Source organism: Mya arenaria, chromosome 1, assembly GCF_026914265.1.
Source record: "Mya arenaria isolate MELC-2E11 chromosome 1, ASM2691426v1".
Lineage (NCBI taxonomy): Eukaryota > Metazoa > Mollusca > Bivalvia > Myida > Myidae > Mya > Mya arenaria.
Window position 1 is genome coordinate 28,905,846 of NC_069122.1, and position 72,089 is coordinate 28,977,934.

Consider the following 72,089-nt stretch of genomic DNA (forward strand, 5'->3'; position numbering starts at 1 on the left):
AATGCTTAAACGGGTGCATTGACGGTTATTCGGGGAACAAATGTGATTCATGTAAGATACAATAAAGCTATTAGTAAAATCGTACTAAATCTATTTACTGTCGACTATAACATTTATTAACAGTTCGTCTTCATTTACCTACTTTTATTCAAGAATTACCTATAAGACTTTAATACGCCAATGCCTTGTTGTTTTTTGCCAAATCAGACATTCATATATTCTAATTACTATACAAAAATCGGATCAATTGCTTATGAGATAATATCCAATTCTTTGACAATTATGTTTTCGAGCAGATACGAAGGAAGTATTTTCCCAGTCCGGACCTGCACAAGGCCTTACCACCGGTGTTGGTGTCGGAAGTTTCCTTGCTGGCGTGATTGTTGCCGTTGTCGTTGTAGTAATCCTATTTAGACGCAGGTATACCTTATATTTGTTCTCAAAAATACGGTATGGATATGGATATTTCAAGAAGGTCACTTTATGTTTAATGTTAGGTATATACCGATTATAAAATAACAATGACATGGACAAGCCGACCACAACCTTTGTCGTGGTTTCCATTGCACGATCCATGCACAGTTATTGCCCGCTATATTAAGGAAGTTTGACAATACAGATTCATTGGTAAGTTCTCTTTCAAAAACAACATGATAGTATTTCATAAAATGGCTGGTTAAAACTTTAAAGTTAAAAAAAGAAAAAAATGTGATTGAGATTGCGTTTAGTAGTTCAATTTCAGGTTTCAAACAATAGGCCGTTGACCGTCGCTAAGGGTTTGTCTTTGACTGCCTTGGGGCATAATGAGCAAACAGGCGTTCTAAGAAACCTCGATTTACAAAAGCCAACCACTGTGTTCATTATTGTTTACACAAAGAAACAAAGGACAAATATAGATCAGACTACCAACAAGAATTATTTAATTTCAGAACTGCTGGTGCAAACGCAACTGAGAGAGAAAACGCGTTTACAAACTTGTCAGCAATAAAAGTTCACGGTACGTAAATTGTCTTCAAATTCATAATTTAAAGGAAATGCAAAAATACACAGATTAAAATGAACCTACAGAATACCACTTCTGATGTGGTAGACATTTTAACAAAGCAACTACTGATAATGGTATTTTCCCGTCTGTCTTGGTTTCAGATGATTCTAGAATCGATGGCATTTACGCGACTCCGATAGAAGGCGACCAAGCAGAGCACAAGTATGAACTATGATCCCTGGCGGTTGTCATCGAATGGGCAAAGCAAGGACAACGATATAAACGATATTAAAAGCGTCCATGTATATAATAATCAGTAACATATTTGTGTAAAATGCTTTCATCGTAACACTTGATGAGACGTTTTCAACGTAAATGTTTCGAATAATGTTGGCATATTATCTGTATATCAAGGCACATACCATACGATCGCTTTCATTCGATTCCATATATCTGAGCAGTTATACTATACATTTAGGGAAAGTTTATACATTATTGCAAGTGAAATGTGACACCTTCTATAATATAAACTGAACTTCTTGATATTATGATATTTTGTCGTACGATCGTTGATAAGCAGACCACCCGCACAAAACAAAATCAGACTACACTGACCATTTAGTTTAATCAATTGATTATTTGTTTTGTTCTTGTTCCAATCTTTCATATAATCCTATGATACATACAATTGTTTCTATGTACAATATATAAAATTTATTTGTTGGTATCAGTGTAAGATCGTATTTAAATTTCAATTAATTTACTTTCCTAGCAACTCATATTTGGTGTTTTCTAAGCTACTACCCGTGGGAATCAAAATTTTAAAACGAAAATATCAAATCGATATTAACACTGTTGTTATTTCAATGACTTAACTCTATATTTTTATCGAAAAGCATGAATGGTGTTTACTTATATTGGAAACTTTGTAGTTAATAAATATAATCATTTATATCTGTCAGTCTGTTTGTCTGTCAAAAACCAACTGCGATTGTTGACTTAAACTAGGAAAGAGCGCTTTGCCAGTGCCCATCTGCGTAGCAAACAAAATGAGAATCGGCATAGGGGCAAAATCCTCAAGCCCTGCAAATATGATCAATTATTATTTGTTTTCCGGTGGTACATAAATATTTATCAGTGGCATAAGCTTCCCGTGTTACTGTTTCGAACAGTGAAAATCAATTTATATTTTCACTGCTTTACATATCTGAAAAACTACCATAACAATCATGCAATAAACATTTTTGATTGACAATAAAAATAACTGTTGTTTGTTCTGGTGTACGCAATGCAGTTCACCTCGTGAACACAAACAGTAAATATTTCACTCGTTCTTAAAGAAATCATTTAAAACAGAATATTTTGGAAATAAACTCAATGGGCATTTGCCATTCTAGATTACTATACACTAAACTTAATCAAGTAAACATCCCTGTTAGTTTAATTTCGTCCAAATGCATTTAATATTTCAAACATCCTACCAGTAATTTTGTAATATTTTTTATTGAACTATGACAACAGTATTGCAATATCTTATGTTCACATTTAACCTACTGTTTAATGTATCACCATGCTTTTATAGTGTTTTCCAACCTGAATTTATATCAATCAATTAATAGATGCTACTCTAAAGCAATTATCCTCCATACATGACCATGAGTAACACAATTTATAATACGACCAGAAACAGACATCAACTACATTTGAGGCCCTCCAACACAATTCCCGTCATCTCTCATCAACCATTGTGTTTGTTTACAGAAGGAGACCCCCCCCCCCCAAGCACAATTCCCGTCATTTCTTTATCAGCCGTCTAAGTAACACCAACGTTGCGATTACTATCATCAGCTTAGTAGAAGTTAAATTTAAACATGATATAATTATTCGAAAGCTTTAAATAGGTATAGTCAACGGAGTGCAAAATAAAGTTTTGTTCCTGTTCTTTTCATTGCATTATTGTATTACTATGCCAGAAGAAATGTTGCACATATATATAGGATATTAACAATGGTCTAAAGTAGATACGTGCGCTGAAATTTCCTGTTTATGAAAAAAGTTAGATAAGGATATTTTGTGAGCAAAAGGTATTTCAATATATTACTTATTCATGTTCTAAGATAATTCATTTAACGAGTTCAAACAGTACTTGAAAACGTTTATCAAAATGACAAGTCGATTTGGTAACACTGTGTTGTTCAAATCTTTATCCTAGTAGAAATATTGGCCTTAAAATGCGTGAAATCTTTATTGAACTTAGTCAAAATGTTTGGCTCAATACATTTTAGGGTCACATCTCTATGAAACCCGGTCAAATTGTTTGCCTAAATAAATGTTTGGGTCGGTAAATGTTTTAGGGAACCACTAAATGTAACTTTATGGAAAAACGGGTCAAAGGTTAACGACACCTGCCTCAATAAATGTTTGGGTCAAAGGTTTACGAGATCCAGTCAAAAATTGATTTATAGTTGTACGAGACCAGGTCAGAATGTTAACCACAATAGATGTTTGTTTAACCACTTTATAAGACCCTGCAAGAATGTTCATATCAATATATGTTTGATTCATAGTTTTATGAGACACGGTTAGAATGTTCACCTAAGTAGATAGTTCCTTCATAGTTTTATGATAGCCGGCCAGAATGTTAGCCGCGATAAATGTTTTAGACAACGCTTATTTAGATGTGTCAGCCTGTATGGGCAATATCTTTATTAAAGTTATCGTTATAAATCCATCCTAGAATAGTACTTAAATAAAAACTTGTGGGCGTTTGATACTATACCTATATAACAAATTGGTTCTAAGGTATAACCATGTGCTGAAGTTTTATTACCGTATTATATTGATCATCATTGTTTTATTTCTTTCACACATATTGTTTATCTTTCTTACAGGTGTTTAATGCTAACGATGAGGATTCAGTTCGCTCCTTTGCTTTATCTTTTTATGTGCTTTGTTGGTATGTATAAACACAATCAAACAACATAAGGCATCCCAGTATGTCCGACTCTGTTATGAAACACTGGGTGGACTCCAAAAATATGTTTGATATGAGTTAACATGTATTGACATCTATGTAGGGAGCAGTTCGATTTGCTAGTTTATATTGCACTCTACAGAAAGATAAACTACATACGCATTAAAATTACTTTTTGTAAGAAAATAAATAAAACAATAAAATCCTTTATCTAATTTTGAATAATTCTTTTGCGAATGTTTCTTTGGCTAAAACATTCCAATACCAAATAAGCAGATAAATTTTAAACCGGCTAAAACAATTTTGTCATCGGTGTATAAAGTGTATATGGTGTTGAACACTTACTGGATGGGTAGGCGGTTACCTCTCAAAATTTGGCCACACTGGTGCGTTCATATGTATACTTGATCTCTTCAGGAAAAGTTCAATTAACACCAAAATGCGTAGAGGCTGGCCGGTGTAAATGCTGCAAAACTGGTATATGTGATGATGTTGATTTCTGCATTAATGGTTGCATTGACACGTTCTGGGGTCATCGATGCAAAAACCGATGTGTAGGAAACTGTAAAGTATGTTCGCAAGCGTTTGGTAAGATTTGTTATGAGTGTCAGGACACATTTTATGACAAGGCTACCCACTGTAACAAGAGCTGCTCTGTTGGTTGTGTCGGTGGCAATTGTCATGACGACGGATCTTGTTTATGTTTGGATAATTTTGAAGGCGTTAAATGCGACAGTTGCATTGTGGGAAAGTACGACGAAAATTGTACATCTGATTGCATTACTCATAACTGTCGCTGCTCCGACCAACATGGATGCGATTCTTGTCAAGTGGGTCACTATGGGCCTAACTGTGAACACGTTTGTTCTATCGGTTGCTTTAACGACAAATGCTCCACAAACTCCGGAGAGTGTATTTTCGGGTGCCTTTCAAATTTCTATGGATCAAATTGTGACAAAGAGTGTCTATATACATGTAAGCCGTCTGATCTCAACTTGAGATGCAACGGAACGGAGAAATGCTTACACGGGTGCATTGACGGTTATTCAGGGAACAGTTGTGATTCATGTGAGATGTAAAAGAGCTATTAGAATTGCGTATTACCCTTTATAACTGTTATCTGTACCAATCTTCATTCCCTATTAACATTCAAGAACTACCTCTTAGACTTGCAAACTTCAAACTACAAGTTCTTTGTAATTTCAGACTAGCATTTATATATTCTTATAACTAAACAAAATAATGAAAACGTATTTCCTACTTGTATTTAATGTGTTAACAATTATATTAACGAACAGCTAAGGAGGAATTCATATTTTAGTTCGGACCCCACAAGGCCTTACTACCGGTGTTGGTGTCGGAAGTTTCATTGCTGGTTTGATTGTTGCTATTCCAGTTATGGTTATCCTATTCAGACGCAGGTATGTATACCTTATCTTGTTTTTTTAAAAACTCTTTTGGATATAGATATTCCAAAAAGGTCACGTTATGTTGACTATTTCTCTTACTATACTCCGATGATAAAATGAAAACATATGTGTAGGGTTTCTGCGTTTATTGCACCCAACAGACCCAACCCCTGCCAGCTGATCCTTGAGGGTTATGATAAAAATGTTTGGAAACATAGAATCACGGGTAACTCCTCTTTGAAAACCAACATAATATATAATGTAATTTACAAAATGGCGGAGTTTGATTCGTATGTGAAACGTTTACCGGTATGTTTGTTTACACAAAGATCAAAGGCCAAAATAAATTAGACAATCAACAAGAAATTAAATATTTCATTTCAGAACTTCTAGAGCAAAAACAACAGGGAGAGAAAACCAGTTCACACATATGTCAATCATAGAAGTTCAAGGTACGTAAAATGTCTTCAAATTTCATAATATATAGGAAATTCAAAAATCCCCGAGGGTAAAATGATCGGAGCCTAGAAACTACTAATTATGTTGTGGTAAAAGGGTGAATAAAGCATCAAAACAACTACAGCTATTTTGCTTTCCCTTCTGTTTTAATTTCAGATGAATCTAGCACTGTTGGCAGTTACGAGACTCCGGTACAAGGCGACCAAACAATGCACGACTATGATCCCTTACGTTTTTCCACGTATGTCCAAAGCAAGGACAACGATATTAACTATATTGAAAACGCCCATGTATATAAAAATCAGTAACATATTTGTATACAATGCTTTCATCGTAACACTTGATGAGGCGCTTCTAACGTAAATGTTTAGTGCTTATACATGAATAAAATTTATATTTTCTAATATAGGAAATCTGAACCACAATCCGTATCAAGTTATATCAATCGTATACTATTTTTGGGGATTTCTTATAGCTTTTTCACTCCTTCATATTATCGTTATGATACGTATCAGTGTTACCATGTACAATACATATTTTAATTGGTATTTATTTATTGATCAAGACGTCAATGCGGCAACGCCGCATTAAAGCCGGATTTTTATTTGACGATGCAATTTTGCAAACCGAGGATTTGAGCTAGTGACCTAGTATTTTTAACCTAAGACCCATATTTATACTTATCGGAGATATCATTCATACAAATAGCCTGATGAGCAGAAACTATTCCATTTGTGTGAGGAAAAATGAATATTTTATAAATACATCAGCTTTTCCATTAAGATCTGTCCAAGAGACCTTATTTTTGACCCTAGATGACACACTTTATCATCTAAGATTTCATGTACACAAATATTTTTAAAGTCTAAAATTTCTGGCACAAATACTGTATGTATCCTAAAGCACAGTTCAAGTCACAAAAGGGCGTGTCTATTAAGACACCACAGAAGGAAAATATTAAGATCCTGAAAATACAATCATTGACTGTGGTGCTGACAGGTCAATGTTGTGTGTGCCAGTGTGAAAGCATGTGTGCGTGTGTGTGTGTATGTATGTAAATTAACCAAATGTCATGAAAATTGAAAAAAAAACAATATCCTGCAGAAAAAAACTGTAATTTATGCTTAAATTTTATTATACTTTAATGTGACTATGATATCCTGGAGAAAAAAATGTAAAAGTTTCTTGAAAATATATTAAACTTTAATGTGACTAAGATATCCTGGAGAAAAAAAATTGTAAAAGTTTCATGAAAAGTTTCATGATTTTTTTTTATTTTTTTTTATGACATCAGGAAAATATTTCCTAAGATTTGACCTAGTGACCTAGATTTTGATCTGAGGTGACCCATATTCACAAATGTTTAAGACAACACGTAGACAAATATTCTGAGCAAGTTTCATAAAGATTTGACAAAAATTAATGAATTTTTATGGCCGTGGAATTCTTTCTCCTAAGATTTTACCTTGTGACCTAGATTTTGAACGGGGATGACCCATACTATAAAACTTTCAAGAAATTATGCAGACAAATATTCTGACCAAGTTTCATAAAGATTTGACAAAAATTGTTGAATTTATGACGTGGAATGATTTTCCTAAGATGTGACCTAGTGACCTAGAATTTGACCCGGGATGACCCATATTCATATATATTCAAGATAACATGCCGAAAAATAGTCTGACCAAGTTTAATTACCATTGGATAAAAACTCTTGATTTAATTACATAAAATGAAAACTTTAACGCAGAATTGTTAACGCCCGCCCGCCCGGTTTTCGCCATTCTATAACCCGTAATTTTTCGATGAACAATCCGGCTAATAAACTTTTTGTTAACGAAAATAATCACCTTTTGTCAGTCCTGTTTGTCTGCCAAAGACCTATTGTGATTGTTGATAAAAACTAGGTTAGAGCGCAATGTATATAGTTTAGCCCATCTACGTGGAAACGAAAATGCGAATTACCAGAGGGGCAAAATCCTCAAGCCCTGCAAATATGACCACTTGTTATTTTTTCAGTCCGTAGAGGTTTATCAGTGACATAAGCGTCATGTCTTACTGTTTCAAACAGCTGGGTGTCATTTAAAAATGACATAATGTAGTTACATGCTTTTATTCTGTGTTTTAACCTGAATGAATATCAATCAATCCATCTTTCTTACACTCTAGCAATTTATTATCCTCGATAAATGAACACAATAATAAGGCCAGTCACACACGACCATATCTCCCGCCGAGTAAAGAACAGTATCAACTTCGCCTTGCGACAAGGAATAACATTGAAAATGAACATGGGCAATAACTAAAACAAGAGCACCGCGAAACGGAGCATTATACGCCCGAAGAAGATTCGGCTTGAGGTCTTTAATAAACATTTAGGTTATGCTAGTATACTGCTTACTAGGTGTAAAGTGTTTACAACAAAGGCTTAAACTTCCAATATTGAAACTTTTATGATACTAAAGTTAGCAGTGCCTGGCCTGGACATGAAATTGCTAACGTCCCCCCATGGTGATTCTAGTGTTTGAGGTATGGACCTGGAAATTGCGCGCGACACATCCTTTTAATGTAGTGATGATTTGTATAAAGTTATTTGAAAATCGCTTTATTAGTTACCAAGTTATGGCCCGGACACGGAATTGCTAACGCCCCCCAGTGAAATTAGCCTTTAAGGTACGGACCTGGAAAGCATGCTTGACAAATCCTTTTAATGTAGAGATGATTTGTATAAAGTTATTTGAAAATTGCTTTAGTAGTAACCCAGTTATGGCCTGGACAAGGAATTGCTAACGTCCCCCCCCCCGGTGATTCTAGTGTTTGAGGTATGGACCTGGAAATTGCGCGCGTCACATCCTTTTAATGTAATGATGCTTTGTATAAGTTATTTGAAAATGACTTAATTAGTGACCAAGTTGTGGCCCGGACACGGATTTGCTAACGCACCCCCATGATGATTCTAGTCTTTGGGGTATGGACCTGGAAATTGCGCGCGACACATCCTTTTAATGTAGTGATGCTTTGTATAAAGTTATTTGAAAATGACTTTATTAGTGACCAAGTTGTGGCCCGGACACGGATTTGCTAACGCACCCCCATGGTGATTCTATTCTTTGGGGTATGGACCTGGAAATTGCGCGCGACACATCCTTTTAATGTAGTGATGATTTGTATAAAGTTATTTGAAAATCGCTTTATTAGTTACCAAGTTATAGCCGGACAAGGAATTGCTAACGGACGGACAGACGGACAGACAGACGGACAGACGATGGAGGCCATAACATAATACGACCCCTCGGGCGTATAAAAATGCACCTAGAGGGTCCCTGTGCACTGCACTTCTCCTCAATGAGAAATATCTGTATATGAAGTTTGAGGTCAAACCCTTTGAGACATCTCAAGTTATGCTCCGAACCAAAAATAAATATAACAATTAACAAATGGAAATTATTAAAAACACTGCACCCAGAGTTATTTTTCCTGTGCATTGCACTTATCCTTATTGAGATCTATCTGTATGTGATCGATATCTTGAAGACTTTTCAACTTATGCTCCGGACAAAAAAAAAATAAAAAAGGAATATTAACAATGGGTAACAACTAGTAAAAATATTGCACCCAGAGTTATGGTTACTGTGCACTGCACTTCTCATCAATGAGAAATATTTGAAGTTTGAAGTCAATCATACTTTTCAAGTTATGCTCCGGACAAAAAATAAGTGTGAACATTAACAAAGGGCAATGATTTAAAAACTGCACCAAGGGTTCCTATACACTGCACATCTCCTCAATGAGGTATAATGTATAATTATGAAGTTTGAAATGTATGCACTCAACAACAGACACAGACATCAACTGCATTTGAGCCCAACTGTTGTAGGAGGCTTCTTTAGGCTTAACGTGTTGATGACCAGTATAACAACATTTTAAATTAAAAAGCACAAAGTACTCCTTTTTCAGTAACAATTAGATATTATCTTGACATTAATATACATTTTCATGGAATGTATGTTTATAATTGATCAATTTCATATAAAACATTTATTCATTAATTTAGCCGTATGCTTTTTAAACCCTTATATTATTTCTCTTAGTCTTATAAATGGCTGTTTTAGATGAATAAAATAACAATAAAATACAAACTACTAATATCCAACGAAGTTACTAAAGTGCAAAAAATGTTGGCTAGAAAGGTAATAGAAAAAATAAATAAATAAGAACAAAATAAAATACATGATTCTTAAAATATAAGTACAGATGTATACAGAAAAGGTTTACAAAAATAATGCGGCCAAATTAAGTATTTAGATTAACTTCATAGACAAATTGACATGAACAAATGAGCAATGCTTCATATATCCATTGCAACATGTAAATTCCAGTAAATATGTGTGTCCGTGTAATCGAGCATTAATGAAAACAAAACAACTATCATGTAACACGTTTTCTCAGTCAACCCTTAAATGACATATGTTTAGGCAGCACAATTGGTCATAAAGCAATATACAGAGTATAAGTCTCAGTCCTCTGGAAGAAGAAACTGAACTGCTGGTTTCAAGTTATCAAACATAGCTTCGTCAACGACGACGGCGCAGCTTGCTCTCACTTCCACAAACGGCGGCGGTTTATGATCAATCACGTCATACTGTCCAGCATTTGTATACCGAACTTCCCTGAACAAATTTCCCACCCCCAACTTTTGTTCCAATTGCCAAAAAGAGGTATTGATGCTTGCTAACGATTTGACATCTTCGACTCTGTCAATCTTGACCGTCTCGTTGGTTTCTGACTTGTTCGACAGCAAATAAGGTGTTCCATTTGTGACCAATGAAACTTCTCCAGATGAAAAGGTGTACTGAATACAAGGAGACAGCAAGTCTTCAAACTCCTTGTTAAAAATCATGAAACTTTCATCACTTTCATGAATTCTTGTGTCCGTGAAAGAAAACCCCTCCGTCTTCCAAATAAGTTCAGGTTCCACACTTAAGTTTTTGGAATTTATTCTCACTTTCTGGCCTTTTTTGTTTGTTTTATGAAGGCAAATTGTGTCAATCTTGTACATGATACTTGTATCTTTGTCAAAGGTCAAATACACAATAATTGTATCATGATTGTCACTGTATCTTGCATTCATACATCTAACCTCACTGTCTGGCAACGCGAGCATTGGTACTCCTTCATTCAGCTTCTTATACTCCATTGTAGCAAGATCAAACGTATAACAGATTAGTGTCGCAGTCATTTTCCCATTGTTTTCTTCTTGGCGTATATTGATCCCTTCTTCTTCACTCTCATCACTCTCCATAAATGGGTCCACAATGATTTCAGCTAATATCAAGATAAACAATTCATTATCTGGACCCAACACCGCTGAGAATGCCCTTCCTAAAACTGTTGAGTTGTCCTCAAGTTCATAAAATATATCATTAGAGAAATCAATTCTATTCCATTTCTTTGTTTGTACAGAAAATATGGTCAAATCTTCGAGTTCAGCTCCCTTCTCTGCCAGTGCAATATATCTTCCGTTTGTTTCAAATTCAAGTGGTTCCCCCTCAGACAATGCTTCCGTCCATGAATAATATTCGTCAAAGTTTTTGAAGCCATTTGCGTTATACTGTTCATCTGATACATTATACATGTAGTAAACTTCTGACAAATCTGCCACATAGTGCCACACCTGTGTTTTAGCATTAAATACCAGAATGTCATACTGACTATCTTCACATGTTGCATAATGATCCTCTTCCATGCTGTTTTCTGTTAATCGTGTGTCTGTTCTCTTTGATAAAGTAAACAAAGCAACAGTTGTGGAACCTTTATCGTCAGCAGGTATATTTTTCCCTACATTTGCACCTTCCTTTCTCTCTTTTGTATCATTTGAAACTTGGTTTGTTTCATCTTTCTTTCCACTATGCTTTCCTGTATTCTTCTTCAAATCTTCTAAACTATCGTTGCAAACTTTAACAAACCTCTCGATTTTGTCTTGTTCTGCTTTGTCAATCCAAGTGTTTGATAATCTATCAATAAGTTTCTGAAATTCATCCAGCTTCTCATTTTCTACCTTGATTGAAGGACACTTGTGTAACCCTTGGACTTTGCGCTGCTCAATAAAATCCAATACAATTTCTAGTCTGTCAGATGCGTCATCTTTATCATTACCAGCAACTAGCCACTTTGCAAGAAATGAAATAAAATCAAGATATCCACAATATTTTGTACAGCCATTCTCGGCCAAGATCTTCAGTTGGTCACATGTCAAATCAAGTGCGTATTCCTTGAAAACAAGGAGGTCGTGAAACCGTGACGACAGGAATGTCTCGGTATAAGGCAGGAGCTCTATCAATCCAAATTCTAGAGCAAGAAAATGAAATTGAAAGACATTAACAACACTAAGCTCTTTCTTCATGTAATTAACATATTTCTCTAATAGACTGTCGACCATCAAAAATGTGGCTAGATCGATTCCTTTTCGTAAGTTTGATAATTCAAATACTATTTTGTCCGTGCAAATATATTCAACCAACCGCTCAAACGCATCAACATCAGAAATGTCCTTTGTCAAATCGATGTCTTTGGATTTAGTTTCAACAAAGTTTCCACCAAACATAGCATCGAAGTATTTGCTCTGTTTCATCAGAACATCTTTCTCTATCTCGAAGAGTTTGTCTCCAACCTTAATACAAACTTTGCTGGAAGCCATTTTGTATTGCATTCTCCAATCTACTAGAGCTTTAGTTAACACGCTCCCAGCCTATGGAAATGAAGTGCTTTTGAAGAGTCATCTGAAAATAAAAGAAAAACAGTCTGAAAATGGTAATTATTTGACAAAAGTGTGCTCCTTCTCAAAGAATACTCACATGTTCCAAACATGTTCAGCTAATGATGTTCAAAAATAAGGCCACACCAATTTTCAATTTCCTTCATTGGATTTTGGCGAGCAAAGTTTAAATAAAAGTACATGTACAAGATTTCCAATTCATTCAAAAACAGGTGTGGGCGAAGGCAAAACTATTAAACCCTACATAATCTAAACAAAGACGTTTAAAAAATCTCAAATTTATTCTCCTTACTATGTGTAAGATGGCCTAAATCAAACCATACTTCTTTTAACCAGTGCTAAAGCTTTGTTTGTAATACTATATACACACACATATCTATCTACATGGTACAAGTTATTTTTTTACTCTTTTGATACATACATATAGTATATTGTGGTAGGGCTGGTCGTACAAAAGTGAAGTAAATATAAACATGTGTATTCCTTTACGGAAATTATGTCTCACACATATTGGAAAAAATACGAGTTTTAGTTTCTTTGTCAAACATACACCCTATGCGTCACAAAACTGTAGATGATTGAATAAAAGCGTTTTAAGGAGAACATTCATGCACTGATTGATAAGTTATGGCTGCACAATTCCGGGAAAGTGAAAAATATGAAACTACAGACGAAGTTTTCATAAGACTGTCGTCTGAGAGACATAATCTACCGACCAGCAGACCGACCGACATAACGACAGACTGTCCAACCTACAGTCATTTGCAAACCGCTATTTTTCATAAAACAAAAAACAAGAGCGCCAACAATCGCAAAAACACCCATCCTATGTTTAGGACACAAAGTTTGGTGATGCATGTAGGTGGTTGCATGTTAAGCCAAATTTAGAGAGCAGACACTGTTAATTCAGTTATCGCCAAAATCTCGAGATTGCGGAAACGTAGCTGGTTATCGAACCTGATCCAACTAGTATTCCCATACACATTCTTAATAAATGTGGTGATGATTGGACAAAGGCTTCTAAAGATATTGAGCAGACAACATTATGGTCGTCGTCGGCACGAACGTTTGCCCTGGAACAATAATATGTCCCATTCTATGAACGTGCGCATATCGGCATAATAATGAAATGGTTTGTAAAAGGAAAACCCTATTAATAAGGCAGTATTCAAAACATTGGTTGAACAGGAAGTCATTGTTTGCTTAGGAAATCAGCGATTAATTAGAAAGTCGTTGGTTGCTTAGGTGACCTTTGGCTGCTAGGGAGATATTACTAATGAAGTCACTGATTGCTATAAATGAAAGTAGTTGTTAAGGTGGTCATTGGTTGCTACGGAATTCAATGGTAAGTAAGTGGTTGTTAAGGAAGTAAGTGGTTGCTTAGGAAGTAATTGGTTCCTTATGTTTTCACTGGTTGCTAAGGAATTCAACGGTTGCTACGATGTATGGATTTACTAAGAAAGTATATATGTATATTGCTAATGCAATCATAGGCTGTTAAAGGAGTGACTGCTAATGTAGTCCCTAGTTGCTAAAGAAAACAATGGTTTCAATGGTTAAATATTATGTAGTTGTTAAGGAAGCAAGTGGTTAAGGAAGTCATGTTGCTAAGGAAACCATTGGTTATTAAGGTAGTCAATAATCGCTAGGAGACTCATTGGCAGTGAAGGATGTAAATAGTAGCTCAGGAAGTCAATGGCTGCCAAGGAAATCATTGGCTGCTATGGAAGTGAGTTATTGCTAAGAAAGTCATTTGTTGCTAAGGATTAAGGTCATTGATTGATAACTTGAAAAGAAAGTCATATATTGTTAAGCAAATCATTGGTTGCTTTGTAAGTAGGTGGTTAAAAAGAAAGTTGTTTGTTGCTAATGAAGTTATTCTTGCTGAGGAAGCCAATAAATGTTATGGATGCAATTAATAAATTTCCACTACATGAGACTACGCACCAATTATCAAGGGGCTGGGCCTTGCGGTTTCAGAGAAGAAGATTTTTAAAGGTTTTACTGTACAATAATATATAAAACCTGGGATCCTTAGGCCACAGCCAGCCTTGACACAAGGGGCAATATTTGAACAAAATTGGGTAATGAACCACTACATAAGGCTTCATACATACATGTACTAAATATCATCACTATACTATAAGATTTGTCCATGCGGTTTCAGATCAAATTTAAAGAAAATACTTTTTAAGTATATCACAAACCTCAGACCTCTAAGCTACTTTTGACCCGTGGGAAATAATTTGAACACTCGTGGTAAAGGACCACTAATTGAGGTTGCATGCCAAATCTCAAGGGTCTGGATATTGTGGTTACAGAGAAGATTTCAAAAAAAATTACTTTATTTGTATACCCCTAGTGTCCGGTCACTCTTGACCCCCAGGAAATAAGTTGAACACTCTTGGTAAAGGACCACTAAAAGTATATAAACTCAGGGCCTAAGTGATTCAACTCATTTATTTATCACCAAATGAAAGAAAAATTGCAAATTGCCATGGAATTCTTTCAAACCTTTTCTTCAAAACAATATTTATTTTCCTCATCATCTCAAAATGAATTATTAATATCCGAAACAAGTGGCTTAACAGACCTGATTACTAAAAACATTTGACAATTGTATAACTTTCCTCAGGAGTGTTTTAAAAAAAATCTGAGACAAGGTGGACGAGTTCATAGCCTGTTCATCTGTTTTGTGAAATTCACTGAAGAATAATAGTATACTCACACCTATGTTAATCTTACACAGAATATAGTGTCTTTTTAAAATTGTTCCAGAACCCAAGTTGGTGAATTATGACAGAAATGTCTCCTTTCACAAAGGGGCCCCATATTTCAATTTTAGTAACAGTAATCTTGACCCCACAAAATTAAAAATCATTCACAAGCTACTTCTTAACATGAGTTACCTACACACCAAGTTTTATTATTATCCATTTATGCTAATGAAAGTTATTGAGGAGAAATCAATATTATTATTCTTTTAGTAACAGCAGCTTTAACCTTGACCCTACTAACCCCGAAAGCAATCCAACCACATGCCCTCACACTAGCTACCTAAACACAAAGTATCGTCACTGTATATCAAAGCTAACTTATGTTTTTGAATGGAGACCACATGTTTGGGGAGCTAAATATATGTCCTTATAGTATATAAAAACTTTTCCCTCAATGCACACTATTGAATATTTTGACTAATGCTAACTTTAGCCTTTATTACCACAGTGACTTGAGGATAGATGAGCGATTCAGACCCTAATGGGATTCTTTCAATAAGCCTCAATTGTGTGATACACAAATCATCACTGGAAATGCAAAACCCTAGACAAGACAATAGGGTTTAAGGTAAAGTTATGGAAGGGTGCTGCACCTGGTATATTTTTGGAAGCATCCTTCTTACCCTAATTGAGACCATGCCATGGGCACGCTACATAGCCTACATAGAATTAAATACTAGCCTACATTGAATTAAGTACTTAAAACTGTCAAATATTTAAAAAGAAAATGTTGAAAATTACAATATGATAATAAATACATGCACACTTTGCATAATTGGCAATTGAAATCAATTTAACACAATCCTGAACATTTTTTGTCAAATTAATTAATTCCTAGTTCTTGACAGCCAGAGAAATTATGCCCTTTTCAGATTGTGCACCCTGTCACTCATGTGAATCACCCTGTTTTTTTTAAAGGGACTGTACACCAGATTGGCACCAATCTGTAACGAATCTCAGGACAATTATATAATAAAATGTTTTACTCTTTGATATCATAATTGTAAAAAAAAAATGTAAAAAAAATTGAGTCAGAGACCGGGTTCGAACCGGTGTCGCCCAAATTGTGGTCCAGTGTTGTAATCTTTTTTAATGGTAAAATACAAAAAAAAACTGCGAAAAATATATTAATTGTAAACTATGTGGTACTTCAATTAGTAAGTTTCAATGCATTGTACATTTATGTCAGTTTTCGACAATTTTCTCTTTTTTTCGCTATTTCATCATACAGAGTACAGCCCCTTTAAAATGTAGCTAAAATCATAAAACCATTCAATTTGATCACGTCCCAAATCAACTGAAACTGTAATATGTGTGCCTTATTACATATAATATATAAAAATTTCAATAAATGTTCACTGAAGCCTTGGCCTGAATATTATTTTAAAAAAAAACGTACTTTAACAAAAAAAAAACATATTTCAACAAAGAAACATATCTTAACAAGGCATAAAATGTATTAAAACATGAAGGGTATAGGCATGGGCAATTTACTTCAGAGCTAATGTAAGTGTTTGACACTTAGACTTTTAGAAAAGGAGTCAACTCCTTCATTCTAAAATGAAGGAAACTGGCATAAATTTAGAGAGTCCAGAATAAAAATAAGTCTTTTTCAGGTAATTAGCCTATTCATGGTATTCATATATCTGTTTCTGTAGGGCTATAATGTTTATTACACTTACTAGTTTGACATTTGCAAGGTTGTTTACCTCTTAAAATCACAAGGAATATTTTCAAAACACAGTGTGACACTATTAGTAAAGCCTAAAGGCTGTATCATCTTTAATTTGACTGCTTTAAGTATATTTTTAACATACAATGTTCTTGTCAGTGAATTTCTTTGTTAAGAAATACATGTTTCCATACACTTACACTTCAGAACTTAAACAGATTTGACTTCAATAGAATAAATTAAATTTAAATTTAAATTTATTTATTTTAAAATTGATTGCTTTAACATAACTATTCGTGTGTTCAACACTGTTGCTAAAGAAAGCATAGTATATTAATATAATCAACCATAAAGACGAGGTTTAAAAAATGTATGGCACAGTGACTGAATTTAAAAATAGCCCGTTGACTGGTTTCATTCACTTTATAACAATATCATGAGTTATTAACAAGAGGGCAATTATGGCCCTAAAACGCTCACCTCAACAAAGGGCCACAACTCTGTGATAAAGCATTAATAAAAATGTTGCAATTTAATCATATCTTTACTGATGACGATGCCTTGTTTAATATTTGTATTGGGTCATGCAATGAAGCTACCTGTAAAGTTTCATTGAATTTGGCCGGGTAGTTTCTGAGATTTTTTTTAAAGCAAAACAATAAGTTGGTTGTTTTGTTCTTGTTGTTGTTGATAAATCTCAATGCCTTGTTGTATTTTTGTAGAGGGTCATGCAATGAAGCTTCCTGTCAAGTTTCAGTGAATTTGGCCTGGTAGTTTCAGAGGAGATGTTTTTTAAAGAAAAACAGGAAGTTGGCCAGATTGTTGTTGTTGTTGATCAATTGCGACCCCTTGTTGAATTTTTGTAGAGAGTCACCCAAGGAAGCTTCCTGTAAAGTTTCATTAAATTTGGAGAGGTAGTTTCAGAGGAGATGGGTTTTTTTAAAGCAAAACAGGAAGTCAGCCATTTTGTTTTGTTGCTGTTGTTGTTGATCAATCGTGACAACTTGTTGTATTTAAGTAGAGAGTCACCCAAGGAAGCTTCCTGTAAAGTTTCAATGTATTTGGACTGGTCGTTTCAGAGATGTTTTTTAAAGCAAAACAGGAAGTCAGCCATTTGTTGTTGTTGTTGTTAATCAATCGTCACCCCTTGTTGTATTTTTGTAGAGGGTCACACAAGGAAGCTTCCTGTAAAGTTTAATTGAATTTGGACAGGTAGTATTGGAGAATATGATTTTTAAAACCAAAACAGGAAGTTGGCCAGTTTGTTGATGTTGTTGTTGATCAATCGTGACCCCTTGTTGTATTTTTGTAGAAAGTCACCTAAGGAAACTTACCGTAAAGTTTCATTGTATTTGGATGTGTAGTTTCAGAGGAGATGCTTTTTTTTAGCAAAACAGGAAGTCGGCCATTTTGTTGTTTTTGCTTTTTTTTTTTGGTGTTCAATCGTGACCCCTTGTTTTTTTTTGTAGAGATCACCAAAGGAAGCTTCCTGTAAAGTTTCATTGTATTTGGACGTGTAGTTTCAGAGGAGATGCTTTTTAAATCAAAACAGGAAGTCAGCCATTTTGTTGTTGTTGTTGTTGTTGTTGTTGATCAATCGTGACCCCTTGTTGTTTTTTTGTAGAGATCACCAAAGGAAGCTTCCTGTAAAGTTTCATTGTATTTGGACGTGTAGTTTCAGAGGAGATGCTTTTTAAATCAAAACAGGAAGTCAGCCATTTTGTTGTTGTTGTTGTTGATCAATCGTGACCCCTTGTTGTATTTTTCTAGAGATCACCCAAGGAAGCTTCCTGTAAAGTTTCATTGAATTTGGACTGGTAGTTTCAGAGGAGATGCTTTTTAAATCAAAATAGGAAGTCAGCCATTTTGTTGTTGTTGTTGATGTTGTTTATCAATCATGACCCCTTGTTGCATTTTTGTACAGATCAATCAAGGAAGCTTCCTGTAAAGTTTCATTGAATTTGGATTGGTAGTTTCAGATGAGATGCTTTTTAAATCAAAACAGGAAGTCGGCCATTTTGTTGTTGTAATTGTTGTTGTTGTTGTTGAGCAATCGTGACCCCTTATTATATTTTTGTAGAGGGTCACCCAAGGAAGCTTCCTGAAAAGTTTCATTGAATTTGGAGTGGTAGTTTAAGAGGAGATGTTTTTTTAAAGCAAAACAGGAAGTCAGCCATTTTGTTGTTGTTGCTGTTGTTGTTGTTGTTGATCAATCGTGTATTTTTGTAGAGGGTCAACAAGGAAGCTTCCTGTAAAATTTCATTGAATTTAGACTGGCAGTTTCAGAGGAGATGTTTTTTAAAGCAAAACAAGAAGTCGGCCATTTTGTTGTTGTTGTTGATCAATCGTAACCCCCTGTTGTGTTTTTGCAGAGAGTCACCCAAGGAAGCTTCCTGTAGAGTTTCATTGAATTTGGCCAGGTAGTTTCAGAGGAGATGGGTTTTTTAACAATTGTTGACGGACGGACTGACTGACGGACAAAGACCAATAACAATAGCTGACCTTGAGCACTTCGTGCTCTGGTGAGCTAAAAATTCAATTCAATTCATTTTATTCAAGTAAATAAAGGCCACCGGCCCAAAATACACAAAATGTACAAAAAACAACAACATAGTATAGTAGTTGCAACATACGATTTACACATTTATCATTTCTAACAGATGGTATACATAGATTGTTTACTTCAATATTGTATTATCATTTTCAGTAGACATTAAAGAGTAGAAATCATTTAAACTATTACCAGATGAATACCAGTTAAAAAAATATTGTCTACGAATAATATCGAATTTAGGACATTGAAAGAATGCATGACTTTCACAATCAATAACTGTCAAATGTTGATTCAGAGAATAAATGTATATACAAAGTCTCTCATCTTGCGCACCAGTCTGTGATGTTATTTACTCTTTAAAGCGTCTGAATGATAATGTTTCAATGAGTTGTAAAATTAAATATACACTTACGTCATTTCGGATACTTTTACTCTTCATGTAAGATTCGTGCACATAGGATTTTTAAATTTAAGGCTTCTGGTAAAATCCAAGCCAAATTTTAGGAGTCTCTGAACACTGAATAAGCATCACAACTCTTTATCTTTACAAGGTTGATTTTAATATATTTATCAAACCCATCTTGTCTCCATAAGAGAAATTATTTATCATGGCACTTGTGCTTTCCACATACTTTGTACACACGAATAATGACATAAACTTTTAAACTGATATTTGCCAGGCAAACTGATATTATTCAGAAAATGGGTGTACCATGGTGTCTTAACATTTTGTTTCATATATATTCTAAATCTTATATTTTTTTCTTCTTCTTTTTCCAAAATATAAGGGAAGCGCACTGATATTATAAAAGAATATTCAGTCGAAAAAACATCCCCAGACACCATGCCCCCTTAAACCCCTCTATTAAACCAGGACTGCACATCAATTTTGATCATATAAAATACCATACTTTGGTGTATGGGAATGCATTCTAGTCATAACTTTAGTGTAGAGGAATATAAAAATAACATTACACCTTGTGTTGGGAATCAGTTCTAGTTTGACTAACGATAATCAGTTCTATAGAATTAAACAATTATCGATAGAACAATAGGTTTTTGACAAGACCTTAAATGTAGTTCTATTTTTGTGCAATTAATCATTATCCATTACTAAGCTTATGTAGTCCAAATAATTGTACGTTACCGGTTTTTTTTTACGATTTTTGATACGGCAAATCCTTCACATACAAATTGTTTAGAATCAAAAGTGGGTAGTTATTCTGATTGGGATTCTGGGTTAAAGCATTTAGCATCTAAAAAATATCATAAAAACAAGAAATATTACCAGATTACGTTATTTTATATCAGTTCCATACATAAAACTGTCATATCCTAAAAATATTTATGAGTTTGACATGTTTTTTTTCATTTCTTGTTGTCAAAACCTATCGATATATACATGAAGGGCACCTGCAAGGCTTCAGGGCACAGTTTTAAAGCAATCAGAACATTTCAGCCATGGCCGAGTTGTTACGTTTGTGTTTACGAGGTCTATCTCGAAGCCTGTCGGAGGTGGCCGAGTAATTATGATTGGGTCAAGTTGTTCTGCTTGGCATGATTGTTGTCTGTGTCAGTCAACTTTCGTTTTATAGGAAAGGTAAATAATGTGTTTAAATGCATTAAATGCTTGTTTTGTGCAAAATAACTTCTCACTTACATGGTAAAATATGAATATAAACCTTAAAACCATAAATAACTTAGCTTAATACAATTTCAATATTTTTCAAAACACCCCGTTTTTTGCACAAACCTGTTTAGATGTTGGGGATTAGAAGAATCTCGTATAACACGTCTATTATTTTAGACTATATGCTTATGGTATGTGCATTTTTGCAGTTATTTAGTGTTGATGTTGCTTTCGACAATATTGTTAACAATAACAACTAAACACTTTCAAATGTGTAAATGAGCTCAGACAAGAAAATTGGCAGACATTGACCGAACGCAAATAACGAGAGGAAAGATGAAAAACAACTGGCCAGTTGAATGGATGATCAATTATGACCAAAATCAATCAGTTGTCACCAATCAGATTTTGATTATTTCTATCATTAGAACATCACTAACATCACTAATTACGCCTTTTCCAATAGTATCATGATTAACCTTTAAATCCCTAAACTGCTCATTCTCCAGCAACTGTGTTCCCCTCCATTGTCCATTACTACTACTAGAAAAAAGAAATCTGAGTATCTTTTTTTTCTTTATATATTTTTGAGTATAGCAATGGTTGATCCTATAAACATTTTCTAAAATTAAACAGCATAAGAAACCAAACATGTATTCGGCTTTCAGCTCAATGTCTTGTGAAAATGTAACTAGGGTAGGGAAGAAGTATCCGAATGTCCAATCCGAAACCTAGTCTAATTTAGCGAAAAATGATAAAACTAATTGTTAAATTATTTAGTTATAAAAATGTATATCAGTTACTTAAATATGATGTTTTTCTTTAATTACTCACCTCTGTAGTAAGACCCATTTCAAGCAAAGGGTTTAAAACTTAATATTTCACAACAGAAAATCCTGTCATTTTGTTGGACGCAGGCAACATTTTTGTAGCAGGCAACTTTTCTGCATGTTGTGCTAGACTTGCTCCCCTTAGACCGTAGTATTGCATCTGGGACCAATAATGCTACTCCCAGACTGCATATATACTTACATAGTCAAGAAACTGTGCGTGTCAGACATACTACGTCTTTTTTAGAAATCAAGATAAAAATCTTAAACCTATTGTTTTTCTCTGAAAACTGACACATGTTATGAGTGAGTATCCATAACAGTGTAAACTTTACATTTTAGACGTGTATTTCTTCCATATATATATTGTTGGTAGGTCTTAGGATCTGGGATACATACATTAAGGTTTAAGGGTTTAATATATTTTTAGGTCAATACGCGTTCAGAAACTAACGGTGACGTCTTTTAGTCGTCTGATTACCGTACTGCCACCCCCCCCCCTCCTTGTCTGGGATTTGGAATGTACCTGCATGTAATGTACGTGTAGGTCAGTCGCATGGTCCACGTGCAACATAGGTTTGTAGCTGATTGGTGGGTGTGTGAATAAATAACTAAAATTGTTCATAAAAATTAAATGTATCCCTCCAGCTGTACCATTTATAATTAAACAATAATCCTCTACATAGTGTTGCAGCCGTACAAAACATCGCCAACTGCAGTATATAGAAGGAGCAACAACAACGACTAAAAATCATAGTTGTTTTGTACGACTATATAAGATTTGTTAATGTATAAGTTATAGAAAGACGGGTTATTTCAGATTTTTTTCGTTGGAAAATACAAATGCGGTGTAATTGTTTTCCCGATTATGAAAGGATAAAAAGCCAATTACGATTATTTGTTTTGTTACGCGACAGCCAAAATATGTACAAGTGTCAATAGTATGTTTCGAATTCGATCAGTTCTTTACATCTCAAAGTAACACGATTAGATATGTCATATTTAAGAAAACTTAGATCTCTTAAACTTTGTCAGATTTTTATCAAATCTGGTTAGTTTTGTTCGAACATCCTGATAAAATTCATAAACACACAGATGAAATCTATTTAAAAGTAGCCCGCTTGGATGAATTTCGACAATAGTTTACATGTACATTGACATGCACTTTGAGAGGCGATTGGCCAATTAAAAGTCTCAAACTCTTCCGAAATTTTAAGATCATTATCACCACACATATAAAGCATATTGAGTAAACCAACTTTGTCTGTTGATTGCACTTAAGCCTCGTGAGGAAATAATTAAAAGACAGGGATACTGTTCTACTCGATAATTAAGAAATTAGTTAAAATTATTTTCCAGGATAGTATATAACTGATTTCAAAAATAGTGAAAATCAAATATTGTTAAAGCATCAACATCAAAGGTTTCCTACTACAACTTTTGTCATCAATATGCCGCTAAGGTAGGATTCTTTTAAATATTTTAGATTTTTTTATTTAACATTAGTAATGTTTATAAAACTGATTAAACGTGCTGTTCTATTCTTTAACCAGGAAAACTGTAAATTATGAATACTGGATAGTGAAAGTTGTTATGTATCAAGATCTCAATTATAACGATTCGCTGTTGTTGTTGTTGTTGTTGTTGTTTTGTAAATTGAAGCAATATAATTTTCTAAAATAGTAAAAATATCAAACCAATTAGCAAATTAATAAAAGAAGTTTTAAACTAAAATATTTAAAAGCAAAGCATGCTCCATTTTGTACTTGTATTTTACTTTATGTGATTTATTTATCTTTATTCTATATGTTTTACTACAAATAACGTTGGAGTATTTTTTAATAAAAATGTAAATTAGACAATGGCTTGATTCATAGCTTAATCGGCTGGGCATTGAAACTATTTTCATCATTTTAAAATGAGCAAAATATATACCAGGAATGTTAAATTTGTATTTTGATATATACATATAGATATATTTTTAACAAAAACGAGACGAGTTACGTCAATGTGTAAAAGGTGGATGTCAATTTTATACTTTTTTCGATGGCATGCATTTTTACAAGGATTAACACCAAGTTTGATCTAGATCAATTAGATCATTGATGCATATAACTACGTTTGTAATTTAATTACGAAATTTCGTAATCAGTTCCTCATCTTTAAAACAATTCAGATTGAGATTGTTCGATGACGTCATATCCGGATTCGGTGACGACTGCGGGGTTTCCCCTGCTGAACTCGAGGCCATGTTGACGCCTAGAGGAAAGGGGAACAGAATCTGCATGAAAGACGATCATGGACTGAACACGCCTTTGTCGGTAGGTGAATACGGTACTTTATACATGTCACTTTTATACTTTTTTTAATAATATTTTAAATTTGAGGCCATCGGAAGACGCAGGTGTATCCAATATAATATAACTTATTTAAGTTTTATTTTTTTATTTGTAAAACAAAAAAAGTCAACAGCATTTTCCAAAAAAAAAAACAATTCATTAGAATACATAAATTTAAGGTATTTTAAGACAGAGCTGACAGTCTTTTACACAGAACTGACTCCGATTTGCCTTTGTAGATTGAAATTCCCGCAAAACCGTTGATGCGACGACGCGCTGCGTTTGACGTCAGACGCAGCATCTTTTCCGAAAAGCGCATTGCTGACGTAGACCTAACAGAGGATTCACCGATACAAACATTCAAAAAGGCCAAAGATGTTTCGGGCATAACTCCCGAATCCAACGAACGTTTAACAAACGGGATCATCAGCGCGGTCGAAACGCTTGAAATCGGAAATGACATGATCGCTGACGGGTCAAGTAAATACTCACTTCCGACAATGCCCGGAAAGCACAAAGACCTTACGTCCATCTCACCGGAAGTGATGGCTGATGTTATTCGTGGATGCTTCAATGACGTCATTGGTGACGTCACCATTGTGGATTGCCGGTACCCGTACGAGTTCGACGGCGGGCACATCAGAGGGGCTGTAAACATGTACACGAAAGATGAGGTCAACAGCTTGCTTCAGAAACCAGTAGCTGACGATAAGCGTCACGTGCTGATCTTCCACTGTGAATTCTCATCCGAAAGGGGGCCTAAAATGTAAGTTGTCGGTCTAACGTCATGCCAGTTAACTTGACACAACGTAAAATGGTTCTTCCTCATATATGGAATATTGTTTAAGTATATTATATATTTTGATAAGATAGGAAATTATTTAACAAAATCTCCACTGTAAATACTATTCTGGTGCTGGGCCAATATTGGTTGATTTAAACTCTTATCTAAGATTTTTACATCGGCATTGATAAAGACATTCGCGTATTATTAAAAAGAGTATAATTATTTGTACATCCACAGGTACCGGTTTCTTCGCGCGCAAGACAGGATGATGAATAGCAACATGTATCCGAGCCTTAACTTCCCGGAAGTGTACCTACTCCATGGCGGATACAAGGCCTTTTTCAACAATTATCAGGTATGTTGTAAAATAGTCGTAAGCACATTTTTGTGATCATTGGGTGTTGCTTTTTATATAAATATAAGTACATAAATGACAACAAAATCTCTGTTAATATTTATATAATACCTTAAAATAAAGATTAAAAATAGAACAATAGGGAAACAAACAAAAGTGTGTAATATGCGTATAAACATGGTATGCGTTGGTTTTGACAAGGACTCTATTGTGTAATAGTCGTAGAGATTACATCGATATACATTAAGTTATACACGGTTACGCATACATTAAGTGTACACATATTATATTTCTTTTTCTTCCAGGACCTGTGTGATCCAATCAGCTACAAACCCATGTTACATGAGAACCACGCAGCCGACCTACGTCACTTCCGGGTGAAGTCTAAATCCTGGACAGGAGATGACGGCAATCAGAAAACAAGTAGACGCCACCGCAGTCGTCTAGGTCGCCATCTTAGTTTTTGAACGCTTGTTGAACCTTAAGTCACGGCATTTCAGAAATGCGATAAAGAAGTAAACTCCCCATGATGTCATTTCTTCCAGTGACGTTATGATCGTAAATGGCACGATCAGGCCGCGTTATAGCTGCGGAGAAAGGTCACAAAGGCGAAGAGTTTGTATCTAAAAGTACATGAGCTCTTGATTTACTGATGTGAACGGATATACAGTTTAATGTTAAAATTGTTTTAAATTGTTGATTCTTATGACAATGCAAAACGAAGTAATGTCCGTTTGTTGGAGAAATAGGCCAGGGGAAAGTGCAATATTATTTGAACCTGAGACGAGTACGTTACGAAAATGACCGGTAGTTTTATGCCGGACCACACACTTATATGTACATGTGTTGAAATCATGTTGTTGATAAAATTGTAAATACATTTTATATTACAATATAAATAACTAATGTTAAGTGCTACTAATTTATATGAATAAAGAAACTGTTTTATAAAATCTGGTTTATTCACTATTTTCCATTAGTCATTAGTATATATTTACTATGCTACTGCATTATTAAGTATATGATATATGATGATCTTATATGAAAGTTTGTAGGGCGTAGCAAAGCGCAACATTGTATTACCAGCAAACGTGCAATGTACGACCGAAGAGATGCAAGTCAATCAGACGTGCACAACCGTTGCATATAACCAAGAAAAAATGATAGAACCATTTTTCTGTCTAGAAATCACGAGAGGTCAATTTGGGGATTGTCTCCTGCATCACCCAGCCTTCCTGCGACATCCTTGGCGACTGTAATCGTTTGATGATTACATAGGAAATTTGTGATCAAAAGCTGGCTGCAAATAAAATGAACACATTTTACTTCAATATAGCCAGAAATATTGGCGTATCTGGAAGTCAGTTTAAAGACACCCTAGTATTAACAATATACAGGGAAATTACATAATGTCAGTGGATTTTTATTTTACCCCGGTCACCGGTAAAGGTATATTGATAGGTTAAATCCCCAAGAAGCAACTGCAATACATTTGATTCTTCCCTAAACCATCATTGCAGACAAATATACTTTAAAAGTTCCCATGCGAAACATAGCCGATGAAGTTAAAAGCCAAGGATCATTTCCAAATAGTCATAAGCTACCACAAGTAACCCCTATTTTTAAGAAGAAATACCCCTTTAAAATAACTTTTCGGCAGTCAGTATTTTACCAACAATGTCCAAAGTATATGACCGGGTCATAATTGAGCAACTAATAAGTCATTTTGATATATTTTTCATCCTTTCCTGTTAGATATCAGAACAGCATACGGATGTCAAAATCACCAGTTAAGGCTGATTAAAGACTGGAAAAAGTCCTTGACGAGAACAAATATGTAGGTGGATATCTAATGGACCTCTAATGTTCAAAGACATTCGACTGCCTGCCCTATGATCTCATCTAAGTCAAGCTTACTGCATATGTTCTCTTAGCCCCAGCATGTAAACTAATACACATCTATCTTACAAACAGAACACAACGGGTCAAACTTGGTCAGATTACCAGTGAGTGGGACTCCATCCTGAAAGGCGTGCCACAAGAATCAATATTAGGGCCTTTAGTTTTCAACATCTTCCTCGATAGCATCTTCTACTTTATCAATAAGGCAGCCTTGTATAATTATGCAGAGGACACTACTCTTTGTGTATGTGTGATAAAGATCCTGACGTTTTTTTTAAGATCACTCTTGAAGAAGAAAGTAACACTTCGATAAACTGGTTAACTTCCACTGAAATGCAAACAATCCCTGACAAATTTTAAACAATTTCAGTTTTCTCCTAGTCTGTTAATGAAATAAAGCCATGCAATGTACTTAGTCGCGTCATTGCTTGTGCAGAGAAGTCTTATGCGTTGAGGTATAAAAAATATGTGATGCCTTGAATTTTAAAATGTTCAAAAATGCAGCTAAACAATTAAATCCTTCAAAAACTAAGCAATATTTTTGCTATCAATACTAAGCTTATTATCTTAAAACCTTAAATCAAATCAAATTTCAATTACTGTCCTATTGTTTGGCATTTTTGAACCAAGACCAACACAGAATAAAAATAGGAAACATTTAATGCAGAACGCCATAGTTTGTTTTTAATGATTACACATCAAGTTATGAAAATCTTCTCCATATAGTTTAATTGTCAACACCATATATGAGTACGGTAAGATGAATCGCTATTTAAACTTTCAAATGTCTGTACGGTATCTCACCAGAATATGTACAAAACCTTGTTGCATTTTAGACATGTTATTTGAATGTCATATATAAAAAATGTGTATATGTGCATCAATAAGAACAACTAAATATGGGTAAAATTATTTCCGCTTTGAGACCAGTCAGGTATGAACACTCTCAACGGTGTGTTCCCACTTTGCCAACCGATATTTTTTCCTATAGAAATTGTAGGTCCCTAAACTCACAAACAAGACCTAGTGATTGAACTTTCCTCCACAAACACTGTGTGAAGTGGAAGAAACACCCACGAACACTTACATCAAATATACCACTGACCGCACGCCATGCTGCTGTTTCGAAATCCATCATCACAGAGTCTGGCGACAGGGGTATGTTATTCTCAGTAGCGAAGTCCTTTATGAGGTTGAAGAACCTTGTGTAGGTTATTTCTTGTTTATTTGGTAGGAGTCCATGCACCAGGGGACACATGTACCCGTCGACCTTCGCGTGGATGCTGTACAGCTGGCAGAAGTATGACGGTGATGAGTAGAAGGTACCGTCCATGTTCCAGGTGTCCGCAGTAGAGTTGGCGTAGGTTGTCTGTTGTGGCAAAGACGAGGATTCTCTCCACATCACCATCGTTGGCCATGAGGAATGGCTCTCCTGCCGGCGTCTCGGTCCATTTTATTCGGTTATTACTTATTTTATGGATAGTTACCTGTATAGGCTAGATTTTGACTCGTAGAATGTTGGTAGTTTAGCCATAACTTCCTAATTGTTAATTATAAACATTCCAAGTTTAAAGTGGATACTTGTACAAGCTTATTAATTAAAGTTATTGATTAATGATAAAGATCATTTGGTTTATTGTATGATATTAATGTTACAATGAACAAGTCAAAATCAACATTGTTTTTTGTTGAAACTAACTTTTAAATTTTAATACTAAAACATTTTATATCTGATAAGGAAGGATTATAAGTTAATTTCAACTACAAATAAATTTGGGTGCCAAAAAATGGTGAAAATACAGGTAAGTTGGAGGTGCGAGGACAAAATTGGTAGTTACTTTAATTGGAGGCAATTAACGGTTGGCAAAGTGGGAACAAACCCTCTTAACGGAAATAAAGTGCTCTCAAAACTACCTAGAATTTAGAAGGCATTACATTTAAACGTACAGAGTAAAAAAAAACTGTGCGTGTAAGATATACCATATCATTCTTTAAAATAAATCAAGATAAAAACTTAAACCGATTATTTTACTCTTAAAACGAACACATATTGTGAGAGAGCATCGGTATAGCCTTTACAAGAATGGTCTTATTTTTATGTTTATAAATGACAAATTAAAACTATTGAATAAACGCAAATATGTTTGACAGTTTCTTTTCATGGTATTCATATAATATAGTAGTACTTGATATAAGTTGATATATAAAAATGTTAAGTATTTACAAGTACATAAACACGTGCAAGTGTATTTTCTGGCCTAACAGTACAGGTAATTGTCTTATTCAGGATCTCAGATTCAAATAATAGTATAGTTTTCCAAGCCTAGTTTTACCACAAACGAACGTTACTTTTTTATATAGATTAAACAAAGTAATACATCTCGCGCTAAGATATTTCTTGGTATGAACATTTCCATTGGTTATTGCCGTTTTCTCTATGAAAAAGACGGATTATTTCAAAATTACCTGGTTGGAAAAAACAAATGCGGTGTACTTTATTGCCCGATTATGAAAGGTTAAGAAGCCTATTACGATCGTTCGTTTTGTTACGTGACAGCCAAAATATGTACAAGTGTCAATAGTATGCTTTTAATTCGATCAGTTCTTTACATCTCAAAGTAACACTATTAGATATGTCATATTTAAGAAAACTTAGATCTCTTAAACTTTGTCAGATTTTTATCAAATCTGGTTAGTTTTGTTCGAACATTCTGATAAAATTCATATACACACAGATGAAATCTATTTAAAGGTAGCCCGCTTGGATGAATTTCGACAATAGTTTACATGTACTTTGACATGTACTTTGAGAGGCGATTGACTAATTAAAAGTCTCCGACTCTTCCGATATGTTAAGATCATTATCACCACACTTATAAAACATATTGAGTAAACCAAACTTTGTATGTTAATTGCACTTCTCGTGAGGAAATAATTAAAAGAGAGGGATACTGTTTTACTCAATAATTAAGAAATTAGTAAAAATTATTTTCCAGGATACTATATAACTGATTTCAAAAATAGTGAAAATCAAATATTGTTAAAGCATCAACATCAAAGGTTTCCTACTACAACTTTTGTCATCAATATGCCGCTCAGGTAGGATTTTATTAAATATTTCTCTCTTTTTTCATTTAAAATGTTAATGAAACTGAATAAACGTTCTGTTCTTTATCCAGGAAAAGGGTAAATGATGAATATTGGATAGTGAAAGTCGTAATGTTTTAAGTCCAGTCCTGAGTTATTTTGATTCGTTGTTGTTGTTGTGGTTTTTGTAAAATGAAGCAATATATTTTCCTATAATAGTAAAAATATTAAAAAGGTGTCAAACCAATTAGAAATAAAAAAAGTTTAATGAGACGTTTTAAACTTAATTATTGCATGCACCTCGATGTTGTACTGGTATTTTACTTTATGTGATTTAGACATTTTTTTATTCCTTATTTTTTTGCTACAAATAACGTTGCAGTTATATTTTAATAAAAATATCAACAGACAATGGCTGGATTCAAAGCTAAATCGGTTGGGCATAGAGACTATTTTCAGAGCTTAAAACTGAGCGAAATACGAAATCGTATATCGGCAATGTATTTTGTTTTAAATATGCGTTTTTTAATAAAAACTAGACGAGTTAATATATATATATATATATATGTCTATGGGTCCAACGCTGTTAGCAATTGTTTTCAATGGCGTGCATTTACAAGGATTAGTACCAAATTCGATCTAGATCAATTAGGCCAGTGATGCATATAACAATGTTCGTAAATTCAATATGAAATTTCGTATTCAGTTTCCAATGTTCTAATCATTTCAGATTGAGATTGTTTGATGACGTCATTTCCGGATTTGGTGAAGACTGCGGGGCTTCCACTGCTGAACTCGAGGCCTTGTTGACACCTGAAGGAAACAAATTCTGTAATAGAGACGATCATGGAAGTGACACGCCTTTGTTTGTACGTGAATACGGCACTTTATACATATTCTTTTTGATAATCTTTGTGAAATGGAGACGCAGGTGTATCCAACAAAATATCACTTATTTACGTTTCATTCTTTGAAATGTGAAACAAAAAATAACAGCATTTCCAAAAGAAAGTAATTAATTAGAATTTATTTTACGATATTAAGTCTTTTTTCAAAGCTGACGCCGATTTGTCTTTGTAGATTGAAATTCCAGCAAAACCGTTGATGCGACGTCGCGCTGCGTATGACGTCAGACGAAGCATCTTTTCCGGAAAGCGCTCTGCTGACGTAGATTTAACAGAGGAGTCACCAATACATGCATTCAAAAAGGCCAAAGATGTTTCGGGTATAACTCCCAAATCCAAAGAAAGTTTAACAAACGGGATCATCAGCGCGGTCGAAACGCTTGAAATCGGAAATGACATGATCGCTGACGGGTCAAGTAAATACTCACTTCCGACAATGCCCGGAAAGCACAAAGACCTTACGTCCATCTCACCGGAAGTGATGGCTGATGTAATTCGTGGATGCTTCAATGACGTCATTGGTAACGTGACCATTGTGGATTGCCAATACCCGTACGAGTTCGAGGGCGGGCACATCAGAGGGGCTGTTAATTTGTTCACCAAAGATGAGGTCAACAGCTTGCTTCATAAACCAGTAGCTGACGGCAAGCGTCACGTGTTGATCTTCCACTGTGAATTTTCATCAGAAAGAGGGCCCAAAATGTAAGTTGACACCAGCTAACGTGACACAACATAAAATAGCCCTACCTCATATATGATATATTGTTTTTGAACATTATTTATTTTAATAAGATAGATAATTATTTAACGAAATATTCACTGTGAATACTATTCTGATTATGGGCCAATATTATTTTGTTTAAACTCTTATCTAAGATTTTTACATCGACATTGATGAAGAAATTCGCGTATTAATAAACAGAGTATAATTATTTGTACATCCACAGGCACCGGTTCCTTCGCGCGCAAGACCGGATGTTGAACAGCGACAGGTACCCGCGTCTTAACTTCCCGGAAGTGTACCTTCTCCATGGTGGATACAAGGCATTTTTCAACAAGTATCAGGTATGTTTCAAAATGTTTTTAATTACGTTTTTGTTAACATTGGGCTGTTTTAATTAATTTAAATACATGAATAAATTATGAATTATTCTTTGTTAATATTTATAATTCGTAACAGTATTAATGGACGTATTAAAAATAGAACAATAGGGGAACAAACACATGTGTGCAATATGCCAGTGTTCGCTTGTGTGAACATTGGACTGTTGTATTTGATATAAATATGAATTATCTTTGTTAATATTTACATAATACCTCAAAGTATAAATGTAAATATCAAAAGTAGTACAATAGGGAAGCAAACAAATGTGTGTAATATGCCAGTGTATTCGCTCTGCAGTCATAAATAAACACGGTATTCGTTGGTTTTGACACGGACGCTATTGTGTAAAATTGGCAGAGAATACATCAATGTATGTTTAACACGGCCACGCATACATTTAGTGTACACATATTTCATTTCCTTCCATTCCAGGACCTGTGTGATCCAATCAGCTACAAACCCATGTTGCATGAGAACCACGCGGCCGACCTACGTCACTTTCGGGTGAAGTCTAAATCCTGGACGGGGGAGGACGGTAATCAGAAAACGAGCAGACGCCACCGCAGTCGTCTAGGCCGCCATCTTAGTTTATGAACGCTTGATGAGCCTAAAGTCACGGCTGTTATGAAATGCGATAAAGCAGTAGACTTTCGATGATGTCATTATTCCCAGTGACGTCATGATCTTAAACGGAACGATCAGGCCGCATTTAGTCTGACTGCGGAGAAAGGTCACAAAGGCAAAGAGTTTTAATAAAAAAAATACTCTTGGCTCTTGATTTACACATGTGAACGGATATACAGTTCCTCGTTCCTTTAAAATTGTTTGCAATTGCAATTGTTTATACTTATAACATTGCAAAGCGAAGTAATGTTTGTTTGTTGGAGAAATAGGCCAGGGGAAAGTGCAATATTATTTGAACCAGAGAAGATTACGTCATGACAATGACTGGTAGTTATATGCCGGACCGTACATTTACATGTACATGTGTTGAAATCCTGTTGTTGATAAAATTGTAAATATATTCCATTATAATATAAATTACTAATATTAAGTGCTACCAATTTATATGAATAAAGAAACTGTAATATAAACTCTCGTTTATTCATTATTTTCAATATATCATTAGTTTATACTTTACGATACTACTGTATTATCAAGTATACTTGATGAGTGATCATGAATATCCATTGGCAAAAAAGTTGGTGGCGCAACATTGTATAAACATCTACCATGCATAGTTTGACCGAAGTGGAGCAAGTCATCCACGACCTGCACATCTGTTGCATATCACCAAGAAAAACTGACGGAACCAATTATCTGTCTAGAAAACATGAGAGGTCAGTTTGGGGATTGTCGCCCCCCCCCCCCCCCCGACTTTCTTCCTACGACACCTCTGGCATCTGAAATGGGTTAGATGATTAAATAGGAAGTTTTGATTGTGGTCAAAAGCTGGCTGCAAATAATATGAACTCATTTTTTTAAAGATAAACACCCTAGTATTGACAAAATACAGGAAAATTACATAATGTCAGTGGATTTTGATTTCATCCCAGTCACCATTAAGGATATTGAAAAAGATAGATTGATAGGATAAATCCCCAAGAAGCAACTGGAATCTATCTTAATCTTTCCAAGATCATCATTGCAGGCAAATATACTTTAAAAGTTCCCATCCGAAACATGGCTAATGAAATTAAAAGCCAGGGATCATTTCCAAATTGTCTCAAGCTAGCACAAGTAACCCATATTTTCCTGAAAAATAAACCTTTAATAGAACTTTAAACCAGTCAGTACATAAACGGGTGGTAAGTGAGCAACTAATCAGTCATTTTGATATTTTTCATCCTTTCCATGCAGCTTTCAGAACAACATAAGGATGTCAAACTAACCTGTTAAGGCTGGTTGAAGACTACAAAAAGCCATTTACGAGAACAAATATGTAGATGGAGAGCTTATGGACCTCGAACGTTAAAATGAAAAAAAAAACACATTCGACTGCTTGATCTCATCTTAGTCAAGATTAAGGCATTTGTTCTCTCATCCCAGCATGTAAAGTAATGCACAGCTTTCTTACAAATAGAACAAAACGATCAAATATTATCAGTGACTGTGGGACACCATCTTGAAAGGTCAACATCGTTCTCAATGACATCTTCTACTTTATCAATAAGACAGCGCTGTATACAATACTATGCAATACGTTTATTTCGGCTTTAAACTTACAAGGTTACAGCAGTGAAAAATAACAGATGAAAAGTGGTAAACAGAACTTAACAAAGAGATGTTATGAATAAAAGACATATGCATGAGATGTTATTACGTACATGTATATTATTTCAATATAACAGTACAAAAAGTCAGACGAAGGTATAATTTCAGGTTCAATATTTAACTTAATATATTAAGTCGTTGGTAAAATTTCATTTCTTAATTTCATTGCAAAAAATATGTTTTTCGCAATATTCATTTGACATTTGTTTTATTTGGAGGACATAAGCGTTTCGAACTTATTTAAAGTAGGCCAACTACAAAATTAAGGTTTAAAATATGTATAACTATGCAGATGACACTAACTGTTTGTGTGTGAAAACAAGCCTAATGCTTTTAAGACCACTCTTGTAGAAGGAAGTAACATTTTGATAAACTGGTTAACATTCCACTCACATGCATGCTTACCCTGACAAATTTCATGCAATTTTGAGTTGGCTCCTAGTCTGTTAAAGAAATATAGCAATGCAATGTACTAAGTAACACTATTGTTTTTGCAGGAAAGTCTTAGGCGTTGAGATATATCATTTGTTTAAATTGTAATGCCTAGAATTTTAAAATGTTCAAAAATGCAGCTAAGCAATTAAGTTCCTTCAAAGATTAAGCAATATTTTGGCAATCAATACTAAGTTTATTATCTTAAAATGTTTTGTCAAATCCAATTTCAATTACCGCCCTGTTGTTTGGCATTTGTGAACCAAGACCAACATAAAAAAAGAAGAAAGTGTTTAATACAGAAAGTCATAGATTGTTTTTAATCATTACACATCGAGGTATGAAAATCTTCTTCATATAGTTTAATTGCCAACACCACATATGAATAGGATAAGATACATCGCTATTGAAACTTACAAATGTCTGAACGGTATCTCACCAGAATATGTTCAAAACCTTATTTCAGCATTTCAGACTTGTAATTGTAGCTCATTTATGAAACATTTGTATATATGCATTTGTAAGAACAACTAAATATAGGTAGAATTATTTCCGCTTTAAGAGCAGGTATGGAATAGTCTCTCAACGGAAATAAGTTGCTCTCAATGCTACATAGAATTTAGAAGGCATTGCATTAATACGTTCACAGTAAAGAAACTGTGTGTGTAAGATATACTACATCTTTTAAATAATAAAGATAAAAAACTGAAACTTTCCTTATTTCCCGATTATGAAATGTTAAGAAGCCAATTACGTGTATTTGTTTTCTTACGTGACATCCAAAATATGTACAAGTGTCAATAGTATGCTTTTGAATTTGATCAGTTCTTTACATCTCAAAGAAACACGATTAGATATGTCATATTTAAGAAAACTTAGATCTCTTAAACTTTGTCAGATTTTTATCAAATCTGGTTAGTTTTGTTCGAACATTCTGATAAAATTCATAAACACACAGATGAAATCTATTTAAAAGGTAGCCCGCTTGGATGAATTTCGACAATAGTTTACATGTATTTTGACATGTACTTTGAGAGGCAATTGGCCAATTAAAAGTCTCAAACTCTTCCGATATGTTAAGATCATTATCACCACACTTATAAAACATATTGAGCAAACCAAACTTTGTCTGTTGATTGCACTTAAATCTCGTGAGGAAATAGTTAAAAGAGAGGGAACATTTTCTACTCGATAATTAAGAAATTAAATAAGAATATTTTTCAGGGCTGACATAGTATATAACTGATTTCTAAAATAGTGAAAACTACATATTGTTAAAGCCTCACCATCAAAGGTTTCCTACTACAACTTTTGTCTTTAATATGCCGCTCAGGTAAGATTTTATCAAATATTTCTCTCTTTTTTCATTAAAAAATGTTTATGAAACAGAGTAAACGTTCTGTTCTTCTGAATAGTAAAGTCGTAATGTTTCAGGTTCTGAGATATTACGATTCGTTGTTGTTGTTGATTTTGTAAATTGAAGAAGTATATTTTCCTATAATAGTGAAATGTTAAAAAATGTTAAACCAATAAGAAACGATTTTATTTCATAAAAAAGGTTTTAAACTAAAATATTTAGAAGCATGCGCCTCAATGTTGTACTGGCATTTAACTTTATGTGATTTGGATATTTCTGTACTATATTTTTAATAAAAATAACGTTTGAGTGATATTTTAATAAAACTAGACAATGGCTGGATTCACAGATTAACCGTGAGGGCGTTGAAACCATTTTTAGAACTTTTAAAGCTGCATTCTCACAGATTGACCATTTTCACAACTTTTTTTATTTTTGGTCTTAGAAAGAGCTAATTTTTGCGTAAATATCTGCAAACCAATGATACAATATTGCTGACAAAAAATCAGATCGTAGATTTTCTTATATCCATTCGGAAATCAATGTTTTATGGCTTAAACCGTTACTAAATGTTTGAGAAACATGACTAAAACATCAATTTATAAACTTAAATATGAAAACCTGCGATCTGATTTTTTGTAAGCAGTCTTATATATTAAGTGGTTTCCATGGATGTTCACAGAAAATGGCTTGTTCCAAGACAAAAAATAAAAAAGTGGTCAAAACGTTCAATCTGTGAGAGTGCAGCTTTAGTTAAGCAAAAATATCTTAGCTATGTGATATTCTTAGTTAAATATATACATGTATAAATAAGACGAGTAACGTCCTTGTGTCAAACGTGGATTTCAATTATATAGCTATTTAATTGCAAGCATTTACAAGAATTAATATGAAATTTGATCTAGATCACTTAGGTCAGTAATGCACATAAAAGTGTTCGTAATTTAATTACGAAAATTCGTTTTCAAGTTCCAGTGTTCTTAACATTTCAGATTGAGATTGTTCGATGACGTCATTTCCGGATTCGATGACGACTGCGGGGTTACCCCTGCTGAACTCGAGACCGTAATGACGCCTAGAGGAAAGGGGGACAAATTCTGCATGCAAGATGATCATGGATTGGACACGCCTTTGTCGGTACGTTAATTCGGAAACTTTATACAATCACTTTTATCTTCTTTTTGATTAACTTTGTAAATTTGAGGCCGTCGGAAGACGCAGCAGTATCCATCATAATATCACTAATTTATGTTTTAATATTTCATATGTATAACAAATAAAGACAACAGCAATTTCAAAAGAAAGCAATTTATTAGAATGCATTAATTTTAAGGTATTTTAGTCTTTTTAAAAAACTGACTCCGATTTACCTTTTTAGATTGAAATTCCCGCAAAACCGTTGATGCGACGTCGCGCTGCGTTTGACGTCAGACGCAGCATCTTTTCCGGAAAGCGCTCTGCTGACGTAGACCTTACAGAGGATTCACCGATACATGCATTCAAAAAGGCCAAAGATGTTTCGGGCATAACTCTCAAATCCAACGAACGTTTAACAAACGGGATCATCAGCGCGGTCGAAACGCTTGAAATCGGAAATGACATGATTGCTGACGGGTCAAGTAAATACTCTTTTCCGACAATTCCCGGAAAGCACAAAGACCTTACGTCCATCTCACCGGAAGTGATGGCTGATGTAATTCGTGGATGCTTCAATGACATCTTTGGTGACGTCACCATTGTTGATTGCCGTTATCCGTACGAGTTCGAGGGTGGGCACATCAGAGGGGCTGTTAACATGTTTACGAAGGATGAGGTCAACAGCTTGCTTCAGAAACCAGTAGCTGACGACAAGCGTCACGTGCTCATCTTTCACTGTGAATTCTCATCAGAAAGAGGGCCTAAAATGTAAGTTGTCAGTCTAACGTCACGCCAGTTATTTTGACACAACGTAAAATGGTTCTTCCTTATATATCGGATATTGTTCAAGTGTATTTTATATTTTGATACGATAGGAAATTATTTAACAAAATCTCCACAGTAAATACTATTCTGGTGCTGGACCAATATCGGTTGATTTAATCTCTTATCTAAGATTTATGAAGAAATTCGCGTATTATTAAACAGGGTATAATTATTTGTACAACAACAGGTATCGGTTCCTACGCGCGCAAGACAGGATGTTGAATAGCAACAGGTATCCGCGTCTAAACTTCCCGGAAGTGTACCTACTACATGGCGGATACAAGGCCTTTTTCAATAAGTATCAGGTATGTTTAAAACTATTTCTAATTACGTTATTGAAACATTGGGCTTTTTTATTAATTTAAATACATAAATAAATTATGAATGCTTCTCTGTTAATATTTATATAATACGCCACAGTATCAATATATATATTAAAAATAGAACAATAGGAAAACAAAAAAATGTGTGTGATATGCCAGTGTTATCGCTTTACAGTCATAGATATACATAGTATGCTTTGGTTTTGACAAGGACGCTGTTGTGTAAAATACGGTAGTGAATACATCAATATAAAAAACGGTTAAACGGCAAAGCATGCATTTAGTATTCATATATTCTATTATCTTCCATTCCAGGGACTGTGTGATCCAATCAGCTACAAGCCCATGTTGCATGAGAACCACGCAGCCGACCTACGTCACTTCCGTGTGAAGTCTAAATCCTGGACGGGGGAGGACGGTAATCAGAAGACAAGTAGACGACACCGCAGTCGTCTAGGCCGCCATCTTAGTTTCTGAACGGTTGTTGAAGCTAAAGTCACGGCGATAATGCGATAATGCGATAAAGCAGTAAACTTCAGACGATGGTATTACTCCAATTGACCTCATGACCTTAAATGGAGCGATCAGGTCGCATTTCAGTCTGATTGCGGAGAAAGGTCACAAAGGCGACGAGTTTTTATCAAAGAATTCACGAGCTCTTGATTTACACATGTGAACGGATAAACAGTTTAATGTTCCTTTAAGATTGTTAGAAATTGTTGATTTTTATGACAATGCATAACAAAGTAACGAACGTTTGTTGGAGATATAGGCCAGGGGAAAGTGCAATATAATTTGAACCTAAGAATATTACGTCATGACACTGACCGGTAGTTCTATGCCGGACCATACACTTACATGTACATGTGTTGAAATGCCATTGTTGATAAAATTGTAAATACATTACATTATTTTATAAATTACTAATATTAAGTGCTACTTATTTATATGAATAAGAAAACTGTAATATAAACTCTCGTTTATTCATTATTTTCAATAAGTCATTAGTTAATACTTTACAATTCTACTGTATTGTTAAGTATATGATATATAAGGAGTGATCATGAGTATCCATGAAAGTTGTTGGTGAGCGTGGCGAGGAGCAACATTGTATAAACATGCAATGTACGACCGAACTGGAGCAAGTCAACCACGACGTGCATACCTGTTGCCAATTTTCTGTCTAGAAAACACGAGTTGTCAGTTTTTGCGATTGTCGACCCCCTCTTCTTCCTACGACACCTCAGGCCACTGAAATGCGTTGGATGGTTACATAGGAAATTTTGTTTGTGACCAAAAGCTGGCTGCAAATAAAATGAACTCATTTGACATCAATAAAGCTAGCAATATTGGAGTTTCTGGAACTCAGTTGAAAGATAAACACCCTAGTATTGACAAAATACAGGAAAATTACAAAAATGTCAGCGGATATTTATTTCACCCCGGTCACCGATAAATGTATATTGATAGGTTAAAGAGAAGAAGAAACAATTAGAATATATCTTCCCAAAACCATCATTGCAGGCAAATATTCTTTAAAAGTTTCTAACTGAATCATAATCGATGAAGTTAAAAGCCAGAGATCATTTCCAAATAGTCTTTAGCAAGCACAAGCAACCCCTATTTTTAAGAGGAAATACCCCTTTACAAGAACTACTTCTAGTATAAACCAGTCAGTATTTTACCAACAATGTCAAAATTGTATGACTTGTTCATCAGAGAGCAACAAATCAGTCATGATATTTTTTATCCTTTCCTGGCAGAACAACATACGGATGTCAAAACAACCATTTAAGGCTGGTTGGAGACGGGAAAAAGGCCCTTGGTGAAAACAAATATGTAGGTGGAGATCTAATGTACCTCGAATTTTCAAAAACATTCGCCTGCCTTCGCCATGATCTCATCTAAGTCAAGCTTGATACATATGTTTTCTCAGCCCAGCATGTAAACTAATACGCAGCTATCTTACAAACAGAACACAACGGGTCAAATTTGGTCAGATTACCAGCGAGTGGGACTCCATCCTGAAAGGCGTGCCGCAAGAATCAATATTAGGGCCTTTAGTTTTCAACATCTTCCTCGATGGGATCTTCTACTTTATCAATAAGGCAGCCTTGTATAATTATGCAGAGGACACTACTCTTTGTGTATGTGTGATAAAGATCCTGGCGTTTTTTTTTTTTAAGATCACTCTTGAAGAAGAAAGTAACACTTAACTGATAAACTGGTTAACTTCTACTGGAATGCAAACAATCCCTGACAATTTTTAAACAATTTCAGTTTTCTCCTAGTCTGTTAAAGAATTTAAAGCAATGCAATGTACTTAGTCGCACCTTTGCTTGTGCAGAGAAATCTTAGGCGTTGAGGTATAAAATATATGTGATGCCCTGAATTTTCAAATGTTCAAAAATGCAGCAAAACAATTAAATCCTCCAAAGACTAAGCAATATTTGTGCAATCAATACTAAGCTTATTATCTTAAAACCTTAAATCAAATCCAATTTCAATTACTGTCCTGTTGTTTGGCATTTTTAAATTAAAACCAACACAGAATAAAAATAGGAAACATTTAATGCAGAACGCCAAAGTTCGTTTTTAATGATAACACATCAAGTTATGAAAATCTTCTCCATAAACTTTAATTGTCAACACCACATATAAATACGGTAAGATGAATCGCTATTAAAATATTCAAAAGTCTTTACGTATCTCACCAGAATATGTTCAAAACCTTGTAGCATTTTAGACATGTCATTTCAATGTCATAAATGAAAAATGTTTATATGTGCATCAGTAAGAACAACTAAATATGGGTAGAATTATTTCCGCTTTGAGACCAGTCAGGTATGAACACTCTCTCAACGGAAATAAAGTGCTCTCAAAACTACCTAGAATTTAGAAGGCATTGCATTTAAACGTACAGAGTAAAGAAACTGTGCGTGTAAGATATACCATATGTTTAAGAAAATCAAGATAAAAAACTCATACCGATTATTTTACTCTTAAAATAAACACATTTTATGAGAGAACATTGTAAGACCTTATTTTTCCCGGATCATATTCTTCCCATCTGGGAAAAATAGGATCCTTTTATTCACAGCTGGAAAAAATAAGATCTCATTTATCACACATTCGAACACATTTGTCACAGGTCCTGGGAAAATTGTGATCGAAGCCGGTTATTTATGTACCACATTCCTCACAGATCAAAACTTGCATCATTTTTTAACAAAATAAGTAATTTTTACAACTGAGTCACATTTGTCACAGATTGCTTTTTCCAGTATTGCAGATATATTTTGTTGATATACATGTATGCGTATATATTCTAGTCATAAAGAATCGTTGATTATGTTGTTGTTTTTTCTGTTGTTGTTGCTGCACGGGTATTGGTGGTATAAGTAGGAATAGGTTTGTTCTTGTTAGCACCGAAACAGTGAATACCGCAGTGCTAGAAGAGCTTTTGTTTAAAGATAGTTCTGTCCCGAGCTTGCCTGATATGGTCGAGCATTTACGATAGTGTAACAATAAACCCTCGGTGACACAAACCGACCAAGATAAATTTGGACAAAATTTTAGTTTTAAGAATTGGTGGTGGTATTGTTTTTATTGTTGTTGCAAGAATATGTTTTTATTGTTTATTATATAAGGCGTAGTTTTAAGAATATGTGTTTTTGTTGCTGTTGTTTGTTTGTTTGTTTGTTTGTTTCAATGGCGTAGAAGTGGTTTGTGTAGGTGTTCGGCGTTGGGGGACATATTATATAAACTTCGGAGCTTGCCAAAAATATAATGTTTAACAAATAAGCTTTATGAGAAGTTAAGTATGCGCAAAAAACAAACATTTTGTACTCTGCAGGCTAAAGGTTAAACTTTCAAGTTTAATATGTTCATGTTCGAAACAGAGAGAAAGATTGTATAACAATATATAAGAAATACTATTTTCAACTTTAACCTCAGTTAAGCCTTGTGGCGATGATGTCCCTTCAAAATGCCGCCTGCAAACCTTTCTCAAACTAGAAATGTGTCCATAGGACACGGATGCCCCCACTTCGATTTTTTGTCACAGAAAATAAGCCATAATGATTATTCAGGATAATCTGCACATATAGGATAAGTTGAGTTGAGTTGGGTTTTACGGCATCGCAAGACTGTATAGGTTATATGGCGCCATTCAGGCAGGAAAAAACTTGTTGGATCCACATTGGACACATACTTTTCAAGAATTAGATTGGAAACATATATTTTTGAAGTATTTTTGGCAAAAAAGGGCCGTAACTCCTAAATGACTAAAGCGATTTCCATGACTATCGAACTTGATCAAGATATTATGGTCACAAACATGTGTTTAAAGTTTGGTGAGGATTGGACAAACAGTTTTCAAGAATTAGATTGGAAACATATATTTTTGAAGTATTTTTGGCAAAAAAGGGCCGTAACTCCTAAATGACTAAAGCGATTTCCATGACTATCGAACTTGATCAAGATATTATGGTCACAAACATGTCTTTAAAGTTTGGTGAGGATTGGACAAACGGTTTTCAAGAATTAGATCGGAAACAATCTTCGGGACGTACGTACGTACAGACAGACGTACGTATGGACAAGGGCAACCCTATATGCCGCCACTTTGTGGGGGCATAACCAGCCCGTTATACAACTACTAATATTACGACTGCAACTTCTGCAGCTGCTGCTGCCATAACCGCCTCAACCTCCACCACAAGCACCACCATCATCTACTGCTGAACCTCCTCATACAACTACTACTACCACCACTACTTTTAATCATTGTTGTTGTTGATCTTCTTTGTCTTCTTCTTCTTCTTCTTCTTCTTCTTCTTCTTCTTCTTCTTCTTCTTCTTCTTCTTCTTCTTCTTCTTCTTCTTCTTCTTCTGCTTCTTCTTCTTCTCATTATCATTTTTATTATTATTATCATTATTATTATTATTATTATTATTATTATTATTATTATTATTATAATAATAATTATTATTATTATTATTATTATTATTATTATTATTATTATTATTATTATTATTATAATTAACTTTATCATGCAATTATTATTATTATTATTATTTATTTTTTTATATATTTTTATTATTACATTTTATTATCAAATTTATCAAACAGCAATGTCATCGACAAAATCTGTGAAGAATATGATTCTCTTGCTTACCACCATTTTGGTCAATCATATATGTCACAAATTTGAAACTGTGAAGAATAGGATCCTATTTTCCCAGACCTGAGAAGAATATGATCTGGGAATAATAAGGTCCTACAGAGCATCGGTATAGCCGTAACAAGAAAGGTAACATTTTTTTTAATTTTGGACATTCAATTGTTTCGTTTAAATTCATGTTAATAAATGACATAATAAAACTATTGAATAACCGCAAATATGCTTGACAGTTTCTTTTCATGGTATTCATATAATATAGTAGTACTTGATATAAGTTTATAAATAATTATGCTGTGTATTTATAATTAAATGAACACATAGAGTGTATTGTCGTGCCTAAACACTCGGCCATCATACAGTATCTCAGAATCAATCAAATTATAGTGCAGTTTTCCCAGCCTATTTCTACCACACTACTTTTTATATAAATAAAACAAAAATAATTCGCGCGCTTAGATATTTCATAGAATGCCCATTTGCAATGGTAATTTGTCTTCGCCTTTAAACTGCCTGGTCATTCCATCTGGCTGAGGACATCATCGGACGTAATGAGGTCACTGTACATCACATTTCTAAACTGTCTTGATCGTCAGTTCAATGGGCGTTCAGAAACTAACGGTGATGTCTACTATTCGTATTTTTGCCGTTTTCTCCATACGAAAGAGGGATTAATTCAGAATTACCCGGATGGAAATTGTTCGTTTTGTAACGTGACACTCAAAATATGTACAAGTGTCAATAGTATGCTTTCGAATTCGATCAGTTCTTAACATATCAAAGTAACACGATTAGATATTTCATTCTAAAGAAGATTTAGATCTTTTTAACAATTTGTTTTGGCAAATACATATCAAACCGGGTTAGTTTTGTTCGAATACTCTGATAAAACTCATCAAGCCAACGATAAAATCTATTTTAAAGGCAGCCCGCTTGTACGAATTTTGACAATAGCTAACATGCATTTTGACATGTACTTTGAGAGGCGATTGGCCAATTAAAAGTCTCGTACTTCCCCGATATTTTCAGATAATTATCACCACACTTATAAAACACATTGAGTAAACCAAACTTTGTCTCTTGAATGCACTTAAGTCTCGTGAGGAAATAATTAAAAGAGAGGGATACTGCTCTACTCGATAATTAAGAAATTAATGAACATTATTTTTTAGGGTTGACGTAGTATATAACTGCTTTCTTAAATACTGAAAATCAAATATTATTTTTAAAGCCTCACCATCAAAGGTTTCATACTAAACCTTCTGCCTTCAATATGCCGCTCAGGTAGGATTCTTTGAAATATTTTAGATTTTATCTTTATTTTTCATTAACAAGGTTCATAAAAAATGATTTGACGTTCTGTTCTATTTTGCTTCTTAATCTGGAAAATGTAAATTATACATACTGGATGGTGCAAGTTTCAGGTCTGAATTATAACGCTTCGTTGTTGTTGTTGCTGCTGCTGCTGTTCTTGTTCTTGTAAATAAAAGCAATATCTTTTTCTAAAATAGTAAATATGTTAAAAAAATCAAACCCATTTGAAATAGAAAAAATAAGTTTTAAACTAACATATCAATAAGCATGCTCCATTTTGTACTTGTATTTTACTTTATGTGATTTATTTATCTTTATTGTATATGTTTTACTACAAATAAAGATGGAGTAATATTTTAATAAAAATGTCAACTAGACAATTGCTGGATTCACAGCTTAATGGGTTGGGCATTGAAACTATTTTCAGAATTTTTAAAAGGTGTAAAAATATATCAGCAATGTTATATTTGTATTTTGATATATTTATATAGATATATATTTTAATAAAATCGAGACGAGTTGTAACGCCCATGTGTAAAAACTGGATGTCAATTATATAGCTTTTTCAATGGCATGCATTTTTACAAGGATTAACACCAAGTTTGATCTATATCAATAAGGCCATTGATGCATATAACAATGTTTGTAATTTAATAACGAAATTTCGTAATCAGTTTCGAATGTTCTTAACATTTCAGATTGAGATTGTTCGATGATGCAATTTCCAGATTCGTTGACGACTGCGGGGTTTCCTCGGCTGAACTCGAGGCCATGTTGACGCCTAGAGGAAAAGGGAACAGAATCTGCATGAAAGACGATCATGAAATGGACACGCCTTTGTCTGTACGTGAATACGGACCTTTATACATATTCATTTTGATAATCTTTGTGAAATTGAGACGCAGGTGTATCCAACAAAATATCACTTATTTATGTTTCATTCTTTCATATGTGAAACAAAAAAGAAGAACATTAATTTTACGGTATTTAAGTCCTTTTATAAAACTGACGCCGATTTGCCTTTGTAGATTAAAATTCCCGCAAAACCGTTGATGCGACGACGCGCTGCGTTTGACGTCAGACGCAGCATCTTTACAGGAAAGCGCTCTGCTGACGTACACTTAACAGAGGAGTCACCAATACATGCATTCAAAAAGGCCAAAGATATTTCGTGTATAACTCCCGAATCCAAAGAACGTTTAACAAACGGGATCATCAGCGCGGTCGAAACGCTTGAAATCGGAAACGACATGATCGCTGACGGATCAAGCAAATACTCACTTCCGAGAATTCCCGGAAAGAACAAAGACCTTTCGTCCATCTCACCGGATGTGACGGCTGATATTATTCGTGGAAGCTTCAGTGACGTCATTGGTGACGTGACCATTGTGGATTGCCGTTACCCGTACGAGTTCGAGAGAAAAGCTTGCTTCAGAAACCAGTAGCTGACGACAAGCGCAACGTGCTGATCTTCCACTGTGAATTCTCATCAGAAAGGGGTCCTAAAATGTAAGTTGTCGCTCTAGACGTCACGCCAGCTAACATGACACAACATAAAATAACCCTATCTCATATATGATTTATTGTTTGTGAACATTGTTTATTTTAATAAGATAGGACAACTATTTAACAAAATCTTCACTGTAAATACTACTCTCATGCTTGGCCAATATTGGTTGATTTAAACTCTTATTTAAATAACAGCATTTTATATAGGATTTTTACAACGACATTTATAAGGAAATTGGCGTATTATTAAACAGAGTATAATCATTTGTACATACATAGGTACCGGTTCCTTCGCGAGCAAGACCGAATGTTAAACAGCGACAGGTACCCGCGTCTCAACTTCCCGGAAGTGCACCTACTCCATGGCGGATACAAGGACTTCTTCAACATGTATCAGGTATTTTTAAGAATAATTCTAATTAGGTTTTGTAAACATTGGGCTGTTCTTTTTGATATGCATACATATACAAACATTATGAATATGTGTCTGTTCATATATATATTATATAATACCTCAAAGTATGAATATTGAAAGTAGTACAATAGGGAAACCAACAAATGTGTGTTATATGTCAGTGTATTCTCTATAGGTTTTGACATGGACGCTATTGTGTAAAATGCGTAATGAATACATCAATATACAAAACGTTTGAACGGCCTATCATGCATTTAGTGTTCATATATTCTATTTTCTTCCATTCCAGGACCTGTGTGATCCAATCAGCTACAAACCCATGTTGCATGAGAACCACGCAGCCGACCTACGTCACTTCCGGGTGAAGTCTAAATCCTGGACGGGGGAGGACGGTGATCAGAAGACGAGTAGACGACACCGCAGTCGTCTAGGCCGCCATCTTAGTTTTTGAACACTTGTTGAACCTAAAATCACAGCATTTTAGAAATGCGATAAAGCAGTAAACATCTGATGATGTCCCAGTGACGTCGTGATCTTTAATGGAACGATCAGGCCGCGTTTTAGTCTAACTGCGGACAAACGTCACAAAGGCGACGTGTTTTTATCTACAAATACTTGAGTGCTTGATTTACACATGTGAACGGATATACGGGTCTTTTTTATTCCTTTAAAATTGTTTACTAACAATGCAAAACGAAATGATGTCCGTTTGTTGAAGAAATAGGCCAGGGAAAAGTGCAATATTATTTGAACCTGAGAGGATTACGTTATGACAATGACCGGTAGTTTTATGCCGGACCATACACTTACATGTTCATGTGTTGAAATCCCATTGTTGATAAATTATAAATACATGAAATTATTATATAGATAATTAAGTGCTACTAATTTATATGAATAAAGAAACTGTAATGTAAACACCCGTTTATTCATTATTTCCAATAAGTCGTTAGTATCTACTTGACTATTCTGCTGTATTTTTAAGTAAATGATATGTGATGATTGATCATGAATATCCATTGACTTTGAAAGTTGATGGCAAGCGTCGCAAAGAGCAACATTGTATAAACAACTTACATGCTATGTACTACAGAACTAGAAAACACGAGAAGTCATTTTGGGAATTGTTTGCGCGCTACTCCCCCAAGCCCCGCCCCCCACCCCCCCACCCCACACACACCGCACAGACACACGACACCTTTGGCCACAGAACTGCATTAAATAACAACACATGGAATTTGGGTCCTGAGCTAGTTGCAAATAAAATGATATAATTTCACATCAATATAGCGAGGAATATAAGAACATCTTGATCTCAGTTTAAAGATAAGCACCGTAGTATTGCCAACCTACAGGACAATTGCTAAATGTCAGCTAATTTTCATTTCACCCCGGGTCCCGCTATAGATATAGGCAGACAGATGAATAAGTTAGATCCAAAAACAAACAGTCTGGAATATATCTGATTCTTCCCAAAAGCATCATTGCTGTTTGAGGTACTTGAAATGTCATGGCCAATGAAATCATAAGCTAATTATCATTTTCAAATAGTCTTAAGTTGCCTCTGTTTTTCAAAAAGGATGATCCCTTTAAAGAAATGAAGTAAAGACCAGTCAGTAGTTTACCATCAATGTCCAAATTATTTGAAATTTTTAATTTTTAAATTTCTTCCTTGCATGGCAGCCTTCAGAACAACATATGATATCAAACTACCATGTTAAGGCTGATTGACGACTAGAAAAAACCTTCATGAGACTTCTAAAAAGCATTCGACTGCCTGCCCCATGATCTCATCTTATACAAGCTTAATACACATGGTCCATCCGCCACAGCATGTAAATTAATGCACAGCTATCTTACATACATAAACCAACGGGTCAAACTTGGTCAAATTACCAGTGAGCGAAACGACATCTTGAAAGGCGTGCCACACTACAACATCTTTCTCAATGCCATCTTCTTCTTTATCAATAAGGCAGCCTTGTATAATAATGCATATGGCAATACTCAATCTGTGTGATATAAATCATGATTTTGCTAAGACCACTCTTGAAGAAGAAAGTGATATTTTAATAAACTAGTTTACTTTCCATCAAATGCTGGCCGGCCCTGACAAATTTTAAGCCATTCAAGATGGCTCAAAGTCTGTTAAAGAAATACAGCAATGCAATTTACTACGTCGCACTATTGTTTGTGCAGAGCAAGTTAAACATTTAGGTGCTGAGGTAGATAGTTTATTAAATTGCAATGCCCAGATTTCTAAATATCATGCAAAGACTTAGCATATTTTTGACAATTAATACTCATACTAATAAGCTTATTATCTTAAAATAGTTTATCAGCAGCCAATTGTATAAACACTGGTAAATAATTACCTCGGTAAGTAAAACCACCGGTAAATTCCGTGGTAATATTACCATGGCGGTAAATGCGTTGTATAAAAGAAATTACCAAGGCGGTAAATTTACCAGGGTAAATTTAACAAAATGTCCCATAATGCAATAGAGTGACGTCATTTTCCCGCAAAGCTGTCAGATTGGAGGTATCTTTTTTTATAAAAAAATGAATGTCCACATTCCATTTTTATAAAAAAAATATCTAAAAGGCAGGTTAATGACAAAATTCATTAAATCGGCCCAACAAGTATTCAACAAAACAGTACAAAGTATTATAAGCTACTCCCGTGGCTGATCAATAAAACACATGTATGCAACACTGCAAGGGGTAGGTTTATTCTGAATTCAGGGGTGTTACTCTTTACTTCATACAAAACGGTCAACGAATACCGCAGAAAAATGCGAACATTATTGCAATGATTTGCAAGTCATAATGACACAATATATCTGAATAATTTAAAAACAGAAATTAACTGACAAGAAATTATACTTGCTAACACAAATTTCAAAAAATATCTTTGAATGGCATCTTCCGTTTTTCTCACGCTGACACCTAAGGAATTTATAGTCAGTTTCAACTTGTCATAGAAATGATGCACTGAGTTTCATAGAATTGATTCTCATTAAAGTGATCAATAATTCATATCTTTAATCTAATATGTACCATTGTTTCAGTATTTGTTAATTAAAGCTGGGGGTCCATTGTTATATTTTAAACTGAATTATTGCTGAAATTAAGAATATATGTAAGAAAACACCACTGATTCTTTTTTGTGTCAATACAGACACATATTATAAATGTACTTGATATTTTCTATATCTTCTATGTGAAATGTCATTTCTTGAAGAATTCCATTTATTAAATGCTGCATCCAACCACTTTGCAAATTCATAAGATTGTTAAACTACATGCGACATTTGTATAATATATCAGTTATGTTTATTATTAATGACCAAATGATCTTGAATCTTTTTCTTTGATCTGGTTTGTAACATAATATTTTTTAACTATTTAAAAACTAAGCTGTCCCATTGTGGATGTCAAATTGAAGTGTTAGAAGTACTTTATTTTCATTTTACAGGAACATATTAAAAGTCAATATACAAGGAGTGTAACATTTATTTTCTATTTTCATTTAACTATAAATGGTCTTAAATTCAAAATCAAAGTCGATTCTTATGTATATACCAATAACCAGAATCAGCAATGTTAAACAGCATATAATTCACTAGCGGCTCCATGAAGTTCATGTTGTGATGTTTTCTTGACGGCACATTTGTCATATAACCTTGGTCTTCCACTGGTAGCAATCTAAAGATAAGTATAATTATTTTGTAATCATTAAAATTATATGTTGTCTGTGAAAATCAGCTTCATATCTTAAATGGCTGATTAATGAATATTGGATGCGGATATGGAAATATGCATATTAGGGGGTGGGGGGTGGCGGGGGGGGGGGGTGACGGCGTTCCCTAGAGGCCAATGTTTCTATAATTTGAAAGGTAAGTTAACAAGATCTTCGGTAAGAGATGATGGCTTTCACAATAAACAAACAAGTTAATGATATTTTGCTTTCATTCAAATGACAGTACACTGATAATTTACAGAAGAAAAATAAAAAAAAACCTTATTTTTACCTCACTGCTCTTGGTGTCTTTAATCATGTGCCTGTTATATGTTCTATCATCACACTGGCTCTGCTGGCTTTCGCTGATGAAAAGCCTAAAATGATTATAATATTCATTATCACAATTATGAAATGGTTGTGTACAATTGAACATAAACGTGCTAATCACAGAACTGTATATGTAACAGTATAATTCATAATTTATATACATTTTAACAAACTCAAAAAATCATACTTGGGTATGTTGTCATACCACAGCTGTTTATCAAATATACAGTAAACTTTTATATTATCAAGGCACTTCACAGTATTTGGTTAGCAGTCACCCCATTGTGTGCCTCTATATAAAAGAAAACTGTGGAAATAGACTATAGACTGAGGTATATTTCATAGAAAATGACGTCATAGCTGTCATTTACAGTATTGTTCAATGTTTACAGGCGGTTCAATTTGATTGTAAATATTTATGTGCAAAATACTCAAAAAATGTGCAAATTGGGATACATTTCAACAAAGTAAGGTCGAGACCTGCAATCAAGTGTTGGTCTCGAACCATTGCATTGAGCTTTGAAAGATTTTGGAACTATTTAAACGCGAAACAAGGTAAATAACTTTCTTAAACTTCAGATTTCTTGTGTCACTGTGTTTGTACATGAAATTTGTTCGTTGGAATATTTATAATGCATTTATTTGTTCACACAGTGAGTTATTGGCGATTTCTTACCTCTGTATTCCTGTCTTCTATTGATATGGACGTAATGGAACAGTTTTCTAAGCACGAAGTTTCAGTTTGTCTTTAAAAACGACAAAATGAGTTGTGAATCGAGCGTTTGTTTATGTCTGGTCGGCCATCTTGATTCTGGTAACTGAGACGGTAAATCAATTTACCCACCTCTTGGAGGAGGGTAAATATTACCGCGGTAAATAGCTTGGTAAAATCTTAATTTTGTTTTATACAATTGATTACCGCCAATTTACCAGGAAAATTACTGCCGGTAAAATATTACCCTGGGTAAATCTGTTTATACAATTGGCTGCAGATATCAGTTTAATTTTAATTTCTGTCCTGTTGTTTGGAAATTCAAAAGCAAGACCAACACAGAAAAAATTAGAAAAATGTTTTATAAAATTTTAGAAATTGCTTATATTGATTACGCCTCCACTTATGAAATTTATCTTCATATAGTTCCATTTCCAACATAACATGAGTAGTGCAAGATACATCGCAATTGAAACTTACAAATATCTGTACGGTATATTACCAGAATGTGTTTAAAACCATGTAGCATTTAAGACATGTAATTTTAATCTCAGATATAAAAACTGTGAATGGGTGCCATCTGTAAGAAAACTTAATATATTAGGTAGAATTGGACTGGTCCCTTTTGTAATTGCTCAATCGTGTATAACTGGTCAATTTTAAATAGAAATTTAGAACAAAGAGGTGTTTCACTATATATCTTTTATCATTGTCGTAACGGAAAATGAGTTATTTTTTTCAGTGGGATGGCTAAGACACATTGGTCAAGACGTTTTTTTCAAATACCCGAAAATAACAGAAAATATTTCAGCGGGGATTCTGAATATGAATAGCATTCATCAAATTTGAATAACAAGGGCCAATGTTTATTTTTGATAGTTCCAAATGCATATATTATTAACATATATCGAACACACAAACGTTGTTTTTGTCGACAAGATTTTATTTAGGTGATACGGTCTTTTTTATTCAATTAACATTCTTACACTGTGGAAGGCTTATATGGTCAGAACGGTGACCGGGCAAAGATTTGGATGTTAACTGTAGGAAAAGGATTGACCCTATCTTTAAGGGATACGGTTTATGATAATGTAAGCAAAATATAGTAGTAGTATTATCCGTAATTTATTTTTAAAGCCATTATACAGCGGCAAGACAACTAGCGGAGCCGACTGTGCGTGTGGACTAGTAGCAACGTCAGCAGGGAAAAAACTATCTGCATCAATATAATAAAAAAAGGCTTTTGCAAAAAATCATTATGTAACCTATAAAACTATATGCTTTTATTTACTCAAACTTAAGAAATTCCGGCTGACATTTTTATTTAAATACGCAAACACAGTAACACACCGCATTCCGCCCGGTTAGCTCAATCGGTAGAGCGTTTGACTCTGAATCGGTCAACCCGGGTTTGATTCCCGGGCGGGCCAGGTCACTTCTGTTGTGATTAGTTATAAAATCCTTTCCTACCATTTGCACTGTACCACTGCCCCTGGCATGTACAGAAGTTGACAATTCCTAGCAGAGGTGAAGGCACCTAGTACTGGTTCTGCCTAGGATAGGTGTGAGGTGGCTGAACTGTCACTCTTGGACCCTTTAATGTGCTCACGCCGGGACCCGGAGTATAAACTACTCCCACCACCACACCGCAAAATCTTAGGATGCAAGGGCCCAGAAAAACTTCTGTTTGTAAGCTCGTTTTAGTCGTCATGTATTTGTTCGGCAGCCTTGATTTCATTGACAATGTAAAACTAAGGTTGCACATAATAATATTCTTTAAAGATATTGGCCAAATAAACAGGATATAATATTAGGTGACATTTTTAAGAGACGATATCGGTTAATATACGAATAAAATAGTTTGCCTCATATCAGTCAAACTTGTTGAAAGTAGTAACAATCTTGTTTGATTCAAATTTGACACGTGTTTTCTCGTGTACATGTACAGTTTACAACCGTGAACATTTGATAGTTTTGAAACTAAAACAAAAAAACAGATGCTTAAATTGAAGAATATTGTCAGATGTTAGAAAAAACTCACATCGCTCATGAAGGCTACGCAAAATGTTAACGGAAATCTAGAAATTTAAAATATTTCAATTTATCAATAGGTTACATTAAAACAAATCACTCTGGGGTTAGAGGATGTTACCAAAATCACTCAAATAATTTGTGAGCAAGTACCTTGAAACTATGGGCTGGGAGATGGCCAAAATTGTCATTATCATCAAGATATGATTGAACCAAATACCCTAATGAGGCTTGTACCCACAAACTACCGGGGAAGATTCGAAAACCAACGTCAGTCTCATCCTGGTTAGGTTCAAACCCTTGACTCTTTGGTGAAAGGTGGACACCAATATCACTCCAACCTTTGTAGGGCTCGAACCTGCAGACCCTTTCGCCAGAGCCGGACACCAACAACAATCTCACACTCACGTATTATAATATGACCTTTGGTCTTGTCATTTATAAATGCCAATATGTCAGTCAGTCAGTCAATTAATTAGATAATGCAATGAACACAAGGTTCACTCTGATGCATTATGAAGCTTCGGAAATGCTACTTGTTACTATATTTTATCAAAATAAAAAAAAATCCAAAAAAGACCCGGAAAATACCAGAAAAAAGTTAAATATGTAGCATTCACTCATAAGAAATACCATTAAATTTAATAGTTCAAATGTATACAACTTCTTGCAATTTTGAAAAGCTCGGTATGATGTACCACGAACAATTATTTGTGAAAATAAATGAGAAACAAACAAACGAAAAATTGCTACTAAGTAGTATTAATTGATTTAAAAATAATTTGAACGTGTTGTATTGTACGAAATGAAAGTTCAGTTCATTATGAATGTCTGTATGATGCACAGTATGAGTGAATACACGGTATTTGACCTGACATAATTTATAATCATAGAAATGTCTACATGAATCCTCACCAACAACAGTAGTCACAATAATAAAAAAATACTAAGTTTACAAAGGCATAATAGTGTTTTTACAAATATACTAGACTTATAAGTAATTAAAGTCGGGTTTGGTTGGTGCCTCAATTCAGAATTGAATTGCAACACAGTACGAATGCTTATTACAAAGTATTCAGTGCAACGTGATATCTTAAATATGCACAAGTGTCAATATTGTTCTTTAGAATTCGATAGTTTCTTTACATCTCAAAAATTACAAGATAAGATATGTCATATTAAAGAAAATTTGAATCTTATAACTTTGTCAGATTTTAATCTAACTTTTGAGTTTTGTCTGATTATTCTGATATATTAACAGAACAGAACAGAACAGAACAGAACATATTTTATTTTCACTTAAACTTATACAGTTTTTCGTGATAAACATACATATTGCATACAAATACATAAATTGTATACAAATACATGAATTGTACAATTATACAATGTAGTAAGCAGACACATAATAAACGGATAGCTATGGATGAACTAATATAACTAAACTTTAAATGTTGTTTAACATAACATATGACATATTTCGTTACAAAGTTATTTGGAACATAATATTGTCTTAAATATTGTTCAATATAAGAACATAATAGTCACGGAAATATGTGATGCATGATATTTTGTACTGATTGTTATTACAGAATATTTGACATATTAACAACTCAAAATTGCATATATCAAACGATATAAATGTTGTATTATTCCTCGATATGAATCTTACAAATAATAATGATATCAACAGGTTTACATACATAATCACAATACGTGTAGCTACACATGTACCAACATATCATATCTTATTTTAAAAGCCTCGTACACGTATTTGGCTAACATGGATAGCTCTTTTTTATTTTGAGTACATAATAGTTATACAAACTTAAACATACTAGGTCTAACCCTATAGTATCTTTTTATATACGTCTGTCTTAATTGACTAAATCTAGAACACTTAAACACAAAATGAAACTCATCTTCTAATTCATCTAAATTACACATCTGGCAAATACGTAAATTTCTCTGTATACCTTCATATCTACCTGTTTGAACTCTTAGATTATGAGCACATATACGTAATTTTGTAACAGCAATTCTAAGGTTTCTTGACAATATCATATCTAAATATGGTTCAAACTCATGTGCAGTTTTAATTACCTTATATACAGTAAGGACATTATTTTCATTAATACTTGCGTACCATTGTTGTTTATATTCATCAACAAGGCGTTGCTTAAACATAGTTATAAAATGATTTTCATTAATTTGTTCATCATTACACCATACATAATAAAACCCATAGCGTGTAAGTAAATCTTTAACCTTATAAAACCAGTTATCAGCGTTAACACCAATATCTGACAAAACATCTCTCATTACAGAATGCATGATTATATTATTACTATTCTTGACTCTGAACCAGTACTTCAGAATACGTACATACCTATTAATATATAAAGGGTATCTACCCAGTTCACCATATACAGCGACATTAGAAGTTGACTGTCTAACACCAAGTATAGCTTTGCAAAATTTTAAATGTAATTTTTCCAACTGAGATGATTTTGTGAACCCCCAAACTTCGCACCCGTAAGTAATAGTAGACGCTACAAATGCGTCGAATAACTGCAAAGCTACTTTTGGTTTACATTCGTATCTTATTAAATTTGACAACAACATATTAAGAGCTTTCAATCCTTTACCATACAATGTCTGTGTATTTAAGGCAAAACTACCAGTATAATTCAATGTAACACCTAAGTAATTAAAATCATTTACAACCTCCAATATTTCATGTCCATACAACCAACTCTCATTATGCCTAACACCACCTCTCTTTCTAAATACAACAATTTTAGTTTTTGCTATGTTAACCTCTAGTCCCCAATTATTACAATAGCTGTGTAAACGATCTAATGACATCTGTAAATCTTCTGGGGTTTCTCCTAATACAACCATGTCGTCAGCAAATAACAACAAAATTAAACAGATATCGTGTAGTTCTAAGCCAATATTATTTCTATTTTGCAAAAACAATTCCAAGTCCTCTACAAATAGAGAAAACAACATCGGTGACATTATCTCCCCTTGTCTAAGACCTACTGCAATATCAAAATAATCTGAATAACTATTACAATGTCTTACACATGATTTAACAGACTGATACATACTACGTATTATACGTAACATTTTACCGTCTAAATTGGCTCTATACAGCTTTAACCACAACGCATTTAAATATATGGAATCAAAACAACGTTTCATATCAATAAAACTACAATATAGTCGTTTGTTTGCGCTGACATATTTTTTAACAATAGAATGAAGAATAAATACAGCATCAACAGTAGATCTGCCTTTTCTAAAGCCAAATTGTGCATCAGAAATAACTTCGTTTTCCTCACACCATTTAGATATGCGCCGATTTAAAACACATGTAAAAAGCTTTGAAAAATTACTTAACAAAGTGATACCTCTATAATTCTTTGTATCTGACTTATCTCCCTTCTTATAAAGAGGAATAATAATGCCCTTTGTCCAAGCAGTCGGGAAACACCCAGAATTTAAAATATTATTAAATATCTCCGTAATATAGCCTCCTAAAATATCACAGGCTTCAATAAAATATTCATTCAACAAAAAATCTTCACCTGGTGATTTATTTATCTTAATCACAGAAATAGCTTTACTAACTTCTTCATATGTTATCGGACAATCTAAGTCTCCAAAAGTATTGCTAAAATCATTAAAATCATGACTCATATTAAAATTTTCTGCATCATCATTTAAATCAAAATTGATATCTGTAAACATAGACTCAAAATGGGTTTTAAAATCTTCTAATGGTATATTACTACTGTTATTTGAATTCTGTGATTTAAAATATTTCCAAAAATCTTTGGGTTTACGACGCTTTAATTGTTCAAACTCTTGGCATCGTTTGAACTTAAATGCTCTCCGTTTCCTGGAAATAATATTTTTATACAGTTTCTTCAATCTACATAATTCAATCCTGTCATTCTCGTCACGAGAATTGTTATAAACAAACAAAGCGTTTTTATACACATATTTAGCATTTTTACATTCCTGGTCGAACCATTTCGACGACTCCGTAGTAACACGTTCTTCGAAACAAGGGTATTTCATAGCATGCTTGACAAACAATGGATCCGCTACTTCACGAACAATATCAGTAAAACCATTGACAACAAAATCAACATCAGTGTTCTGAAGTATTGTATTAAAGTCTGTAGTTCTGGCAATCAAACCATTTCTGAACACATCTTTTTCTTCGTCATTCCATTTTAAATAATCACATGCATAAGGTATGTCTTTAGTAACATGCGTATTGCATAGAATATTAAATGCTAAAGGAGCGTGGTCACTGTAAATATTAAATGGTTCAACAGCAAATTTATTCACCAATTTAAAATTGTGTTGGCTAAGTAACAGGTAGTCAATAACACTTGAACCGTTTGTATTAAAACATGTATAACTACCAATACCAAAGTCCGCTCCTAAACGGCCATTTACGATTCTTAATGAAGTCGCTTTACACAAGTCCAGCAATTTATTTCCATGTGCGTTATTGCCGTTATCTAGCGAATATCTTGGAAGTGGGAAATCACATATATAATCCTCTGAATCTATACCCGGTATATACATATCACATATTATACTATCTGATTTGCATGAAGTCCTGGCGTTAAAGTCCCCAGCGATCATCACTGTACCTAATGATTGGTAGTGGTTAATATCTTCTTCCAAACGCTGAAAAAGGTCCGTATCAATTATATTGTTAATGGGTGACGAATCGCCCCACATGTAGACTGCTACGAGATATATATCAGACTCGATTTTAAAGAATCCCTTGTCCAGTTTAATCCATATCATTGTGTCATGAACATTTTTAACGAACAGATGAAATCTCTTTAAAAAGGTAGCCCGCTTGGATGACCTACAACAACAGCTTACATGTACTTTAACATGTACTTTGAGAGGCGATTGGCCAATTAAAAGTCTCAAACTCTTCCGATATGTTAAGATCATTATCACTTTACTTATAAAACATATTGAGTAAACCAAACTTTGACCGTTGATTGCTCTTTTCTTAATTAGTTAGTCTTGTGAGAAAATAATTTAAAGAGAGGGATAATTTTTCTACTCGATAATTTAGAAACGTATTAGTTGAAATTGTTCTTCATGGTGGATATGATATATAAACTGTTTTCTGAAATATTAAAAATTATATTTTGTGAAAAGTTCACCATCAACAGTTTCAAACTGCAACTTTTGTTCAGAATACCACGTATCAATATGCCGCTCAAGTAAGATTCCATCGAATAGTTTAGATGTTTTTGTGTTTGTTTTTTTAATTTTCATTAGTAATAGTTTTTAAAACTGACGAAACGTTCTGTATTGTTCTTAAATCAGCATAAAGGTGAACAATTAATACTGGATAGTGAAAGCCGTAATTTCAAGTTTTGATTTAAATATAATTCCTCGATGTCCTTAATGTTGTTGTTGTTATTGTAAATTGTAGCATTTTTTATTATATAACAGTTATAGTGTTTTAATATATAAGCACTATTAGAAATAGAAAATGTGTAATGAAACGTTTCAAATCAAAATATTAAGAAGTATACATAACTTAACCTTTTACGCATTGATTTTATTTTTCAGAACTCTAAAATGATCCAAAATACTGCAGCAATGTGATAGTGTTTTTCATAGAGAATAAATATAATTAAAACTAAACAAGTTTTGTCCATGTGTTAAAAGTGGTTTATTATTGTAGATTGCGTTTGTTCGATGACGTCAGTTCCGGATTCGGTCACGACCGCGAAGCTTCCCCTGCTGAACTCGAGGCCATGTTGACTCCTAGAGCATCAGGAAACAATGTTTTCTGCAGGGGGGATAATCATGGACAAGACACGCCTTTGTCGGTACGTGATACGGACATTTATCAATTAAAACCGTCGTATTTGTTGTATTTGAGGCGCAGCTGTGTCTAGAATAATATCACTTATTATATTGTTTTAGTGTCAAACTAACGAGGGAACCGCATATTCAAAATAAATCATTTATTTAATTATATAAATTATATGCTATTTAGGTCATTTTGAAAACACTGACGCTAATTTCAATTTGCAGATTAAAATTTCTGCAAAACCGATGATGCGACGTCGTACTGCGTTTGACGTCCGACGCGGTCTCTTTTCCGGAAAGCGCTCTGCTTGTGTGGACCTAATATTATCACCATTACAAGCGATCAAAAAGGCCAAAGATGTTTCGTGCAAAACTCCCAAATCCAACGAACGTTGTAGAAACGGGATCATCAGCGCGGTCGAAACGCTTGAAACTGGAGATGACATGATCGCTGACGGGTCATGTAAATACTCACTTCCGACAATTCCCGGAAAGCACAAAGACCTTACGTCCATCTCACCGGAAGTGATGGCTGATGTTATTCGTGGAAGTTTCAGTGACGTCATTGGTGACGTCACCATTGTGGATTGCCGGTACCCGTACGAGTTCAAGGGCGGGCACATCATAGGGGCTGTAAACATGTACACGAAAGATGAGGTCAACAGCTTGCTTCAGAAACCAGTAGCTGACAACAAGCGTCACGTGCTGATTTTCCACTGTGAATTCTCATCAGAAAGAGGGCCGAAAATGTAAGTTTTCGGTCTAGACTTCGCACAAGCTAGCGTGACACAACGTCAAATTCTCCTTCCTCATTCACGATTTATCATGTGTGTACATTTTATATTTTACTTAGAAGGGAAAACTATGCATAAACATCTTCTACGTAAATAACATTCTGATTTTTGGTCCAAATTGTGTGTTTTTCGCGTGTGCATGTACTTTTTTTATTTGCACAGGTACCGGTTTCTGCGCGCGCAAGACCGGATGTTGAACAGCGACAATTACCCGCGACTGAACTTCCCGGAAGTGTACCTACTCCATGGCGGATACAAGGCCTTTTTCAACAAGTATCAGGTATGGATCAACATAATTCTAAGTACGGATCAATTACCTTTTTGTGAACATTGTGCTGTTGGAGTTTATATCTATAAATAAATTAGGAAAAATTATCTTTTAATATTTAAATTCATGAAAGTATACATGAATGTTTTTTGGAGGAAGAACAATAATCATTCAATTGTTTGAACTGAGTTAGTGTAATCGCCATTCAGTCCGAAATAAATATGATATACTTTGGTTGTGACGCGTATTGTATTGCGTATGAGGCATACACTATTTTGTTTAAAAGCGTCGAGAATATTTAATATACATGTATTTTTCTACATGTTTACGAATACATATCATAAACATATGTTTTATTCCCTTCTATTCCAGGACCTATGTGATCCGATCAGCTACAAACCCATGTTGCATGAGAACCACTCTGCCGACCTACGTCACTTCCGGGTGAAGTCTAAATCCTGGACAGGAGATGACGGCAATCAGAAGACAAGTAGACGCTACCGCAGTCGTCTAGGCCGCCACCTTAGTTTCTGAAGCTTGTTGAACTTTAACTTAAGGCATTTTAGAAATGTGACTAAACAGAAAAAATCAAGTGATGTCATTTCTCCCAGTGACGTCCTGATCTAAAAAGGAACGATCCAGCCGCCTTTTGGTTTGACTGCGTAGAAAAGACAAACATGCGACGAGATATATTTCTAAAAGTACCTGAGCGCCTGATTTACATCTGTGAACGGATTTACATGTTTGTGTTCCTTAAAAAGTGTGTTTTAAATTGTTGATTATTATAACAATGCTAAACGAAGAACCGAACGTTTGTTGGAGAAATAGGGCAGGGGAAAGTGCAATATTATTTGAACCTGAGAAGATTACGTCATGACAATGACCGGTAGTTTTATGCCAAACACACTTACATGGGCATGTGTTGACATCCTGTTGTTGATAATATTGTAAATACATTACATTGCAACATATATGACTAATCATAAGTGCTACCTATTTATATGATTAAAGAAACTGCCATGTTAGTTCTCGTTTATTCATTATCAATACGCCATTAATTAGTAAACATTAAACTGTATAATTTACTGTGATCATGCGTAACGTGCGAGCGAAGTGACGCTGAACATTCTATAGGCAACTAACAAGTATTGCACAAATGCAGAAAAGCAAGTCAGACTCTATGGGCACAACTGTTACCTGCTACCAATTCGCCATCGATGAACACTTTGCTGTTCTAATTTATCATGAAGTATATGCTATACCAAGCGTAATCATGAGTATGAATTGTCTATGGAAGCCAGTGGCGAACGTAGCAAGGCTCAATATGTTTTAGAGGACGGCTACTTATGATCTGTCCGATTTTGTTACATTAAATGTATGGCCAAAGGAAAGCAAGTCGAGCACGATATGCACAACTGTTGCTTGCAACCAACTGACGGAACCACATTATTGACAGATCACTTTGGGGTTTGTTTGCAAAGTCATGTCTTGATTAAATTCATCCCTTAAACTAAGCTTATACAACTTTCATGGTATTTATACTAAAATACTATTGATCAAGAAATGCTTCTTGTGTAATTAAGTTAAAGTTAAAAGCAAACAAACATATACTTCTTATTCTTCTTTGAGATAAAATGTGTTTTGAAAAGTTAAATTATAAAAACAATGTTTGATAATGGTTATCTTTAAACCCATTAAATACGTTACGGGCGTCATGCTGAGAATAACTGAGATTTTAATTGAAATTGGCAATGGAATTATCATTCTACATAATCATTAGATGTAAGAGCCAGAACAACCTTTATTTTTTAAAACGTTAATTATCTGTACTCGCTATTGTAGCATTTTAGTCGTCTTGCATTTGTCTTTAGCCTTAAATTGAAAAGCTATTTCCAAATTATGGTTGCACTTAAACTATTTCTTATAACTGTTGGCCAAATAAACATGTTATATGTGACATTTTTTAAAAAAAAGAAAATATCTCTGAAGACAAGACCTACATACAATGCCGCAAATCAGTTTAAAATAATGATTGAAAAATGTTTAGATCTTATTTGATTAAAAGTTGACAGATGTTTTTTCGTGTACATGTAATGTTTCCGAACGTGATCGTTTGATCGTTTAGAAAATAAAAACAACAACAACAACAAATTAGGTGCTTCACTTCAAGAGTTCTGTAAGATTTCAGGAAAAGCCCATTTCAACCGAATTTTTGAAATTTAATTTCTTTTATCAATAGGTATCATGAAAACCTCTATAACTCAGGAAGCAGGAACGCTTTTATTTCATTGTTTTTATCTCACTTTTGTTATGACGTTATTCAAATGGTATAGAGCTCGAATGTTACAAACGTTGTTAGGTTTATGAATCAGTCTGTAAATGGCGTCCGTTTTGAGAGGACATGGAAAACTATTTCCCTGTGAGGCTTAACCCCACGACCTGTCTTTAGTGACAGGTGAACGCCAATATTAATCTCGACCCGATGGGGCTCGTATTCATGACCGCTTAGGTGAGAAGCGTGCACCATTTTTACTCTCACCGAAGTGGAGGTTGAACCATGAGCTCCTGGGTGAAAGGCGGATATCAATAGCATTTTAACCCTGGTGTGGGCTCGAAAGAGGCGGTCACTAGAATGACTTAGTGGCGGTCACTAGTATGACTTAGAGGCAGTCACAAATATGACTTAGGGGTGGTCATTACTATGACTTAGAGGCGGTCACTAGTATGACTTAGAGGCGGTCACTAGTATGACTTAGAGGCGGTCACAAATATTACCTATGGGCGGTCACTAGTATGACTAAGAGGCGGTCACTAGTATGACTTAGAGGCGGTCACTAGTATGACTTAGAGGCGGTCACTAGTATGACTTAGGGGCGGTCACTAGTATGACTTAGGGGCGGTCACTAAGTTTAGTGGGTTTAAACCCTAGAAGTCGTGAGTAGAGGGCGGACACCAGTATCATTCTCGCACTAGTGGAATCGAATCCACGAGCTTATGAGTGGGAGGTTGATTATCATTCAGGTGGGTTCGAATCTAAGAACCCGTTAGTGTGAGGCTGGCACAAGCATCATTCTCACCCTGGTGGGGCTTGTACCCAAGATCGTATTGTTCAGAGGCGGACACCAGTATCATTCTCAACCCCTGGTTGGGCTTGTACCCAAGACCGTATGGTTCAGAGGCGGGCACCAGTATCATTCTCGAACCGGTGGGCTCGAACCAGCGACAGTATTATAACTCTCACCCTTTGTTCCAACCCACAATAAGTGATGAATATTTATTTTACATCTGTTTTTTTTTAACAAAACAGTTTAGACTTACAGGTTATTAAAGACGGGTTTGATTGGTGTTTAATTTCAGAATTCTTTCTGGAAAAAGACAAGTGTTCTTAAATTATTTTTATACAAAGTATTCAATACAAATTTTGTTTTGTAACTTGAAAGAATGACGAAGTGTCAATATTGTTCTTTAGAATTCGATAAGATATTTCAATCTTAAATGATACAAGATAAGATATGTCATATTAAAGAAAACTTCAATATTTTTAACTTTGTCAGATTTTTATCAAATATTCATAGTTTTGTCGGAATATTCCGATTACATTCATTTACGCGTAGATGAATCTATTTGAAATGTAACCCGTTTTAATGAATAACAACAACAGATAGATAGATAGATACTTTTTTATTCCTCCATAAGTGAAGAGATTAACTTATATACAGATGTTACAAACTATATATACACACATCGATGATATGATTTACACGAACATCAAAAGAACATTGCGATATAATATAGATGGACATTATGAACATTAAACATTTCGAGTAATCATTTACAATCTCTACATGGCGCTTTCTATGTAAAATACAAGTAAAGCACATTTTTCCAGATTAGTAATAGCCTAGCAAAGTAAACACTAAGGTTGCCTTGAACAAAACGAAAATTAAGACAGTTTATACCGTTTTTAAAGCTATTTAGTAATCAAAGTTACACCCTCCGCAAGAGTCTGACTATTGCAACTGTGACAAGATAGTTGACAAAGCTTTCATCATAAATATCGGTACTAAGTGAAAATAGATACACACATTGATCAGTACATGTCATTGTCATTATCGACTTAAAAATGTCGATCCCACACTGTTCGTAAATTGTATCCCAAAGGGAATTACGGTACTCTTCCTTTGCATGACAATAAAGTAAGAGATGAACAATAATATTGTCTTTCCTTAAATTACAGCATTTACAAATTTGTAAATATGAGCGTGACACAAATAGACCAAAATCACTTAGAATCTGCTTACAGATTGATCGCAGTTTGGGTTTATTTCTTGCAATAATCCATAGTGGCGAACAATTATTAAAATATATCATATTTTGCATTGCTCGATTTTCGTTCACAGTTTGTTCAAAAGTAGTTTGTCTATCTGGGAGTAACACGCTTTTGTTAATAGTTTTTTTCCATTCATACTTGGATGGAAATTGCCCAGTATTTATATATTGCGTTATATAATCGACTAAAAGGTATTTTTGGCACAAGCGATAAATGTCAGGTACAAAACCTACAGTTTGTCTATTAAAGTTGATGTAGCGTATTAGTCTACTGTTGAAGATGATCTTCGCTAAATATTGACACGGAAGTCTGCACATTTGACAGAAAAATTAAAGTTTTTTACAATCGATAAGTACTTCAATAGATGTAATGTTCAAAGTAGATAAAGCGAATTTAGTAGCAACACTACTTTAAAATCCGTGCATGTGTTTTACATAAAACCTATGCGCAACTTCTAGTCTCTGAATTTCAGCTTACATGTACATTGACATGTACTTTGAGAGACGATTGGCCAATTAAACGTCTCAAACTCTTCCGATATGTTAAGATCATTATCACTACACCCATAAAACATATTGTGTAAACCAATTTTTGTCTGTTGATTGCACCTTTCTTAATTAGAAAGTCTTGTGAGAAATAATTTAAAGAGAGAGATAATTTTTCTACTCGATAATTAAGAAACGCAAAATAAGTTAAATAAGATATAATATATAAACTGTTTTAAAAAATATTGGAAATCATATTTTGTGAAAGCTTCACCATCAACAGTTTCCTACTGCAACTTCTGTTCAGAATACCACGTATCACTATGTCGCTCAGGTAGGTTTCTATCAAATAGTTTAGATGTTGTTGCGGTTTTTTTTTTTAATTTTTGATTTAAGTATAATTCCTTGATGTTGTTGTTATTGTGATTTGTAGCAATTTATTCTTTATTATATAATAGTAATGGTGTTAAAATATATAAACACTATTAGAAATAGAAGAATGTCAAATAAAACGTTTTAAATCAAAATATTAAGTTGTGCACATAACTTTATTTGTTAGACGTTGAATCTATTTTCAGAAATATAAAAATGATCAAAATATATCAGAAATGTAAAAAACACAGAGAAAATTATATATTTAAAACTAGACAAGTTACGTCCATGTTTTAAAAGTGGAGAGCAATTATATAGCTTTGGAGAGCATGAATTTACAAGTATTAACACCAAGTTAAATATAGACGATTTAAGTTAGTGATGCATATAACAATGTTCGTATACTCAGTTCTCAATGTTCTTAACTTTTCAGATTGAGACTGTTCGATGACGTCATTTCCGGATTCGGTCACGACTGCGAAGCTTCCCCTGTTGAATTCGAGGCAATGTTGACGCCTAGAGGATCAGGGAACAATGCTTTCTGCAGGGGAGACAATCATGGACAAGGCACGCCTTTGTCGGTACGTGACACGGAACTTTATCATTTTAAACCGCCATATTCTTTTTGATTTGAGGCGTAGCTGTGTTTAGCAGAATATAACTTATTATATTTTCTTAAGTGTCAAACAAACGAGGCAACCGCATTTTCAAAATGAATGGGTTTTTTAATATACATAAATTATATGCTACTTAGGTCATGTTTACAAAACTGAGGCCAATTTCTATTTGCAGATTGAAATTCCTGCAAAACCGATGATGCGACGTCGTACTGCGTTTGACGTCAGACGCGGTCTCTTTTCCGGAAAGCGCTCTGCTGATGTAGACCTAAACATATCACCAGTACAAGCAGTCAAAAAGGCAAAAGATGTTTCGTGCATAACTCTCAAATCCAACGAATGGTTAACAAACGGGATCATCAGCGCAGTCGAAACGCTTGAAATCAGAAATGACATGATCGCTGACGGGTCAAGGGGATACACACTTTCGACCATTTCCGGAAAGCACCACGACCTTACGACCATCTCCCCGGAAGTGATGGCTGACGTCATTTGTGGACGTTTCAATGACGTCATTGGTAACGTCACCATTGTCGATTGCCGGTACCCGTACGAGTTCGAGGGCGGGCACATCAGAGGGGCTGTTAACTTGTACACGAAAGATGAGGTCAACAGCTTGCTTCAGAAACCTGTAGCTGACGACAATCGTTACGTGCTGATCTTCCACTGTGAATTCTCATCAGAAAGAGGGCCTAAAATGTAAGTTGTCACTCAAAACGTCGTGCAAGCCAAATTGACGCAGCGTCAAATACCCCTTTCTCATCCACGATATATCGTGTGTACGTTGTATATTCTACTTAGAAAGAAAAACTATGCATCAACACCTTCACCGTAAAAAATATTCTGATTCTTGGTCCAAATTGTTTGTTTTTCAGATGTGCATGTATTTAATATATATTTTTACTTGGACAGGTACCGGTTCCTGCGCGCGCAAGACCGGATGTTGAACAACGACAGTTACCCTCGACTCAACTTCCCGGAAGTGTACCTTCTCCAAGGCGAATACAAGGCCTTCTTCAACAAGTATCAGGTATGGTTCAGCGTTAATTCTAAGTACGGATCAATTACCTTTTTGTGAACATTGTGCTGTTAGAGTTTATATTTATAAATAAATTAAGAAAAATTCTCTTTTAATATTTAAATACCTGAAAGTTTCAATGCATGTAGTTTAGAGGAAGAACAATAGTCATTCAATTGTTTGAACTGAGTTAGTGTAATCGCCAATCAGTCCGAAATAAATATGAAATACATTGGTTGCGACTCGTATTTTATTGCGTATGAGGCATACTCTATTTTATTTAAAGGCGTCGAGAATATTTATATATACATGTATTTTTCTGCATGTTTACTAATACATATCATATACATATGTTTTTATTTCCTTCTATTCCAGGACTTATGTGATCCGATCAGCTACAAACCCATGTTGCATGAGAACCACTCGGCCGATCTACGTCACTTCCGGGTGAAGTCTAAATCCTGGACAGGAGATGACGGCAATCAGAAGACAAGTAGACGCCACCGCAGTCGTCTAGGCCGCCATCTTAGTTTCTGAATCGCTTGTTGAACTTTTATTTAAGGCATTTTAGAAATGTGACAAAACAGAAAAAAATCAAGTGATGTTATTTCTCCCAGTAACGTCCTGATCTAAAAAGGAACGATCAGGCCTCGTTTTAGTTTGACTGAGTAGAAAAGTCAAAAACGCGGCGCGATGTATTTCTTAAAGTACCGGAGCGCTTGATTTACATCTGTGAACTTGTTTGCGATCCTTTTTTTAAACTGTTTTAAATTGTAGATTCTCATTATAATGCAAAACGAAGTAATGTTCGTTTGTTAGTGAAATAGGCCAGGGGAAAGTGCAATATTATTTTATCCCGAGAAGATTGCGTTACGACAATGACCGGTAGTTTTATGCCAGACAATACACTTTTATGTACATGTGTTGAAATTCAATTGTTGATTTAATTGTAAATACATTACATTATGATATAAATAACTAATATTAAGTGCTACTAATTTATATGAATAAAGAAACTGCCATGTAAAATTTCGCTTATTCATTATCTTAAATACGTCATTGATTAACATTTTAATATTTTCTATGTTATTAGATATATGCTATATCATGAGTGATCATGAGTAGCCGTTGTCTTTAAAAATGGCTTGCCAGCGTAAAGCGAAGCTCAACATTTTATAGACAACTAACATGCAATGTATAAGACGATGTGCATAACTGTTGCCTGCTTCTTGCAATAACGAAACCAACATTTTGTCTTTTGTCTATAAGAAATTTGAAGTCAATTTGGGGATTTCCTGCCTTCCTCCCCAACTGAGGTCGCCGAAAATAATTTAATCTAAATTTGAATAGGCAAACAAAGAAATACACCACAAAAATCCACTTGATTTAGAGTGATCATGGTGTCCACCTCTTTCCCGATAATCCGTTGGTTTAATCTTTACCAGACTGAGAGTGATATTTGTGTAAGGCCCTCACATAGAGCACTTGTATGAAAATGGTGTTTATCTCTCACCAAATGGGTCGTGGATTTAAACCCCACCAGAGACATTCCCTCAAGTCCTCTGAAAATGGCCGCAAGTCACAGTAACAGGATTTGAGCGTAATTCATCAACACTCGAGCTGTATGCCATGGAAATAGTTTCATAACAAAAGTCAGAAGGAATTACTCCTGCTTCATAAGTCATTAACTATGGCACCTGTTTCTTTAATAAATGAACTTTCTTTATTTCTGAAATCTAAAAAACGATCGTAAACTTTACATGTAGACGAAAACACTTGTGTCTTCTATTAATCAAACTAAACCTTAACTACGTTCAACTGAGTTTAATTGATTTGACACATAGTATTTGGGCCTTATTTTGACCGATAATATTGTCTTTTTAAAAATATCATGTATATCATGTTTATTTGGCCACTATTGATCGTTTGATCGTTTAGAAAATAAAAACAACAACAGCAACAAATTAGGTGCTTCACTTCAAGAGTTCTGTAAGATTTCAGGAAAAGCCCATTTCAACCGAATTTTTGAAATTTAATTTCTTTTATCAATAGGTATCATGAAAAACTCTATAACTCAGGAAGCAGGAACGCTTTTATTTCATTGTTTTTATCTCACTTTTGTTATGACGTTATTCAAATGGTATAGAGCTCGAATGTTACAAACGTTGTTAGGTTTATGAATCAGTCTGTAAATGGCGTCCGTTTTGAGAGGACATGGAAAACTATTTCCCTGTGAGGCTTAACCCCACGACCTGTCTTTAGTGACAGGTGAACGCCAATATTAATCTCGACCCGATGGGGCTCGTATTCATGACCGCTTAGGTGAGAAGCGTGCACCATTTTTACTCTCACCGAAGTGGAGGTTGAACCATGAGCTCCTGGGTGAAAGGCGGATATCAATAGCATTTTAACCCTGGTGTGGGCTCGAAAGAGGCGGTCACTAGAATGACTTAGTGGCGGTCACTAGTATGACTTAGAGGCGGTCACAAATATGACTTAGGGGTGGTCATTAGTATGACTTAGAGGCGGTCACTAGTATGACTTAGAGGCGGTCACTAGTATGACTTAGAGGCGGTCACAAATATTACCTATGGGCGGTCACTAGTATGACTAAGAGGCGGTCACTAGTATGACTTAGAGGCGGTCACTAGTATGACTTAGAGGCGGTCACTAGTATGACTTAGGGGCGGTCACTAGTATGACTTAGGGGCGGTCACTAAGTTTAGTGGGTTTAAACCCTAGAAGTCGTGAGTAGGGGGCGGACACCAGTATCATTCTCGCACTAGTGGAATCGAATCCACGAGCTTATGAGTGGGAGGTTGATTATCATTCAGGTGGGTTCGAATCTAAGAACCCGTTAGTGTGAGGCTGGCACAAGCATCATTCTCACCCTGGTGGGGCTTGTACCCAAGATCGTATTGTTCAGAGGCGGACACCAGTATCATTCTCAACCCCTGGTTGGGCTTGTACCCAAGACCGTATGGTTCAGAGGCGGGCACCAGTATCATTCTCGAACCGGTGGGCTCGAACCAGCGACAGTATTATAACTCTCACCCTTTGTTCCAACCCACAATAAGTGATGAATATTTATTTTACATCTGTTTTTTTTAACAAAACAGTTTAGACTTACAGGTTATTAAAGACGGGTTTGATTGGTGTTTAATTTCAGAATTCTTTCTGGAAAAAGACAAGTGTTCTTAAATTATTTTTATACAAAGTATTCAATACAAATTTTGTTTTGTAACTTGAAAGAATGACGAAGTGTCAATATTGTTCTTTAGAATTCGATAAGATATTTCAATCTTAAATGATACAAGATAAGATATGTCATATTAAAGAAAACTTCAATATTTTTAACTTTGTCAGATTTTTATCAAATATTCATAGTTTTGTCGGAATATTCCGATTACATTCATTTACGCGTAGATGAATCTATTTAAAATATAACCCGTTTTAATGAATAACAACAACAGATAGATAGATAGATAGATACTTTTTTATTCCTCCATAAGTGAAGAGATTAACTTATATACAGATGTTACAAACTATATATACACACATCGATGATATGATTTACACGAACATCAAAAGAACATTGTGATATAATATAGATGGACATTATGAACATTAAACATTTCGAGTAATCATTTACAATCTCTACATGGCGCTTTCTATGTAAAATACAAGTAAAGCACATTTTTCCAGATTAGTAATAGCCTAGCAAAGTAAACACTAAGGTTGCCTTGAACAAAACGAAAATTAAGACAGTTTATACCGTTTTTAAAGCTATTTAGTAATCAAAGTTACACCCTCCGCAAGAGTCTGACTATTGCAACTGTGACAAGATAGTTGACAAAGCTTTCATCATATCGGTACTAAGTGAAAATAGATACACACATTGATCAGTACATGTCATTGTCATTACCGACTTAAAAATGTCGATCCCACACTGTTCGTAAATTGTATCCCAAAGGGAATTACGGTACTCTTCCTTCGCATGACAATAAAGTAAGAGATGAACAATAATATTGTCTTTCCTTAAATTACAGCATTTACAAATTTGTAAATATGAGCGTGACACAAATAGACCAAAATCACTTAGAATCTACTTACAGATTGATCGCAGTTTGGGTTTATTTCTTGCAATAATCCATAGTGGCGAACAATTATTAAAATATATCATATTTTGCATTGCTCGATTTT

At 34.5% G+C, this 72,089-nt stretch overlaps 8 protein-coding genes and 1 long non-coding RNA gene across 9 annotated transcripts in view; 7 read left to right on the top strand and 2 right to left on the bottom strand.

Annotated features, from left to right (window-relative positions):
• LOC128235106 (cell death abnormality protein 1-like) overlaps positions 1–1,939 on the top strand; it is a 16,235-nt gene extending 14,296 nt beyond the window's left edge. Inside the window, exons 2-5 of the mRNA XM_052949845.1 lie at positions 1–51; positions 297–420; positions 930–997; positions 1,147–1,939. The exon at positions 1–51 is cut by the window's left edge and continues 606 nt beyond it. Coding sequence (XP_052805805.1) covers positions 1–51; positions 297–420; positions 930–997; positions 1,147–1,220 — 317 coding nt within the window. The 3' untranslated portion in view covers positions 1,221–1,939. The remainder of the gene's footprint in view (positions 52–296; positions 421–929; positions 998–1,146) is intronic.
• Positions 1,940–7,846: 5,907 nt separating this feature from the next.
• Positions 7,847–22,172, bottom strand: LOC128234099 (uncharacterized). The gene is made up of 2 exons (XM_052948145.1): positions 22,070–22,172; positions 7,847–12,606 (listed from the first exon to the last, which is right to left on the bottom strand). Exon 2 carries the CDS (start codon positions 12,534–12,536, stop codon positions 10,344–10,346), a length of 2,193 nt encoding a protein of 730 aa, XP_052804105.1. The 5' UTR covers positions 12,537–12,606; positions 22,070–22,172; the 3' UTR covers positions 7,847–10,343.
• A 1,344-nt stretch (positions 22,173–23,516) lies between these two features.
• On the top strand, positions 23,517–26,013 carry LOC128226061 (M-phase inducer phosphatase-like). The gene is made up of 5 exons (XM_052935962.1): positions 23,517–23,527; positions 24,242–24,386; positions 24,644–25,170; positions 25,429–25,546; positions 25,852–26,013. Exons 1-5 carry the CDS (start codon positions 23,517–23,519, stop codon positions 26,011–26,013), a joined length of 963 nt encoding a protein of 320 aa, XP_052791922.1.
• A 4,523-nt stretch (positions 26,014–30,536) lies between these two features.
• On the top strand, positions 30,537–33,139 carry LOC128226072 (M-phase inducer phosphatase 1-like). Its single transcript, XM_052935969.1, has 5 exons — positions 30,537–30,547; positions 31,266–31,404; positions 31,616–32,142; positions 32,388–32,505; positions 32,978–33,139. Exons 1-5 carry the CDS (start codon positions 30,537–30,539, stop codon positions 33,137–33,139), a joined length of 957 nt encoding a protein of 318 aa, XP_052791929.1.
• A 3,434-nt stretch (positions 33,140–36,573) lies between these two features.
• LOC128226083 (M-phase inducer phosphatase 1-like) lies at positions 36,574–39,370 on the top strand. Its single transcript, XM_052935978.1, has 5 exons — positions 36,574–36,584; positions 37,601–37,745; positions 37,987–38,513; positions 38,758–38,875; positions 39,209–39,370. The coding sequence occupies exons 1-5, from the start codon at positions 36,574–36,576 to the stop codon at positions 39,368–39,370; spliced, it is 963 nt and encodes a 320-aa protein (XP_052791938.1).
• Positions 39,371–45,348: 5,978 nt separating this feature from the next.
• LOC128226093 (M-phase inducer phosphatase 1-like) lies at positions 45,349–47,764 on the top strand. Its single transcript, XM_052935988.1, has 5 exons — positions 45,349–45,359; positions 46,088–46,232; positions 46,418–46,830; positions 47,178–47,295; positions 47,603–47,764. The coding sequence occupies exons 1-5, from the start codon at positions 45,349–45,351 to the stop codon at positions 47,762–47,764; spliced, it is 849 nt and encodes a 282-aa protein (XP_052791948.1).
• Positions 47,765–50,866: 3,102 nt separating this feature from the next.
• LOC128228843 (uncharacterized) lies at positions 50,867–52,138 on the bottom strand. The gene is made up of 3 exons (XR_008259989.1): positions 52,062–52,138; positions 51,348–51,432; positions 50,867–51,021 (listed from the first exon to the last, which is right to left on the bottom strand). It is a non-coding gene; the product is annotated as an uncharacterized LOC128228843 (long non-coding RNA).
• An 8,113-nt stretch (positions 52,139–60,251) lies between these two features.
• LOC128226103 (M-phase inducer phosphatase 1-like) lies at positions 60,252–61,598 on the top strand. Its single transcript, XM_052935998.1, has 3 exons — positions 60,252–60,751; positions 60,959–61,076; positions 61,437–61,598. Exons 1-3 carry the CDS (start codon positions 60,252–60,254, stop codon positions 61,596–61,598), a joined length of 780 nt encoding a protein of 259 aa, XP_052791958.1.
• A 4,604-nt stretch (positions 61,599–66,202) lies between these two features.
• On the top strand, positions 66,203–68,423 carry LOC128226114 (M-phase inducer phosphatase 1-like). Its single transcript, XM_052936008.1, has 5 exons — positions 66,203–66,213; positions 66,685–66,832; positions 67,044–67,567; positions 67,781–67,898; positions 68,262–68,423. Exons 1-5 carry the CDS (start codon positions 66,203–66,205, stop codon positions 68,421–68,423), a joined length of 963 nt encoding a protein of 320 aa, XP_052791968.1.
• Positions 68,424–72,089: the final 3,666 nt, after the last annotated feature.

Excerpts from the sequence above, each read along its gene's own strand:
- LOC128234099 (XM_052948145.1), bottom strand. The coding sequence starts at position 12,536 with ATGCAATACAAAATGGCTTCCAGCAAAGTTTGTATTAAGGTTGGAGAC.
- LOC128226061 (XM_052935962.1), top strand. Across the intron at positions 24,387-24,643 it reads GACTGAACACGCCTTTGTCG|ATTGAAATTCCCGCAAAACC; the intron begins GTAGGTGAATAC and ends TTGCCTTTGTAG. Across the intron at positions 25,547-25,851 it reads CCTTTTTCAACAATTATCAG|GACCTGTGTGATCCAATCAG; the intron begins GTATGTTGTAAA and ends TTTTTCTTCCAG.
- LOC128226072 (XM_052935969.1), top strand. Across the intron at positions 31,405-31,615 it reads GAAGTGACACGCCTTTGTTT|ATTGAAATTCCAGCAAAACC; the intron begins GTACGTGAATAC and ends TTGTCTTTGTAG. Across the intron at positions 32,506-32,977 it reads CATTTTTCAACAAGTATCAG|GACCTGTGTGATCCAATCAG; the intron begins GTATGTTTCAAA and ends CTTCCATTCCAG.
- LOC128226083 (XM_052935978.1), top strand. Across the intron at positions 37,746-37,986 it reads GATTGGACACGCCTTTGTCG|ATTGAAATTCCCGCAAAACC; the intron begins GTACGTTAATTC and ends TTACCTTTTTAG. Across the intron at positions 38,514-38,757 it reads TCAGAAAGAGGGCCTAAAAT|GTATCGGTTCCTACGCGCGC; the intron begins GTAAGTTGTCAG and ends GTACAACAACAG.
- LOC128226093 (XM_052935988.1), top strand. Across the intron at positions 46,831-47,177 it reads AAAGCTTGCTTCAGAAACCA|GTACCGGTTCCTTCGCGAGC; the intron begins GTAGCTGACGAC and ends GTACATACATAG. Across the intron at positions 47,296-47,602 it reads ACTTCTTCAACATGTATCAG|GACCTGTGTGATCCAATCAG; the intron begins GTATTTTTAAGA and ends CTTCCATTCCAG.
- LOC128226103 (XM_052935998.1), top strand. The coding sequence starts at position 60,252 with ATGCGACGTCGTACTGCGTTTGACGTCCGACGCGGTCTCTTTTCCGGA. Across the intron at positions 60,752-60,958 it reads TCAGAAAGAGGGCCGAAAAT|GTACCGGTTTCTGCGCGCGC; the intron begins GTAAGTTTTCGG and ends TTATTTGCACAG. Across the intron at positions 61,077-61,436 it reads CCTTTTTCAACAAGTATCAG|GACCTATGTGATCCGATCAG; the intron begins GTATGGATCAAC and ends CTTCTATTCCAG.
- LOC128226114 (XM_052936008.1), top strand. Across the intron at positions 66,833-67,043 it reads GACAAGGCACGCCTTTGTCG|ATTGAAATTCCTGCAAAACC; the intron begins GTACGTGACACG and ends TTCTATTTGCAG. Across the intron at positions 67,568-67,780 it reads TCAGAAAGAGGGCCTAAAAT|GTACCGGTTCCTGCGCGCGC; the intron begins GTAAGTTGTCAC and ends TTACTTGGACAG.